Source organism: Carcharodon carcharias, chromosome 6 (genome assembly GCF_017639515.1).
Source record: "Carcharodon carcharias isolate sCarCar2 chromosome 6, sCarCar2.pri, whole genome shotgun sequence".
In the NCBI taxonomy this organism is placed as follows: domain Eukaryota; kingdom Metazoa; phylum Chordata; class Chondrichthyes; order Lamniformes; family Lamnidae; genus Carcharodon; species Carcharodon carcharias.
Genome location: NC_054472.1, coordinates 181097454 through 181169542, shown reverse-complemented (window position 1 = coordinate 181169542; position 72089 = coordinate 181097454).

Genomic DNA, 72089 nt, shown 5'->3' with positions numbered 1-72089 from the left:
TGTTGAAGTCACAGCCTTCACCCACTAGATAGCCAGTAAAAATGCTGGAATAAATTAAAATGGGTTTATTCAGGTGTAAGGGAATTTTAACATCATAATAAGTCTCAATTACCTCTGGCACTGAGACTGTAATTTTACAAGTTTGGAATCTCATTCCTCTGGGATTTAATTGTCGTTGGATATTTAAAATAAAAATAAAATTAGTGCACCAACTGTTGAGTGGTTTAGCAACATCCCTTCCTGCCAGACAGAAACAGCTCGGGTCTCCTCCTCACTTGCAGTTACTTTTAAATTGCAGGTATGGTGATGAAATCAGGCCACAACTTAGGAACTTTAACTGCTAGAAGAGCTGTATGTTAGTAGATTAGTTACTTTATAAGCATTAGCTGTGGAAACACATTGTGGCAGAGACCGGACACCAAACATTGCCCCCACGTTGAAACAATGAAAGGTGGATGATCTGATTCTTGTGCAGGTTTACATTGAAAATTGACCCATTAATTATACAAAATGAAAAAAAAAATGTGCTTTACATTTAAAAAAAAATAGACCAAGTTAAAATAGAATTGAGTATTGCACACAGTTATTGAGAGATGTATGTAAATGCAGAAAATGCTAAGTTTAGATATTTACTTCACTGGTCTAGACCGATCGATGTGTAAATTATTGAGAAAGCAATTTATGTTAAAGCAAGTTTAAGGTTGGAGATGATATGGTGCCACATACTGTTTATCTGCCTGTATGTATGTTTTTTTTTTAATTATTCATTCACAGAATGTGGACATTCCTGGCAAAACCATCATTTATTGCCCATGCTTAATTTCCCTTGAGAACGTGATGGCAAGTCACCTCTTTGAGTGACTGAGAGGCTTCCTGGACCATTTCAGAAGGCAGTTAAGAGTCAACCCCACTTTTGACGATCTTGAAATGAGTTGAGCAACTCATTGTACTTAGTTGCTGTTAGGATTGCCCTTTTTAAAATGCATTCACTGGATCTGGAAAAGTTAACGAAAAGAAAAAAAAAACAACCAAAATATATATATATATATTTTAAGGCCAGAAATTTCGGGTCAGCGTGCAGGATGTGGGCCTCGTTTGCCGATGTGTAAAATGACGCGCGGTGATATCGGGTGTGTATCCCCACATCACCACGCATCATTCAAACCTTCAGCACTGGAGATGGCTGCGTACCCGCCGAACAGTCAAAGTCTTATTAAGGCCATTTAAAAACTAATTTAAGTAATTAACTGAGTTGCCCGTCCAACCTTAAGGTTGGCGGGGGTGGGGGGGGGGGGGGGGGGGGCAGGTGAAGAGCCCAGGTGGCGGGATGAGGTTTCATGAAGTGTTTATAGGTTGAATAAAACTCTTTATTACAGTTCATTGACAGGTCCCAGCTCATGTGACACTGTCACATGAGGGGACAGGTCTTAAAATTTTTAAGTTTTCTTTATTAAAATTTTTGACAATCAAACTAATCTCCCTGAGGCAGCTCCGTGCCTCAAGGAGATTGCTGCGCTCCTTCAAGCACATGCACAGGCCCTGACTCAGTCCCCCCCACCCCCCACCCGCACAGGGAGCGCTTAGCTTCCTAAATGTTGGATATACTGATGTACGATGCCAGTTTATTTCCCAGTCATGATTGAACACAGAGCAGTAAGTTTTGAACAATTTTCTGCTTGGTCAATTATCCTCTCCACAATGCAAACTATTGTATCATTGGTGTTTCAAAGAACTGTTCTTTGAAACCAAGAATAGCTCAAACCATGAAACGCTCAATGGTAAGTAGCTGATGCTTTTGCAATCAGTGAGGCAGTTAGGTGTGTGTGGAGTTAGTGGCATAGTGGTATTGTCATTAGACAGGTAATCTGGAAACCCAGAGATGATGCTCTGGGTTTGAATCCCACTATGTCAGACAGTGGAATTTGGATCCAATAAAAATCTGGAATTAGAAGTCTAATGACGACTGTGAAACCATTGCTGATTGTCATGAAAAGTCCATTTGGTTCACTAATGTTGATTCGGGAAGGAAATCTGCTATCCTTACCTGGTCTGGCCTACATGTGACTCTGAACACACACAACAATGTGGTTGACTCTTAAATGACCTCTGAACAAGGGCAATTGTTCCCATTAGTGAATATTTTTTTTAAAAAATACAATGGTATAATTATGAATTCCCTGTGAAAGCCAAGTCAAACAAGAGAGAGGAGTTAGAAACTTTTCTTCATGCAAAGCATGGTTGAAATGTGGAATTCTCTCCTGCAAAATACAGTAGGTGCTAGTTCAATCATTTGTTTTTTTTTTGGTTAACCAAGAGTATGAAGTGATATAGAGATCAAGTCAGGGAGCTAAATGACAGATCAGCCATGATTTAATTGAATGGCAGTGGAACAGACTCAAAGGCCTGAATGGCCAACTCCTTTTCCTATGACATACAGTAAAGGAGATCGCTTGGTACAGAGTAGAATATTGCTGAAAAGAGAGGGATGTTGCCAAAGCTTTTTGTCTTGCGCTCATCAGGAAAAACTCAAGAATGCCAAATTTCAAATGATCACAACAATTTAGACTACAGGAAAAAGGTGCTGATTGGTTGGTAATTTGACTCTGATTGGCCAAGGAGTTGCCTCTGCTTTCTTGGCCAATCAGAGTCGACTTGCCAACAAATCAGCATCCATTTCTCCTGTAATGAACATTGTGGTGATTGTTTGAAATTCGCCTTTCTTGAATTTGTCCCGATGAATGCAAGGTGAAAAGTTTTGACAACATGTATCTCTTTTCAGTAATAGTAAAGGAAGTTTTTCAGCTCGAAAGGAGCAGTAGATAATGGCTACTAGGAAATGAAGGGATGCGAAGGAAAGTGTTTCTCTCCAACACCATGAGAATCAGTTGTGTTTTTCTAGTTTCTGTAAGTAAGCTGTCAAATCTCCCCCAGGTCTCTGACTAAGCATTGCACTTTGGACCCTGATGATGTCCGGTAAGTTTCTAGGCTGCTCCCTTGTAAAACTAATTGGATTTGATGGTTGTCTGACTGTTGAATTCCTTTGAAAGTGTATTTAATTGTAGTGAGTGCTGGTGACATCATCAGAGCTATCTTGGGGATAAAGTGTGAGAGGAAATTACATACGTGGTTGATGTCATCTCTGAAACACTTGACACACGGCAATTAATTTTGGCCAACATTATTGCAGCTCCGAGCTGCCAGATTCAAAAGCTTCTCCAAGCCTGTTCGCTCCATGGATTTCGTTAGTGTTCAGTAAATAAAAGGTCAAGTAACCATTTCTGCTAACTAATTTGTCGAGACGATTCTAATGGCGAGACTAGTGTCTGTGTGTTCCCTTTGTGAATGTGCCACTGGAGGAGGGGCATGATGCAGGGGAAGCTTCTGCCTGTCATTGGTATGACCCCGCCTCCAAAGCTGCCTGAATTTCCGGCCCTGATATCATTGGAATGCTCCTGTTAGGCTCCAGTCACTTCAGCTCCACAACCCTCCAAGATGTCTGTGCTCCCCCAATTCTGGCCTCTCACATATCCCCACTTATTATTGCCTTACCATGCCTTCAAGCTGCCTAGACCCTAAGCTCTGGAATTCTCTCCCTAAATGAATCTGCCTCTCTACCTCACTTATGTTCTTTAAGACACTCATTAAATCCTGCTCCTTTGACCAAGTTTCTGGGCACCTGCATTACTATTTCCTTATGCAGTTCAGTGTCAGATTGTTGCCTGATAAAACTGCTTTGAAAGGCCCAGGACTGCTTTACATTTTGCTGTTAGTGTTACATAGGGGCAAATTTGTGATACAAGAAACTTTAGGGGGCAAAAGACTGATGCTGTGATAGAAGCAAGGATTGACATCACATCCACAAACATTCACTCCCTCCACCACCGACGCACAGTAGCAGCAGTGTGTACCATCTACAAGATGCACAGCAGGGACTCACCAAGACTCCTCGGACAGCACCTTCCAAACCCACAATCACTACCATCTAGAAGGACAAGGGCAGCACCTAGATGGAAACACCACCACCTGGAGGTTCCCCTCCAAGCCACTCACCATCCTGACTTGGAAATATATCACCTTTCCTTCACTGCCGCGTGTCAGAGTCCTGGAACTCCCTCCCTAACAGCACTATGGGTGTACCTACACCACATGGACTGCAGTGGTTTAAGAAGGCAGCTCACCATCACCTTCTCGAGGACAGTTAGGGATTGGCAATAAATACTGGCCTAGCCAGAGATGTCCACATCTCTGTTCCCAGGAAAAGAAGACGCACAGGTTACTTTTGTCTTTTTGCCTCGTGCTCAGAATTCTTGGACAGGACAGGCAGAGAATACAAAAGAGGTCATCATCCTCTTTCAATGTATGATGGAAGTTGGATGCCCCAGTCTAATGCTCAGCCGTTTATGTGCAGTGTTCCAAGGCTGAAGTAAGCCAGAGGCCAATCTCCATTGTATAAATTTCACTTGCATTCACCTGTCAATAAATGGGCATTAGATTCTGTGATAAATTTGGTGTACTGGACAGTTTTCCTACTTGAAACAGTTTACTTCATTTACAGAGCTCTTGAAGAAGGTACATGCTTGAAGCAGGTTCATGACTAGAAAGCTCCATCCCTAAGATTAACCGCGCTTAGGGCTGTTTCATCAATACAATCACATTACCCCAAAACCATAGGAAAGGTTTTACTTACAATCACTACATCCCTCCCACTTTAATTTTTTTTTACATTTCTGATTTACAAGAATATCTTAATCCATAACATATACATATACACAGGTCCTGCGATCATAGATTAAATCTCAGAGGTGGTTTTCTAACTCAGTTAGAGAGACATAGCTCTACAACTTGAGATTCTTCCACTGGGTTGATCTGATCAGGAACTGCAGCATCAGGGATATCCTTAGACAATGGCAGTTCAGAATTATTTAATTCAATAGAGACATCAGGTATGTATATTCTAGGTCAATCTGTCACCTCAAGGATTTGACATCAATTACAGGGGGAGTAACTGGTCATTGGAATGTCTCTCTACTCCTTAGATGGTCCACATGTTTCCGAACAATCCGGTCTTCCACTTCTACTTGGTATGACAAAGGACCAGTTTCAGGGACCTTTGTACTCGGAACCCAACGAGGTCCATTTCCAAAACTTTGCATGTAAACTGTCTCTCCCACTGTAAATATTTGAGCTTTGCTATGAATATCATGATTCAGCTTTTGACTACTCTGGTTCTTCTCTACCTTCCCCTCTAAGTTTGGAAATACCAGATTTGACCTTGTACAAAGGCAACGTTTCATCAGTAATTCAGACGGTGTTGAACCCATAGTTTCATGAGGAGTCATGCGATAGTTGAGAAGAAAATATGACATTCGTGTTAGTAAAAATCCTTCAGATAACTTCCTCGTTCCTGTTTTGAAGGTTTGCCCTGCTCTTTCTGCTAACCCACTGGATGAGGGATGATATGGTGCTGTCTTAATATGTTTAATTCCATCTAAACAAGTGATTCTCTGGAATTCCATACTAGTGAAGGCAGAACCGTTATCCGAAACAATGGGTTCTGGGAGGCCATGCGCACTAAAACATTGGTGCAGCTTTTCAATAGTTGCACATAATGTCGGTGATGTCACTTCATACACATCCATCCACTTAGCGCGTCAATGATCAATAAAAACATGGTACCTGAAAATGTGAAAATGGGCCTATATCATCTATATGTAGTCTTAACCCAGGGTCGACCAGGCCACTCCCACGGATGCCTTGGAGCTGAAACAGGAAACTTCTGCTGTTACTGGCACTGGAGACAGAGTTTGACCATTTTTTCTATATCTCTGTCTATACGGGGCCACAGGAGATAGCTTTGTGCAAGCGTCTTCATCTCCGCTATGCCTGGATGCACACTGTGAATCTCTGTCATGTGTGGTTCTCTTCTTTGCGAAGGGAGGATGACTCTTGCTAACCACAACAAGATTCCAACTTGACAAATTAACTCAGATTTATGGGCATAGAATGGTCTTATCTCTTCAAAGACTGGAGCATTTAACCATCCTTGTACACCTGGTCTCAAACTTTTGATAACATTGGATGCCTGTTTGTCTAATTCATTATTTGCTTCACACAGACCGGTGAATAGTGCAGGAAATTCAACACAAGTACAGCTTCTCGTGGCATGTGAGATGCTATCTGGCAAAGGGAGATGACTGAGGGCGTCTGCATTTGCAATATGCACACCCGGACGCTGCATAAAGACATACTCATACGCTGATAAAATCAAAGCCATCATTGAATTCTGGCTGAGGCTATCAGAGAAATTGCTCTATCTTCACTAGATAAACCCATTAGTGGCTTGTGATCTGTCACTATGGTGAAATGTCGACCATGCAAGTATTGATGAAATTTCTTTACTCCAAATGTTATGGAGAAACCTTCTTTTTCAAGTTGTGAAGTAACCCTTCTTGGCTGCAGAGAGAGTTCTGGAGACATAGCCGACCTTTTGTGTTTGATTTCTGTCTTTTCTTCTGTTTGCCACAGAGTTTTGTCTTGTCCTTTATTTTGATTTCACAGTCAGTCAAATTTCTCTAAGTGGCATAATTCTGCATCCAGCTTCTCCTTTAGAGCTTAAGGCTTGGCCTTAAATAACTGGGGTGTTGCCTCCGAATCTACATTTTTCTTTGCTTGTAGGCTTTTTATCTTTCCCAATTTGTCAAAAATATGCCGACGTATTTCCTTAACAGCTCAGAGATTCCTTCTGTTCTAACTTGAAAAATCTCTGACCAGTTGAGTGTAATTTTTTGTAACCAGTCTCAGCCCAGAAGACTAGGTCCTTCACCTGTTACAATGGTCACTGAGAGCGGGGCTGTCTGTTGTCTGTAGTACAGGTAGAATGGCAATGCCTTTTACCTGTATTGCCCCCCACCAACACCCCCCCCCCCCCCGCCCCCACCACCCCAGTTGATGTCATCAACAGAGCCATGGTTTGTTCCAGATTCAGTGGCTGGGTACTTTCACTGCGGTATTTAAATGTCTGTTCTCCCACCACTGTGGTTGATGCTCCTGTGTCTACTTCCATGACTAGATGTTTCCCATTCACTTGAAGGGTGACGGTGACTGGTTCAGTTTTTACCGCTTTGACATTGTATAGGGAATAGATATCGGCATCGGCAGCTTCTGGTTCATTTATATTGTGCACTTCAATTGTCTTGGTCTGCTGCCTGATTGGCTGTCTCAATTTCGCCCAGCATTGCTTTATAACATGCCCTTTTTTGTACAGCAGTGGCATTCTGCCTCCTTAAATCTGTAGGTTTCCGGTACATGGTTACACCCACACCGGTAACACTTTATTTCTGAATCGATGAAGGGATGCTTCCAGGACACCTTTTCATTTTTCGAGCAGTAGAGATTGTCTCCCGTTTTGCTGCTGTCCCTCTGGTTTTCGCACCAAACCCGGCAGCACGTTCCCACCCCAACCGAAGAGCAGCACCATCTTGCACACTTTGCACAGCCTGTGAGTCCCTCGCAGCACTCTCCATCGCTCGTGCTGTTTCCATGGTGCGCTACAAATAGATATTAACTTCAGCGAGTGTACGGCGCTGAATGGTGTCATTGTGTTCGCCGCAAGCCAAACGATCTCGCAACATGTCATTGAGTGCATCTCGTAGTGCTCAGTCAACTTTTTTTTAACTTCACAACGTAAGTTGTGATTGAGTCTCTTGGGGGCTTTTACTCTGGCGTTGAACTTAAATCTCTGCATTATTACCGATGGCTTCGGCTAAAAATCTAACTTCCCCTAGTCTACCGGCTGGTTGGAAGATTTAGAATTGGGCGCGTTCGGGGCTGCCACACCACAGATGGAGTTATATGTTTTGCTCTCAAGGACACTTAAAAGGATGGCTTTCTGCTTTTCCTCCACTGTTATATCATTCGCCGCAGAATGAAAACCTATGTACTGGCTGCAGTCTTTCATGGACAAGTCATAAGGGTTGATTCTGCCAAAGAGTGGCATGACTGGTGAGTTTACCTTTCTTTCTTTCCTTAAGAACTAATGTACTCACATTCACGAGGACGAGGTGCAGTATTGGACCTATTTCACCCTCATCGCCAGTTGTAATAAACTTGATGTACCAGACAGGTTTCTTACTTGAAACAGTTACGCTATTTACAGACCTCTTAAAGGAGCTACATGCTTGAACCAGGTCCACAACTAGAAAGCTCCTAAGATTATCCATGTTTAGGGCTGATTCATCAATACAATCATGTGACCCCTAAAACAGTAGGAAAGCTTTTACTTACAATCGCAACACATTCATAGTCAAAGGGCCTGCCCACTAGGCAATGGAAGTGATAGAAGGTGATATATTTGTCTTTATTCTGTCATGGGATGTAGGCATCATTGGCTAGGCCAGCATTTATTGCCCATCCCTAATTACCCTTGAGAAGGTGGTGGTGATCCACCTTCTTGAACCGCTGCAGTCCATGTGGTGTAGGTACACCCACAGTGCTGTTAGGGAGGGAGTTCCAGGATTTTGACACAGTGACAGTGAAGGAATAGCAATATATTTCCAAGTCAGGATGGTGAGTGACTTGGAGGGGAACTTCCAGGTGGTGGTGTTCCCATGTGCCTGCTGCCCTTGTCCTTCAAGGTGATAGAGGCCATGGGTTTGGAAGGTGCTGTCTAAGGAGCCTTGGTGAGTAGCTGCTTTGCATCTTGTAGTTAGCGTCAGTGGTGTAGGAAGTGAATGTTGAAGATGGCAGATGGGGTGCCAATCAAGCGGGCTACTTTGTCTTGGATGGTGTCAAGCTTCTTGAGTTGGAGCTGCACTCAGCCAGGCAAGTGGAGAGTATTCCATCACACTCCTGACTTGTGCCTTGTAGATGGTGGATAGGTTTTGTGGAGTCAGGAGGTGAGTTACTCGCTGCAGGATTCCTAGCCTCTGACCTGATGTTATAGCCACAGTATTTAAAGGAACATAGGACTTAGGATCAGGAGTACGTCTTTCAGCCCATTGCGTTTGCTCCGCCATTCAATAAGATCATGGCTGATCTGGTCTCAAATCCACTTTCCTGTCTGACCACCATAACCTTTGACTCCCTTGACTCTCAATATTATGTCTAACTCTGCCTTGAATAAATTCAATGACCCAGCCTCCACTGCTTTCTGGGGAAGAGAATTCCACAGAATAACGACCCTTTGAAAGAAAAAAATTCTCCTCATATCCATCTTAAACGGTAGACCACTTATTCTTAAACGCTGTCCCCTAGTACTTGTTCTCCCCCAACCCCGCTCAAATGGAAACATCCCCCCAGTATCCACCCTATCAAGTCCCCTCAGGGACTTATATGTTTCAATCGGATCATGTCTCATTCTTTTAAACTCCAATGGGTAAAGGTGCAACCTGTTCAACCTTTCTTCTTAAGATAAGCCCCTGATCCCTGGAATGAGTCGAGTGAACATTTTCTGAACTGCTTCTAACACAATTATATCCTTTTTCAAATAAGGAGACCAAAACTGTACACAGTTCTCCAGATGTGGTCTCACTAAGGCCCTGTACAGCTGCAGTAAAACTTCCCCACTTTTATATTCCATCCCTCTTGCAATAAACACCAACATTCTATTTGCCTTCCTAATCACTTGCTGTACCTTAATACTAACTTTACCTGATTCACGTACCAGAACACCCAGATGCTTCTATACCTCAGAGTTCTGAAGTCTCTCTCTATTTAAATACCATACTGCTTTTCTATTCTTCCTGCCAAAGTGGACAAGTTCACATTTTCCAACATTGTACTCCATCGGCCAAATCTTTGCCCATTCACTTAACCAATCTATATCCCTTTGCAGATTTTCTATGTCCACTTGACAGCTTACTTTCCTACCTATCTTGATGTCATTGGCAAATTTAGCTATCATACATTCGCTCCCTTCATCCAAGTTATTGATATACATTGTAAATAGTAGCGGACCGGGCACTGATCCCTGTGGCACTCTACTTGTTACAACTTGCCAATGCAAAAAATGCATTTTTCCATACTTCTTGCTTTTTGCTAGCCAACTAATCCTTTATCCATGCTAATATGTTGCCCCCTACACCATGTGCTCTTATCCTGTGTTTTTAAATGCCTTTTGGAAATCCAAGTACACCACATTTACAGGTTCCCCTTTATCTACCTTGCTTGTTACTTCCTCAAAAAACTCTAATACATTTGCTAAACACAAATTTCTTCTCACAAACCCATGTTGACTCTGCCTGATTAAATTATGATTTTCTAAACATCCTGCTACAACCTCCTTAATAATCGATTGCAGCAATTTCGCTATGATAGATGTTAGGCTGACTGGCTTGTAGTTTCGTGCTTTCTGTCTCTTTCCTTGAATAAAGGTATTACCTTAGATATTTTCCAATCCACTGGGACCCTTCCAGAATCTAAGGATTTTGGCAGATTATCACCAATACATCTATTTTGTTTGCAGCCATTTCTTTTAAGACCCTTGGTTGCATGTCACCTGATCAAGAAGCTTGACACCGTGTATGACAAAGCAGCCCCCTTAAGTGGCACCCCATCCACAAACATTCACCCCCTCCACCACCAGTGGCAGCAGTGTGTGCCATCTACAAGATGCACTGCAGGAATTCACCAAGGCTCCTTCAACAGCACCTTCTAAACCCAAGACCACAATCATCTAGAAAGACAAGGGCAGCAGATACATGGGAACAGCACCACCTAGAAGTTCCCCTCCAAGCCACTCACCATCCTGATTTGGAAATATATCGCTGTTCCTTCACTGTCGCTGCGTCAAAAACTGGAACTCCCTTCCTAACAGCACTGTGGGCGTACCTGCAGCACATGGACTGCAGCAGTTCAAGAAGGCAGCTCACCACCACCTTCTCAAGGGCAACTAGGGATGGGCAATAAAAATTCTGGCCAGGCCGATGAAGATCACATCCCGTGAATGAATAATAAAAAAATAAATAAACCCTGGGGACTTGTCAGTTTTTAGGTCTAATAGTTTACCCTGCACTTTTTCCCTGGTGATGGTGATTATTTTAAGTTCCTCCCTCCCATTTACCTCTTGATTTTCAAGTATCTTTGGGAGGTTTTCTAAGTCTTCTACAGTGAAGACAGACATAAAATACCTGTTCAACACCTCTGTCATTTCCTTATTTTCCATTATCAATTCACTAGGCGGAATTTTCGTTATCGCTGGCGCCGGGTGTGTTTGGTGGTATGAATGGACAATATAGCCAGAACAAAAACAAAAACAGAATTACCTGGAAAAACTCAGCAGGTCTGGCAGCATCGGCGGAGAAGAAAAGAGTTGACGTTTCGAGTCCTCATGACCCTTCGACAGAATTTGAGTTCGAGTCCAAGAAAGAGTCAGAAAAATAGCCAGAAATTGGTTTCACAACACGGTGAAACCCATTTGCAATCACCCCCTCAGCCCATCAATGGTGGATCCCAACATCGGACATCGGGAGCCTCATTGTAATACATCTGCATATCATTATCAGGCCGGCCCACTGAAATCATCCCCCTGCCCCGCTGGATCGTACACCCACAACAGCATGTATAAGGTGTGCACATGCCAGGCTGCACTTTGAGGGGAACTCGGAGGTGAGCACACAGTGACATTGTGCAGCGCTCGTCCAGGACGCCTGTTTGATCTCAAGGTTGAGGCGTGTTTGAGGCATGGGGGCAAGAGCTGCCCTGTGGCTGAGGTGACTTGGGGGTGGGGGCAAGGGCTGCTCTGCTGTTGATGGTAGTGCACAAGCACGCATGGGTAGGGAGGAGGGAAGCAGCCACACATCAGGGAAACCTTGTATAAAGTAACCATTCCTCTACAGCTTGAGACAGTTCAGACGCAGCCACATTGACATGCGTGGAGTCAGGCCTCCAGCTCATCTGCCCACTCAAGCAATGCAGAGGCATGAAAGTGTCACCAAGTGCTCCAGATCTTTTCATCCCTTGGGTACAGACTGCAAACTAATGAGCGTTTTAGTGGACTGCAGAATAGTTGGATGACTGGACACGTTGTACAATCTCCTCGCTAAAGCTGGCCATGGAGCAGTCACTGGCTGAGGTGCTCACAGCCCCTGCCAATGTCATCATCCCAGTTTGGACTGGGTTCCCCCATGGCTCAATCTAACAGTGCAGCGGATTAGGAGAATGCCTGCGCCTGAGCTGAGAGCACAGCATGCAGTCCAGTGGCCGAAGCTGCTGCCAAGTGGTCAGGTGGACCGGGGCGGAGGTGGGTGGGGTTTCGGGCAGCCGTGCAGTGCACTAAACCCTGGCCATCCAAGTGGTGGCCAGCACTCTCTGGGATGCATTAAAGGGCCTTCACACGTAACCAAGAGAGGTCCTCAGTATCCTCAAGCTCATCCATGTGTCTCCCTCTTTCATCCTGCAGGAGTATATCAGGAACATGGAGCCTGGTGAACTAGCTGTATGCCTCATGGCGTATAGAGAGCAGAGATGAAAGAGAAGAGAGGACGGAAGTGTTTGGCTGCACAGAGGGTGGAGCAGGACCATCAGGGAAAAGGGGCAGCTGCGGCTCCTGTGCATACTGCTGGAGAGCCACAGTGAGCCGTTGTTGTTCAGCAGGGTCTAGAGACGTTGCCTTTCATTCCTGTAGATGACCGAGAACCGGTGTCCATGGAGACTGCGCATATCTAGGGAACTGGTCAGTCACACCTGCCATTTACTGCAGGATTTGGTGCCACGGGGACATGGTGTGCATCCACTGCCACTGGCTGTGAAAGTGACCATGGTGCTTAATTTTTACACTAGTGGCTCCTTTAAGGGCTCCACAGGTGACCTCTGTGGGATATCACAAGTCTCCACCAAAAAAATGCATACATGAAGTCATGGATGCCACCTTCACGAGACCACACAACTTTGTGCATTTTGCATGGAACCAAGTGAGCGATTGGTCTTGCATAGATCTTGGGTTTCCCACTTATGCAGGGTGCGGTCAACTGCATTCATGTGGCGCTCAGATCTCCGTCGCAGTAAGCAGTCAACTATGTTAACTGCAGGGTTTCCATTCACTGAATGTACTGCTAGTGTGCGACCACCACAAATGCATCCTGCAGGTCTGTGCACGGTTTCCAGGGAGTGTTTATGACTCCTACATTCTCAGTCAGTCACAGATCCCTGACGTCTTCCAGGATGCACAGAGGCTGAAGGGTTGGGTCCTAGCGGACAGGGGCAGGGGACATGGTTGACGACATCTGTGCAGCGATCTCAGACTGCAGCAGAGCGAAGGCATAATGAGGCTCGTGCTGCAACTCGCAACTTGGTGGAGGAAACCACTGGGATGCTGAAAATGAGGTTCCCTCAGACGGGGGAGGCCCTGGGTTGTGGATTCTCTTGGCTGTTTCCCAGATGTGCCTGTGAAAGCAAGGAGAGATAATTAGTGCATGGCAGTGGCCTATGATACAGGACAGATCACTTACAGCATTATTGTCTGATGGATGTTGCGCTGCTGGATCCTCACTGGGTACAGCAGCGCCGACCTCACCGTCAGCACAGGATCGGTCCAGATCCTCACAGGACAGCTGGATGGCTCTGTTTTCAAAGTCCGTGAGGACCTTGATTTCAGGCATCCTTCCACCTGTAAGGGACCTCTATCTGTTCTCATGTGCCAGCTCGTCCTGCATGAATAGAGATGGGGAGAATGTAAGTGGGACACCCGCCGGGGCAGATGATAAGTGTGCCTGGTACGTGTGGGTGGTGAGTGGTCCCATGGACAGGATGAGGACAATGAAGGCATGTGTGAGAAAGTGGATGGTGATAACCCTTGAATTGGCAGTGAGTGAGGGCCCTGCGGATGTGTGATGAGTTTGTGGGTATGTGAGTCGAGAGTGATGAGAAGAGTAACTTAGCCTGGCAGAAGGGAAGAGATCATTCATCATCTTGTGGCACTGGGTAACTGTCCTGATTTGCATTGGCACTGATCACCGCTGCCACCAATTCCCAAGCCAGATTGGTAATGCCGCTGCCCCTCCTGTGGCTAGAGGAATGGTACAGGACATCATGAAGGGCCTCCACTGCGTCCAAAAGGCGCTCGAGGGATGCCTCATTGAACTTGGGCCTACAATCTTTTTTGCCTCTCGGGGCCATTCTGCCTTCTGTGCAGCAGTCTGCTCCCAGACTCACTCACTAGCTTTACACACTCTTCTCCTATTTAACTGCTTGTAGAAACCCTTATTATCTGCTCTTACATTACCAGATAGCTTTCTTTCATACTCTGCTTTCATCCTCTTTGTATTTTTTCATCATTCTTGCTGGTTCTTAAAGTGCGACCAATCTTTTGACCTACCACGAATCTTTGCAGATCTGTACAGTGTTCCTTTCAATTTGATACTATCCTTAACTTTACTAGGATACATCCTTCTCAAAAAGTCTTTCTTTCTTACTGGGATAAATCTTTGCTGAGAGTTATTAACTATCTCCTTAAAAGTCTGCCACTACATCTCTTCCGTGTTACATTTTAACCTAATTTCTCAATTCATTTTAGCTATATCTGCTTTCATCCTCTTATAATTACCTTTATTCATGTTTAGAACATTAGTCTTAGACTCATATGTCTCCCTTTCAAACTGATCCATGAAATCCTAGCATGTTATGCTCCCTGTTGCCTAGAGGCTGCTTTATTATGAGGTTATTGAATGATCCTGCCTTATCGCACGTTACCAGGTTGGCTCAAGAATGTACTTCTCTATGAAATTATCCTGAATATATTTTGTGAATTCATATTCTAGGTTACCTTTGCCAATCTGATTCACCCAATCTACATATAGATTGCTATTGCAGTACTTATCTTCCACGCCCATTTATATCTTCCTGTATGTCCTGTCCTACCATGTAAGTACAGTTAGGGAGCCTATAAACTACTCCCACAAGTGTCCTAATACATTTACTATTTCTTATCTCTACCAAAACTGCTTCTATGTCTTGTTCTTTTGAGTTAAGGCCATCTCTCACTACTGTACTAGTGACATCCTTCATTAACAGAGCTACCCAACCAGCTTTTCCTAGCTTCCTACCTTTTCAAAATGTCAAACACCCTTCAATGTTTAGGTCCCAGCCTTGGTTACCTTGCAACCATGTCTCTGTAATGGCTATTAGTTCGTACATATCCTCCTCCTATCTATGTCATTGGTACCAAATTGGCCATGACTGTTGGATCCTCTCCTTCCCACAGCAAGTTCCTCTCCAACCCTGAGCAGATGTCCCAAACCCTGGCACTGGGCAGGCAACACAGCTATCTGGACTCGCTCTCGGCTGTAGAGAACTGTGTCTATTGCCCTGGCTGTAATGTCCCATATTACTACTAGATTCCTATTAACTCACACCACTTGAATGACTTCCTGTACGATGCAGAGCTTAGGTATGATCTATTGGTTGCTTAGCTCTGTCTATCACTTGCTGTTTATGTTGTTTGGCAGGTAAGTAGTCCTGTGTTGTAGCTTCACCAGGTTGACACCTCATTTATTGGTGTGCCTGGTGCTGCTCCTGGCATGCTCTCCTGTACTCTTCATTGAGCCATGGTTGATGCCCTGGCTTGATGGTAATTGTAGAGCGGGGGATATGCTAAGCCATTGTACATACTTTCTCATTCTTTAGTTCTCAAATCGCGTCACCTCACATGTCCCCCTCCCATCTCCATCCTCCCCATTACCTTGAGCAATGTTTTGAGCTATTAGTGCTGAAGCATTCTGAAGGTGCACATTAGAAGTAAATATAGCATAGATACAGAGCCTCTGGCTCAATGGGTCCATCCTTCTATAATAAATGAAAAGCAAAATACTGCCAACGCTGGATATCTGAAATAAAAACAGAAAATGCTGGAAAAACTCAGCAGGTCTGGCAGCATCTGTGGACAGAGAAACAGAGTTAATGTTGCGAGTCTGTATGACTCTTCTTCAGAGGTCCATTCTTCCATTTGTGTCCCGCACCAGCCTTCTCCCACCAATTTTCATCCAACTCATCAGCATATGCTTCTATTGCTTTCTCATTCATATATTTATTTACCTTTCCTTTAAATGTGTCGATGCTATTCGCCTTTAATGACTCCACCTGGTGGCAAGTTTCACATTCTCACCGTGAGGTAAAAAGGTTTCTCCTGAATTCCCTATTGGATTAATTGGTGACTATCTTATATTGATAGCCCCTAGTAGATCCAGGGGCAAGAGAAACCAATGGTTTGTGTACAGGTGAAGCAGGGAGAATCAGTGGTAGGTAGTGAAGTGGTAAAACAATTCACCCAAGGAAGTTCCAAAGGGCAGGTTATAGAAATGTTTAAAGATTTTGTGTGTGAAGAGGAAGTCTTTCCATGTGTACAGGGTGGAGCAAGCAAAGATGTTAAAATTTTTAAAGACACAGGGCTAGTCAGTCCTTAATGATATGGGATAGTGTTATTTGTTGTCCAGAGGAAGTATTGCAGGAAAGACTGTTAATAAGTGGAATTCATGGAGATACTAAACATATTCCATTGTGGAAGGTAAATCAAAAAGTAAGTTGAAAACAGGTGAGGTGATTGTTGGAGTAGTGGAAAACTTGCCAATTGCAATGGTTCAATTTATCTTATGTAATGATATAGCTGGGTCACATATGTTGGTGATGCTTACTGTAGTCAAGCAGCCTGTGGAGATGCATTCAACAGAGATATTGCAGAAAGAGCATCCTGGATTGTTTCTAGATTGTATGGTTATAAGATCACAAACTCACAGATTGAAACAGGAGGAAGAGGAATCTAAATGGCAGGGAAAGAATGCTGACATCCGATTAGCTGGATCTGTCTTTGAAAAGATTGTGCAGGAAGAGAAGGTGGAAGAGAATGAGGTGAAAGTGTTTAACTCAGTGAAATTGGTAGAGTTATAGCAAAAGGATTCATGAATCAAAAAGATAGCAGCGTGTATTCCTGAATATTATTGCCTTAAAGATAATATGTTAATGAGGAAATGGAGACCGTCTCTTATTCCAGCAGATGAGAAGTAGATGCTAGTGCATCAAATAATTATACCGTCTGGATACAGAAATGAGATATTGAGAATAGCTCATGAAATTCCAATAGCTAGACATTTAGGAATTAGGAAAACTCAGGTGAAAATACAAAAACATTTCTACTGGCCTGGACTGCATAAAGATGTAGTCAAATTCTGTAGAAGTTGTCACACATTTCAGGCGACAGGAAAACCTCAAGCAGTAATTAAACGTGCATCTCTATAGAGTCATAGAGGTCTACAGCACAGAAAAAGGCGCTTTGGCCCATTAGGTCTGCACCGTTCAAACAAGTACCTAACTATTCTAATCCCATTTTCCAGCACCAGGCCCATTGCCTTGTAAGCCATGGCATCGCAAGTGCGCATCCAAATACTTCTTAAATGTTATCAGGGTTTCTGCCTCTACCCCTTTCAGGCAGTGAGTTCCAGATTCCCACCACCCTCTGGGTGAAAAATTTCTTTCTCATATCCCCTCTAAACCTCCTGCCCCTTGCCTTAAATCTATACCCCCTGGTTATTGATCCCTCCACCAAGGGGAAAAGTTGCTTCCTGTCTACCCTATCTATGTCCCTCATAATTTTATACACCTCAATCATGTCCCCCCTCAATCTCATCTGCTACAGGGAAAATCACTCTAGTCTATCCAATCCCTTCTGATAATTAAAACTCTCCAGCCCAGGCAACATCCTGGTAAATCTCCTCTGCACTCTCTCTGGTGCATCACATCCTTCCTATAATGTGGATTCCAGATCTGCATGCAATACTGTGGCCTAAGCAGCATTTTATACAGTTCCAGCGTAACCTGCCTGGTCTTATATTCTATGCCTCGGCTAATAAAGGCAAGTATCCCATATGCCTTTTGAACCATCTTATCTACCTGTCCCATTATGTTAAGGGGCCAGTGGACATGTACACCAACGTCCCTCTGATCCTCGATACTTCCCAGGGTCCTACCATTCGTTGTATATTCCTGTGCCTTATAGAACCCTACCTATGTCTTCTGGCTCCACACACAAGTTACCGCAATGGTCTTAATGGGCCCTACTCTTTCCTTAGTTATCCTCTTACTCTTAACGTACTTGTAAAATAACTTTGAATTTTCTTTTATTTTACCTGCCAATGTGTTTTCATGCCCCCTTTTTGCTCTCCTAATTTCCTTTTTATGTTCTCCCCTACACATTCTATACTTCTCTAGAGCTTCCGCTGTTTTGAGCCCTCGGTATCTGCCATAAGCCTCCCTTTTTCTCCTTATCCAATCCTGTATATCCCTCAACATCCCGGGTTCTCTAGATTTGTCGGTCCCACCCTATGTCTTTACTGGAATATGTTTGGCCCTATATTCTCCCTATTTCCTTCTTGAATAGGTCCCACTGCTCTGACGCAGATTTACCTAAAAGTAACTGCTCCTAGTCCACTCTGGCCAAATCATATCTGATCTTATTAAAATCGGCCTTCCCCCAATTTAGAACTCTGATTTCTGGCCCATCCTTGCCTTTTTCCATAGCAACGTTAAATCTAACAGAGTTATGATCACTATCTGCAAAATGCTCCCCCAGTGATAACTCTACCACTTGCCTAGCTTCATTCCCTAAAATTAAGTCCAGGACCGCCCTCTCTCTTGTAGGACCTTCGATGTACTGGCTTCAAAAGCTCTCCTGGATGCATTTTAAGAATTCTGTTCCCTCTAACCCTATCAAATTATGACTAACTCAGTTAATGTTGGGGAAGTTGAAATCCTCCACTATTACTACCCTATTATTTTTACACTTTTCTGATATTTGCCTACATATTCGTTCTTCTATTTCTCCCTGACTGTTTGGGGGCCTATAGTACACTCCCAGCAATGTGTTTGCTCCTTTTTTGTTTCTCAGTTCTACCCATATGGCTTCATTTGAGGCGCCTTCTAAAGATGTCATGTCCCCTTACTGCTGTAATTGATTCCTTAATCAATATTGCGATACCCCCTCCTCTTTTACCTCCTTTCCTATCTCACCCGAAGACCCTATATCCTAGAGTATTGAGCAGCCAGTCCTGCCCCTCTCTCAACCATGTCTCTGTGACAGCAATGACCTCATACTTCCATGTGTTAATTTGTGCCCTCAACTCATCTGCCTTATTCGTCAGACTCCTTGCATTAAAATAAATACCATCCAACCTTGTCAAACTCTGTTGTGCCTTAACTGGCCTATAATTTTTATGCCTTCGTGGCTCACTTGCTCTCTCTTCTAATTTTGGCTGTGCATCTCCCCCTCCTCCTCTCAGGATCCCATCCCCCTGTCAAGTTAGTTTAAACCTTCCCTAACAGCACTAGCAAACCTCCCTGCAAGGATTCTGGTTCAGGTGCAACCCTTGTACAGGTCCCATCACCCCCACCAATGGTCCCAATGTCCCAGAAATCTAAAGCCCTCCCTCCTGCACCATCTCTCCAGCCACGCATTCATCTGGACTAACCTCCTATTTCTATACTCACTAGCGCGGGGCACCAGAAGTAATCCAGAGATTATTACCTTTGAGGTCCTGTTTTTAAACCTGTTTCCTAGCTCCCTAAATTCTGCTTGCAGGACCTCACCCCTCTTTCGACCTACATCATTGGTACCAATATGTACCACGATCTCTGTCTGTTTTCCCTCCCAATTTAGAATGTCTTGCAGCTGTTCAGTGACATCCTTGACTCTGGCATCAGGGAGGCAACATACCATCCTGGAGTCACATCTACGGCCATAGAAACACCTGTCTGTTCCCCTTACTGTCGATTTCTCCTACCAATATTGCTCTTGCACTTTTTTTCCTCCCCCCCCCTCCCTGTGCAGCTGAGCCACTCACCGTGCCATGAGCGTGACTGCACTCCCCAGAGGAACCGTCACTCTCACCGTTTTCCAACACAGAAAAACGGTTCTCAAGCGAGATGCACCCTGGGGATTTCCTGACTACCTGCCTGACACCTTTCTTCTGACTGATGGTCACCCATTCCCTCTATGTCTGCACTTGCTTAATCTGTGGGGTGATCATGTCTAAAAACGTGCTATCCATAAAACTCTCAGCCTCACGGATGCACCTCAGTGTCTCCAGCTGCTGCTCAAGTTCCAAAACTCGGAGCTCAAGTAGCTGCAGCTGGTGGCACTTCCTGCACACATGGTCGGTCAGAGTGCAAGGAGCATCTAGGACTTCCCACATGTTGCAGGTGGTACATAACATGGGACTGAGCTGCCCTGCCGTGCCTCTAGTTGAAAAAACCCCTTACTCTATGTTAAATACAGTAAAAAAAAAGTTAAATTATTTATGTACTTTAAGTAAAAACTAGAACCTTTACATTTCCTTAACTTAATATATTTTAAACTGGAGAAAAACAGGAGAAAAAAACTGGAGAAAAACACTTACTCTCTACTCACCAATCAGCTCATCTTTGTACTGGCGTCACTGTTCGAAGTGACTGCTTCAGCATGACGCTAACTGCAAAGCACTCTTCCCAGACTGCTGCACCGCAACGCTAACTGCAGGACACTCTTCCCGGGCTGCTTCACCACGATGCTGACTGCAGGATGCTCTTCCCAGATTTTCTGTGCCCCCCGGCGTCAGGTGTGTTTGGTAGTGTGAGCGAACAATATGGCACAATTTGTTTCATGATGGTGTGAAACCAGTGCGTGACCGTCTGCTCAGCCTGCCAACGGCGAGCTGCATTTCCCACCATTGAACATTGGGAATCTCATTGTAATACATTAGCATATCATTATAAGGCCAGCCTGCCGGACCCATTCCCCCTGCTTCCCGCGGGATCATCTGCCCATGTTGCCGGGAAAACACATCAACGTGTTTCATAAGTGATGTGCACTTGGTGAGCTGCACTTCACTTGGGACTTCATGATTTGTTTGCCTGCCTTGCTTCAGCCAGCACTCACAGTCATCAGCGCCAGGCTTCACAGACAGCACCACTTCACTTTTAGGGGGTCTCACGGGTAGGTCTCTACCTAATAGACCAGCCATCGGGTGGGGAGGGGGTGGGGGTTGTGTGGGCGGGGGAGGCAATGGCATAGTGGTATTGTCACTGGACTAGTAATTCAGAAACCCAGGGCAATGCTCTGGGGATATGAGTTCGAATCCCACCACAGCAGATGGTGGAATTTGAATTCAATAAAAATCTGGAATTAAAAGTCTAATGATGACCATGAAACCATTGTTGATTGATATTAAAAACACATCTGATTCACTAATGCCCTTTAGGGAAGGAAATCTTCTGTCCTTACCTGCTCTGGCCTACATGTGACTCCAGACCCACAGCAATGTGGCTGACTCTTAAATGCCCCCAGGAACAAGGGCAACTAGGGATGGGCAATAAATGCAGGCCTAGCCAGTGACGTCCACATCCCATGAACAAATATAAAAAAATTGTGGGTGGCTTTTCAATGGCTGCAGGGCAAGGTCTTGCTTGAGGAAGGGGGAGAAGTGGCTTCAGGCAAGGGAAGAGGCTGTAGGACGAGAGCTGTACTGGGGAAGGAGAGTATCCCAGGGTCTGTGGGAGGCATGTGTTGACCTGTGCAAGTGGCCTCAAGATGGTGAGGGCTGAGGAGGCAGTCCCCAGAGGAGATGAGGCCAGATGTGAGGGTATGTGTGTGAGAATGGGTGGTGATGTCCCTTGAGCTGGCAGTGAGTGAGATGCCAGTGAATGTGTGATGGGCTTGAGTGTGTGAGTTTAGAGTGATGAGATGGTTGCCATACCCTGGCTGCATGGATGAGATCGTTCATCTTCTATCTGCATTGGATGGCCATTCTCTTCTGAGCAACGCTGGCACTGATCACTGCTGTCACTGCCTACCATACTGGACTGGTGATGCTGCTGCCTGTTCTGTGACCAGAGCTGGGGAGAGGACATTGCAGCGGGTCTCCATGGTATCCAAATGGCATTCCAGTGACTTGTCATTAAACCTGGGGGCTGCAGTCTTTTTGCCTTTCATGGACATCTCCCCTGCAGTAGTTGTGGGCTGGAAGCACTGAGATGTGTGCGCGTGGCTGGACTTTAAATATGGTGCCCAGCGTGATGAAGTGGTGAGGTGTTGGCTTGGCAGATGAACGAGTGCAAATCTGGGACAATTCCACCCTAGGTCTGGTGTTAGCGTTGCAGCATTTCGAGGTTTATGTTGCAAACAATCCTTTAGAAAATAATTGTTTATACAGACCACAATCCTTTAAAGTTTCTGGACAAATTTCGACACTGAAGTGTAAGACCATTCAGATGGAGTTTACTACTGTAACCATTTAATTTATAGATTATACATGTGGCCGGATGAGAGAATTTAATTGCGGAAATGTTGTCAAGAGCTTAAAGTTCAAAGGAGATTGGACATTTGAAACATGGGCACTGAACTGAAACGACCTCTGTTTATACAAAGAATTTGTATATATTATGTTAATGCAGGTACCTGGTAGTGTAGTAGTTTTGTGCATACATGGATAAGTAAGTATTGTAAGTAATGTAAGATGGGTTGAGAAAATGAAACCGTCTTCTAAAATTATGGTGGTTCATTCTTCCATAAGGATGGGGGTTGTCAAGGAACTATCACATTTTTCCTAATATTACTGTGGGATACTTTAAAGCAGGCTTATGGTTTTGTGTGTGTGTGTGTGTATGTGTGTGTGTGTGTGGGTGTGTGTGTATGTGTGTTTATGTGTGTGTGTGTGGGTGTGTGTGTGTGGGTGTATGTGTGGGTGTGTTTGTGTGGGTGGGTGTTTGTGTGGGGCTAATTTAATTAAACTAGAGATGATTAGATTGCAAGATTTAAATTATCAAAGAAGTTAGATGTACAACAGGCATTTGAAATGGAGATGAGTAAACTAGGGTGATGTCTCAGCAGGGACGGTGTGAAGGAAATTTGCATTTTTAGATAAATGGAGAAACATTTGATTTTCAAAGGGACGTGGAAAATGTTTACAACTGGCGAGGTAATTAAGGCAAGGTTATTACATTGATTTTTCCCAAAAGTGCTGGCCACAATGACAACATGAAAGGTTGTTATATTCTAGGGAAAGTAACTCCTTAGGACAAGTGGAAGCAATGGGACTTACAAATCAAAAGGGATAAATTATATTTAAAGGACGGAAGGCTGTGTGAGGTGTAGCCATGAGAGATCTTGAAGGTGACTGTGTGATACAGACTTGGGGGGAAAACCTGCTAGCCACCCTGAAGAGGTGTGCTGTTCCAATAACTGAAGTTTTGGTAAAAGCCTTTGGTAGTCTATTGTCCAGTGGGTGCTTCTGGTAAAATTGTTGGATGACTTTACATATTTGAAATCTATTTGAACTGTTGCCTTGAAGGGAGTGCATAGTTGGGAGTCTGGTTAAGTCTTGGGAACTGTTATAACTGTGTAACTGTAACCTTGTGTGTTTAAGTTTGTTCTTCTTTTGTTAATGAATGTTTTAATTTAATCTTTAAAATCTCTCAGGGTGGTAGTGAACTCATTACTTCTGACTTCAGTGCACAAGCCTTCTTGTAATAAATACAAATTGCAAAATCATCGTGATAGCGTGGCCAAGTTTCCCGTGTGGATTTTTTTTGTTTTTATTCATTCACAGGATGTGGGCTTCGCTGGCCTGGCCAGAATTTATTGCCCATCCCTAGATGCCCTTGAAAAAGGTGGTGGTGAACTGCCTTCTTGAACCGCTGCAGTACCTGTGGTGTAGGTACACCACAGTGTTGTAAGGGAGGGAGTCCCAGGATTTTGACCCAGTGACAGTGAAGGAATGATGATACATTTCTAAGTCAGAATGCTGAGTGAACTGGGGGGGATGTTCCAGGTGATGGTGTTCCCATCTATCTGCTGCCCTTGTCCTTCTAGATGGTAGTGGACATGGTTTTTGAAGGTGCTATCGAAGGAGCCTTGGTGAGTTTCTGCAGTGCACCTTGTAGATGGTACGCACTGTTGCTACTGTGTGTCAGTGGTGGAGGGAATGATTGTTTGTGGATGTGGTTCCAATCAAGTGGGCTGCTTTGTCCTGGATGGTGTCATGGGGAGCTGCACTCATCCAGTCAAAGGGGGAGTATTCCATCACACTCCTGACTTCTGCCTTACAGTAGGTGGACAGGGTTTGGGCAGTCAGGAGGTGGGTTACTCATCACACAATCCCTAGCCTCTAACCTGCTTGTCAAATGCCATCTGCCATATCATAACACCTCCATGGCTTCATCCCTTCCTATCTCTGAAACTTCTTCCAGCCCTATGACTTTCTGAGATATCTGTGCTCCTCCAATTCTGGTCTCTTTGGCATCCACTACTGGTAGCCATGACCTTGGTCCTAAGCTCTGGAATTCCTTCATTAAACCTCTCCACTTTGCCAACCTACCTCTTTTACCATCTGCCCTAAGATCTCCAAGAAGGAATGAGTGAATGAGTCACGTTTATATAACATCTATCACAACTTCAAGTGATCCCAAAGCACTTTACATGCTAATGAAATATTTTTTGAAGTGTGGTTATTGTTAGAATGCCAATTTGTGCACAGCAATATCTCACAAACAGCAAAGTGATGGTGACCAGATACTTTATTTTAGTGATGTTGGTTGATGGATAAATAATGGCTGGCAAAGTATGTGGAACTTTTCTGAACAAAGATGTGATGATTGAAATATGAACAGATCAATGATTGGCTGGTGTGTACATGAGGATGCGAGGGCAATAAAGCTTAAAACCAAGATGGGAAAAATAGCAAAAAAAAAAGATATAAAAACAAAATATGAACAGATTGCAGTTGATGCCAGCATCCTTGCTAACAACAGGACACGCTAAAGTTCAGTAGGTGGCGGCTAGCTGACACGCTGAATAGGAATATGTGTTGATAACCTTGTGTTGTGGTCTGTGAAGGGTGAACAGTTGAAAATCACATGCAGAGTACCATATGCTGAGAGAATAAAATGTTTTATTCCTGCTATTCTTGGGCAGAGGGTTACGTCGAACAGTAACACCAAAAGTGTAACATGTCCTGCTTAGCAACCTTGCCTCCTCTGTCCAATTATTATGTCACTCAAAAACATACAGGGCTACTTGGACCTAATAACTAAAAGGTAGCTTTGTTCTAACCTGACTGGAAAGAATTACCGCACTGATACTTGTACATTAATAGCCTGTTCCTTTATACTCACCCACATTAACCTGAATTGGATTTAGACTCATGACAAATCGATACAGACTTGAACCAATAAACAGTTTGAATACTTATGGTGGATGAATGAACAACAAGCAGTGCAACCAGGGAAATATACATTTTGCTGCAACCCTTAATAATTAGAAAAAATTGGCCCAGGTCATCCAGTCCCAAAAGCAGTGACTGCAGAGATGTTCACTGCTGATGAATGTCTCGATGGCATCAGAGGTTCTGGGGAACCGATTCACACCTGAACCCTGAACTTTCCAAGGACCAGAAATGCCGGGTGAGAGCCCATACTGATGGTTCTCTTGGGACTTGCAAACATGTAATGCTGGGCTGTTTGCCCCATGGTGAAGCTGTTAATTCACACTGGTTTCATGAAAGCTGTTCCTCCCAGGAATAAAAAATGCTCAGGATTGTAGATCGAAGATAATCAGGTAAAGTGTTGAAGCAGTTCAGCAACGACAGCAATACCGAGACCATTCAACCACCCTCCCCCAACACTGACACGGCTCACCCACCCTCACCGCACCCCCGACACTGCTCACACACCCTCCCCACACACCCGACACTGCTCACCCACCCTCACCGCACCCCCGACACTGCTCACCCACACTCCCCACACCCTCGACACTGCTCACCCACCCTCACCGCACCCCCGACACGGCTCACCCACCCTCCCCACACCCCCGACACTGCTCACCCACCCTCCCCACACCTCCGACACTGCTCACCCACCCTCCCCACACCCCCCGACACTGCTCACCCACCCTCCCCACACCCCCGACACTGCTCACCCACACTCCCCACACCCTCGACACTGCTCACCCACCCACCCCCACACCCCCGACACTGCTCACCCACCCTCACCGCACCCCCGACACGGCTCACCCACCCTCCCAACACCCCCGACACTGCTCACCCACCCTCCCCACACCTCCGAGACTGCTCACCCACCCACCCCCACACCCCCGACACTGCTCACCCACCCTCCCCACAACCCCGACACTGCTCACCCACCCTCCCCACACCCCCCGACACTGCTCACCCACCCTCCCCACACCCCCGACACTGCTCACCCACCCTCCCCTCACCCCCGACACTGCTCACATAGACTCCCCACCCCGACACTTCTCACCCACCCTCCCCACAGCCCCGACAAATCTCACCCACCCTCCCCACACCCCCGACACAGCTCACCCACCCTCCCCACACCCTCGACACTGCTCACCCTCCCACCCCATACCCCCGACACTGCTCACCCACCCTCCCCACACCCCCGACACTGATCACCCACCCTCCCCACACCCCCGACACTGCTCACCCACCCTCCCCTCACCCTCGACACTGCTCACCCACCCTCCCCGCACCCACGGCACTGCTCAACCACCCTCCCCTCACCCCCGACACTGCTCACATAGACTCCCCACCCCGACACTGCTCACCCACCCTCCCCACAGCCCCGACAAATCTCACCCACCCTCCCCACACCCCCGACACAGCTCACCCACCCTCCCCACACCCTCGACACTGCTCACCCTCCCACCCCACAACCCCGACACTGCTCACCCACCCTCCCCACACCCCCGACACTGCTCACCCACCCTCCCCACACCCCCGACACTGCTCACCCACCCTCCCCACACCCCCGAAACAGCTCACCTACCCTCCCCACACCCCCGACACTGCTCACCCACCCTCCCCTCACCCTCGACACTGCTCACCCACTCTCCCCGCACCCACGGCACTGCTCAACCACCCTCCACACACCCGACACTGCTCACCCACCCTCCCCACACTCCCGACACTGCTCACCCACTCTCCCCACAACCCCGACACTGCTCACCCACCCTCCTCAAACCCCCAACACTGCTCACCCACCCTCCCCACACACCCGACACTGCTCACATAGACTCCCCTCCCCGACACTGTTCACCCACCCTCCCCACACACCCGACACTGCTCACATAGACTCCCCTCCCTGACACTGCTCACTCACCCTCCCCACACCCTCGACACTGCTCACCTACCCTCCCCACACCACCGACACTGCTGACCCACCCTCCACACACCCCCCACACTTCTCACCCACCCACCCCCACACCCGTGACAATGCTCACCCAAACTCCCCACCCCCCGACACTTCTCACCCACCCTCCCCACACCCCCGACACTGCTCACCCACCCTCCCCACACCCTCGTCACTGCTCACCCACCCTCCCCACACCCCCGACACTGCTCACCCACCCTCCCCACACCCTCGACACTGCTCACCCACCCTCCCCACACCCTCGTCACTGCTCACCCACCCTCCCCACACTCCCGACACTGCTCACCCACCCTCCCCACACCCCTGACACTGCTCACCCACCCTCCCCACACCCTCGACACTGCTCACCCACCCTCCCCACACCCTCGACACTGCTCACATAGACTCCCCTGCCCGACACTGCTCACCCACCCTCCCCACACCCCCGACACTGCTCACCCACTCACCCCCACACCACTGACACTGCTCACCCACCCTCCCCACACCCCCGACACTTCTCACCCAACCCTCCCCACACACCCGACACTGCTCACCCACCCTCCCCACACCCCCGACACTGCTCACCTACCCTCCCCACACCCCCGACACTGCTCACCCACTCTCCCCACACCCCCGACACTGCTCACCCACCCTCCCCACACCCTCGTCACTGCACACCCACCCTCCCCACACCCCCGAAACTGCTCACCCACCCACCCCAAACCCCCGACACTCCTCACCCACCCTCCCCACACCCCCGACACTCCTCACCCACCCTCCCCACACCCCCCAACACTCCTCACCCACCCTCCTCACACCCTCGACACTGCTCACCCACCCTCCCCACACCCCCGAAACTGCTCACCCACCCTCCCCACACCCTCGACACTGCTCACCCACCCTCCCCTCACACTGACACTGCTCAACCACCCTCCCCACACCCCCGACACTGCTCACCCACCCTCCTCACACCCTCGACACTGCTCACCCACCCTCCCCGCACACCCGACACTGCTCACCTACCCTCCCCACACCCCCGAAACTGCTCACCCACCCTCCCCACACCCTCGACACTGCTCACCCACCCTCCCCACACCCTCGTCACTGCTCACCCACCCTCCCCACACCCCCGACACTGCTCACCCACCCTCCCCACACCCCTGACACTGCTCACCCACCCTCCCCACACCCTCGACACTGCTCACCCACCCTCCCCACACCCTCGACACTGCTCACATAGACTCCCCTGCCCGACACTGCTCACCCACCCTCCCCACACCCCCGACACTGCTCACCCACTCACCCCCACACCACTGACACTGCTCACCCACCCTCCCCACACCCCCGACACTTCTCACCCAACCCTCCCCACACACCCGACACTGCTCACCCACCCTCCCCACACCCCCGACACTGCTCACCTACCCTCCCCACACCCCCAACACTGCTCACCCACTCTCCCCACACCCCCGACACTGATCACCCACCCTCCCCACACCCTCGTCACTGCACACCCACCCTCCCCACACCCCCGAAACTGCTCACCCACCCACCCCAAACCCCCGACACTCCTCACCCACCCTCCCCACACCCCCGACACTCCTCACCCACCCTCCCCACACACCCCAACACTCCTCACCCACCCTCCTCACACCCTCGACACTGCTCACCCACCCTCCCCACACCCCCGAAACTGCTCACCCACCATCCCCACACCCTCGACACTGCTCACCCACCCTCCCCTCACACTGACACTGCTCACCCACCCTCCCCACACCCCCGACACTGCTCACCCACCCTCCTCACACCCTCGACACTGCTCACCCACCCTCCCCGCACACCCGACACTGCTCACCTACCCTCCCCACACCCCCGAAACTGCTCACCCACCCACCCCAAACCCCCGACACTCCTCACCCACCCTCCCCACACCCTCGACACTGCTCACCCACCCTCCCCACACCCCCGACAATGCTCACCCACCCTCCCCACACCCTCGACACTGCTCACCCACCCTCCCCTCACACTGACACTGCTCACCCACACTCCCCACACCCCCGACACTGCTCACCCACGCTCCTCACACCCTCGACACTGCTCACCCACACTCCCCGCACACCCGACACTGCTCACCCACCCTCCCCACACCCCCGACACTGCTCACCCACCCACCCCACACTCCCGACACTGCACACCCACCCTCTCCAAACCCCCGACACTGCTCACCCACCCTCCCCACACCCTCGACACTGCTCACCCACCCTCCCCACACCCCCGACACTGCTCACCCACACTCCCCACACCCTCGACACTGCTCACCCACCCTCCCCACACCCCCGACACTGCTCACCCACCCTCCCCTCACCCTCGACACTGCTCACCCTCCCACCCAACACCCCCGACACAGCTCACCTACCCTCCCCACACCCCCGACACTGCTCACCCACCCTCCCCTCACCCTCGACACTGCTCACCCACCCTCCCCGCACCCACGGCACTGCTCAACCACCCTCCCCTCACCCCCGACACTGCTCACATAGACTCCCCACCCCGACACTGCTCACCCACCCTCCCCACAGCCCCGACAAATCTCACCCACCCTCCCCACACCCCCGACACAGCTCACCCACCCTCCCCACACCCTCGACACTGCTCACCCTCCCACCCCACAACCCCGACACTGCTCACCCACCCTCCCCACACCCCCGACACTGCTCACCCACCCTCCCCACACCCCCGACACTGCTCACCCACCCTCCCCACACCCCCGAAACAGCTCACCTACCCTCCCCACACCCCCGACACTGCTCACCCACCCTCCCCTCACCCTCGACACTGCTCACCCACTCTCCCCGCACCCACGGCACTGCTCAACCACCCTCCACACACCCGACACTGCTCACCCACCCTCCCCACACTCCCGACACTGCTCACCCACTCTCCCCACAACCCCGACACTGCTCACCCACCCTCCTCAAACCCCCAACACTGCTCACCCACCCTCCCCACACACCCGACACTGCTCACATAGACTCCCCTCCCCGACACTGTTCACCCACCCTCCCCACACACCCGACACTGCTCACATAGACTCCCCTCCCTGACACTGCTCACTCACCCTCCCCACACCCTCGACACTGCTCACCTACCCTCCCCACACCACCGACACTGCTGACCCACCCTCCACACACCCCCCACACTTCTCACCCACCCACCCCCACACCCGTGACAATGCTCACCCAAACTCCCCACCCCCCGACACTTCTCACCCACCCTCCCCACACCCCCGACACTGCTCACCCACCCTCCCCACACCCTCGTCACTGCTCACCCACCCTCCCCACACCCCCGACACTGCTCACCCACCCTCCCCACACCCTCGACACTGCTCACCCACCCTCCCCACACCCTCGTCACTGCTCACCCACCCTCCCCACACTCCCGACACTGCTCACCCACCCTCCCCACACCCCTGACACTGCTCACCCACCCTCCCCACACCCTCGACACTGCTCACCCACCCTCCCCACACCCTCGACACTGCTCACATAGACTCCCCTGCCCGACACTGCTCACCCACCCTCCCCACACCCCCGACACTGCTCACCCACTCACCCCCACACCACTGACACTGCTCACCCACCCTCCCCACACCCCCGACACTTCTCACCCAACCCTCCCCACACACCCGACACTGCTCACCCACCCTCCCCACACCCCCGACACTGCTCACCTACCCTCCCCACACCCCCGACACTGCTCACCCACTCTCCCCACACCCCCGACACTGCTCACCCACCCTCCCCACACCCTCGTCACTGCACACCCACCCTCCCCACACCCCCGAAACTGCTCACCCACCCACCCCAAACCCCCGACACTCCTCACCCACCCTCCCCACACCCCCGACACTCCTCACCCACCCTCCCCACACCCCCCAACACTCCTCACCCACCCTCCTCACACCCTCGACACTGCTCACCCACCCTCCCCACACCCCCGAAACTGCTCACCCACCCTCCCCACACCCTCGACACTGCTCACCCACCCTCCCCTCACACTGACACTGCTCAACCACCCTCCCCACACCCCCGACACTGCTCACCCACCCTCCTCACACCCTCGACACTGCTCACCCACCCTCCCCGCACACCCGACACTGCTCACCTACCCTCCCCACACCCCCGAAACTGCTCACCCACCCTCCCCACACCCTCGACACTGCTCACCCACCCTCCCCACACCCTCGTCACTGCTCACCCACCCTCCCCACACCCCCGACACTGCTCACCCACCCTCCCCACACCCCTGACACTGCTCACCCACCCTCCCCACACCCTCGACACTGCTCACCCACCCTCCCCACACCCTCGACACTGCTCACATAGACTCCCCTGCCCGACACTGCTCACCCACCCTCCCCACACCCCCGACACTGCTCACCCACTCACCCCCACACCACTGACACTGCTCACCCACCCTCCCCACACCCCCGACACTTCTCACCCAACCCTCCCCACACACCCGACACTGCTCACCTACCCTCCCCACACCCCCAACACTGCTCACCCACTCTCCCCACACCCCCGACACTGATCACCCACCCTCCCCACACCCTCGTCACTGCACACCCACCCTCCCCACACCCCCGAAACTGCTCACCCACCCACCCCAAACCCCCGACACTCCTCACCCACCCTCCCCACACCCCCGACACTCCTCACCCACCCTCCCCACACACCCCAACACTCCTCACCCACCCTCCTCACACCCTCGACACTGCTCACCCACCCTCCCCACACCCCCGAAACTGCTCACCCACCCTCCCCACACCCTCGACACTGCTCACCCACCCTCCCCTCACACTGACACTGCTCACCCACCCTCCCCACACCCCCGACACTGCTCACCCACCCTCCTCACACCCTCGACACTGCTCACCCACCCTCCCCGCACACCCGACACTGCTCACCTACCCTCCCCACACCCCCGAAACTGCTCACCCACCCACCCCAAACCCCCGACACTCCTCACCCACCCTCCCCACACCCTCGACACTGCTCACCCACCCTCCCCTCACACTGACACTGCTCACCCACCCTCCCCACACCCCCGACACTGCTCACCCACGCTCCTCACACCCTCGACACTGCTCACCCACACTCCCCGCACACCCGACACTGCTCACCCACCCTCCCCACACCCCCGACACTGCTCACCCACCCACCCCACACTCCCGACACTGCACACCCACCCTCTCCAAACCCCCGACACTGCTCACCCACCCTCCCCACACCCTCGACACTGCTCACCCACCCTCCCCACACCCCCGACACTGCTCACCCACACTCCCCACACCCTCGACACTGCTCACCCACCCTCCCCGCACCCCCGACACTGCTCACACACCCTCCCCGCACCCCCGACACTGCTCACCCACCCTCCCAACACCCCCCGACACTGCTCACCCACCCTCCCCACACCCTCGATACTGCTCACCCATCCTCCCCACACCCCCGACACTGCTCACCCACCCTCCCCTCACACTGACACTGCTCACCCACCCTCCCCACACCCCCGACACTGCTCACCCACCCTCCCCGCACCACCGACACTGCTCACCTACCCTGCCCACACCCTCGACACTGCTCACCTACCCTCCCCGCACCCCCGACACTTCTCACCCACCCTCCCCGCATCCACGACACTGCTCACCCACCCTCCCCTCACACTGACACTGCTCACCCACCCTCCCCACACCCCCGACATTGCTCACTCACCCTCCACACACCCGACACTGCTCACCCACCCTCCCCACACCCTCGACACTGCTCACCCACCCACCCCCACACCCCCGACACTGCTCACCCACCCTCACCACACCCCCGACACGGCTCACCCACCCTCCCCACACCCTCGACACTGCTCACCCACCCACCCCCACACCCCCGACACTGCTCACCCACCCACCCCCACACCCCCGACACTGCTCACCCACCCTCACCACACCCCCGACACGGCTCACCCACCCTCCCCACACCCCCGACACTGCTCACCCACCCACCCCCACACCCCCGACACTGCTCACCCACCCTCCCCACACCCCCCGACACTGCTCACCCACCCTCCCCACACCCCCGACACTGCTCACCCACCCTCCCCTCACCCCCGACACTGCTCACATAGACTCCCCACCCCGACACTGCTCACCCACCCTCCCCACAGCCCCGACAAATCTCACCCACCCTCCCCACACCCCCGACACAGCTCACCCACCCTCCCCACACCCTCGACACTGCTCACCCTCCCACCCCATACCCCCGACACTGCTCACCCACCCTCCCCACACCCCCGACACTGCTCACCCACCCTCCCCACACCCCCGACACTGCTCACCCACCCTCCCCACACCCCCGAAACAGCTCACCCACCCTCCCCACACCCCCGACACTGCTCACCCACCCTCCCCTCACCCTCGACACTGCTCACCCTCCCACCCAACACCCCCGACACAGCTCACCTACCCTCCCCACACCCCCGACACTGCTCACCCACCCTCCCCTCATCCTCGACACTGCTCACCCACCCTCCCCGCACCCACGGCACTGCTCAACCACCCTCCCCTCACCCCCGACACTGCTCACATAGACTCCCCACCCCGACACTGCTCACCCACCCTCCCCACAGCCCCGACAAATCTCACCCACCCTCCCCACACCCCCGACACAGCTCACCCACCCTCCCCACACCCTCGACACTGCTCACCCTCCCACCCCACAACCCCGACACTGCTCACCCACCCTCCCCACACCCCCGACACTGCTCACCCACCCTCCCCACACCCCCGACACTGCTCACCCACCCTCCCCACACCCCCGAAACAGCTCACCTACCCTCCCCACACCCCCGACACTGCTCACCCACCCTCCCCTCACCCTCGACACTGCTCACCCACTCTCCCCGCACCCACGGCACTGCTCAACCACCCTCCACACACCCGACACTGCTCACCCACCCTCCCCACACTCCCGACACTGCTCACCCACTCTCCCCACAAACCCGACACTGCTCACCAACCCTCCTCAAACCCCCAACACTGCTCACCCACCCTCCCCACACACCCGACACTGCTCACATAGACTCCCCTCCCCGACACTGTTCACCCACCCTCCCCACACACCCGACACTGCTCACATAGACTCCCCTCCCTGACACTGCTCACTCACCCTCCCCACACCCTCGACACTGCTCACCTACCCTCCCCACACCACCGACACTGCTGACCCACCCTCCACACACCCCCCACACTTCTCACCCACCCACCCCCACACCCGTGACAATGCTCACCCAAACTCCCCACCCCCCGACACTTCTCACCCACCCTCCCCACACCCCCGACACTGCTCACCCACCCTCCCCACACCCTCGTCACTGCTCACCCACCCTCCCCACACCCCCGACACTGCTCACCCACCCTCCCCACACCCTCGACACTGCTCACCCACCCTCCCCACACCCTCGTCACTGCTCACCCACCCTCCCCACAGCCCCGACACTGCTCACCCACCCTCCCCACACCCCTGACACTGCTCACCCACCCTCCCCACACCCTCGACACTGCTCACCCACCCTCCCCACACCCTCGACACTGCTCACATAGACTCCCCTGCCCGACACTGCTCACCCACCCTCCCCACACCCCCGACACTGCTCACCCACTCACCCCCACACCACTGACACTGCTCACCCACCCTCCCCACACCCCCGACACTTCTCACCCAACCCTCCCCACACACCCGACACTGCTCACCCACCCTCCCCACACCCCCGACACTGCTCACCTACCCTCCCCACACCCCCGACACTGCTCACCCACTCTCCCCACACCCCCGACACTGCTCACCAACCCTCCCCACACCCTCGTCACTGCACACCCACCCTCCCCACACCCCCGAAACTGCTCACCCACCCACCCCAAACCCCCGACACTCCTCACCCACCCTCCCCACACCCCCGACACTCCTCACCCACCCTCCCCACACCCCCCAACACTCCTCACCCACCCTCCTCACACCCTCGACACTGCTCACCCACCCTCCCCACACCCCCGAAACTGCTCACCCACCCTCCCCACACCCTCGACACTGCTCACCCACCCTCCCCTCACACTGACACTGCTCAACCACCCTCCCCACACCCCCGACACTGCTCACCCACCCTCCTCACACCCTCGACACTGCTCACCCACCCTCCCCGCACACCCGACACTGCTCACCTACCCTCCCCACACCCCCGAAACTGCTCACCCACCCTCCCCACACCCTCGACACTGCTCACCCACCCTCCCCACACCCTCGTCACTGCTCACCCACCCTCCCCACACCCCCGACACTGCTCACCCACCCTCCCCACACCCCTGACACTGCTCACCCACCCTCCCCACACCCTCGACACTGCTCACCCACCCTCCCCACACCCTCGACACTGCTCACATAGACTCCCCTGCCCGACACTGCTCACCCACCCTCCCCACACCCCCGACACTGCTCACCCACTCACCCCCACACCACTGACACTGCTCACCCACCCTCCCCACACCCCCGACACTTCTCACCCAACCCTCCCCACACACCCGACACTGCTCACCCACCCTCCCCACACCCCCGACACTGCTCACCTACCCTCCCCACACCCCCAACACTGCTCACCCACTCTCCCCACACCCCCGACACTGCTCACCCACCCTCCCCACACCCTCGTCACTGCACACCCACCCTCCCCACACCCCCGAAACTGCTCACCCACCCACCCCAAACCCCCGACACTCCTCACCCACCCTCCCCACACCCCCGACACTCCTCACCCACCCTCCCCACACACCCCAACACTCCTCACCCACCCTCCTCACACCCTCGACACTGCTCACCCACCCTCCCCACACCCCCGAAACTGCTCACCCACCCTCCCCACACCCTCGACACTGCTCACCCACCCTCCCCTCACACTGACACTGCTCACCCACCCTCCCCACACCCCCGACACTGCTCACCCACCCTCCTCACACCCTCGACACTGCTCACCCACCCTCCCCGCACACCCGACACTGCTCACCTACCCTCCCCACACCCCCGAAACTGCTCACCCACCCACCCCAAACCCCCGACACTCCTCACCCACCCTCCCCACACCCTCGACACTGCTCACCCACCCTCCCCACACCCCCGACAATGCTCACCCACCCTCCCCACACCCTCGACACTGCTCACCCACCCTCCCCTCACACTGACACTGCTCACCCACCCTCCCCACACCCCCGACACTGCTCACCCACGCTCCTCACACCCTCGACACTGCTCACCCACACTCCCCGCACACCCGACACTGCTCACCCACCCTCCCCACACCCCCGACACTGCTCACCCACCCACCCCACACTCCCGACACTGCACACCCACCCTCTCCAAACCCCCGACACTGCTCACCCACCCTCCCCACACCCTCGACACTGCTCACCCACCCTCCCCACACCCCCGACACTGCTCACCCACACTCCCCACACCCTCGACACTGCTCACCCACCCTCCCCGCACCCCCGACACTGCTCACACACCCTCCCCGCACCCCCGACACTGCTCACCCACCCTCCCAACACCCCCCCGACACTGCTCACCCACCCTCCCCACACCCTCGATACTGCTCACCCATCCTCCCCACACCCCCGACACTGCTCACCCACCCTCCCCTCACACTGACACTGCTCACCCACCCTCCCCACACCCCCGACACTGCTCACCCACCCTCCCCGCACCACCGACACTGCTCACCTACCCTGCCCACACCCTCGACACTGCTCACCTACCCTCCCCGCACCCCCGACACTTCTCACCCACCCTCCCCGCATCCACGACACTGCTCACCCACCCTCCCCTCACACTGACACTGCTCACCCACCCTCCCCACACCCCCGACATTGCTCACTCACCCTCCACACACCCGACACTGCTCACCCACCCTCCCCACACCCCCGACACTGCTCACCCACCCTCCCCACACCCTCGACACTGCTCACCCACCCTCCCCACACCTCCGACATTGCTCACTCACCCTCCACACACCCGACACTGCTCACCCACCCTCCCAACACCCCCCAACACTGCTCACCCACCCTCCCCGCACCCACGACACTGCTCACCCACCCTCCCCGCACCCACGACACTGCTCACCCACCCTCCCCACACCTCCGACATTGCTCACTCACCCTCCACACACCCGACACTGCTCTCCACCTTCCCCGAACCAACGACACTGCTCACCCACCCTCCCCACGCCCCCGACACTGCTAACCCACCCTCCCCACGCCCCCGACAATGCTCACCCTCCCTCCCGACACCCCCCGACACTGCTCACCCACCCTCCCCGCACCCCCCGACACTGCTCACCCACCCTCCCCTCACACTGACACTGCTCACCCACCCTCCCCGAACCACCGACACTGCTCACCCACCCTCCCCGAACCACCGACACTGCTCACCCACCCTCCCCACGCCCCCGACACTGCTAACCCACCCTCCCCACGCCCCCGACACTGCTCACCCACCCTCCCCGCACCCCCCGACACTGCTCACCCTCCCTCCCCGCACCCCCCGACACTGCTCACCCATCCTCCCCGCACGCCCCACACTACTCACCCAGCCCCCGCATACCCCTGACACTGCTCACCCAGACTCCCCTCCTCTACACTGCTCACCCACCTTCCCTACACCCCGACAATGCTCCCCCACCCTCCCCACTCCCCAACACTTCTTACCCAGACTCTCCACACCCCCGACACTGCTCACCCCCCCTCTCCACACCCCGAAACTGCTCACCCACCCTCCCCACACCCCCGACACTGCTCACCCACTCACCCCCACACCACTGACACTGCTCACCCACCCTCCCCACACCCCCGACACTTCTCACCCAACCCTCCCCACACACCCGACACTGCTCACCCACCCTCCCCACACCCCCGACACTGCTCACCTACCCTCCCCACACCCCCAACACTGCTCACCCACTCTCCCCACGCCCCCGACACTGCTCACCCACCCTCCCCACACCCTCGTCACTGCACACCCACCCTCCCCACACCCCCGAAACTGCTCACCCACCCACCCCAAACCCCCGACACTCCTCACCCACCCTCCCCACACCCCCGACACTCCTCACCCACCCTCCCCACACCCCCCAAAACTCCTCACCCACCCTCCTCACACCCTCGACACTGCTCACCCACCCTCCCCACACCCCCGAAACTGCTCACCCACCCTCCCCACACCCTCGACACTGCTCACCCCACCCTCCCCTCACACTGACACTGCTCACCCACCCTCCCCACACCCCCGACACTGCTCACCCACCCTCCTCACACCCTCGACACTGCTCACCCACCCTCCCCGCACACCCGACACTGCTCACCTACCCTCCCCACACCCCCGAAACTGCTCACCCACCCACCCCAAACCCCCGACACTCCTCACCCACCCTCCCCACACCCCCGACACTCCTCACCCACCCTCCCCACACCCCCCAACACTCCTCACCCACCCTCCCCACACCCTCGACACTGCTCACCCACCCTCCCCACACCCCCGACAATGCTCACCCACGCTCCTCACACCCTCGACACTGCTCACCCACCCTCCCCGCACACCCGACACTGCTCACCCACCCTCCCCACACCCCCGACACTGCTCACCCACCCACCCCACACTCCCGACACTGCACACCCACCCTCTCCAAACCCCCGACACTGCTCACCCACACTCCCCGCACCCCCGACACTGCTCACACACCCTCCCCGCACCCCCGACACTGCTCACCCACCCTCCCAACACCCCCCCGACACTGCTCACCCACCCTCCCCACACCCTCGACACTGCTCACCCATCCTCCCCGCACCCCCGACACTGCTCACACACCCTCCCCGCACCACCGACACTGCTCACCTACCCTCCCCACACCCTCGACACTGCTCACCTACCCTCCCCGCACCCCCGACACTTCTCACCCACCCTCCCCGCATCCACGACACTGCTCACCCACCCTCCCCTCACACTGACACTGCTCACCCACCCTCCCCACACCCCCGACATTGCTCACTCACCCTCCACACACCCGACACTGCTCACCCACCCTCCCCACACCCCCGACACTGCTCACCCACCCTCCCCACACCCTCGACACTGCTCACCCACCCTCCCCACACCTCCGACATTGCTCACTCACCCTCCACACACCCGACACTGCTCACCCACCCTCCCAACACCCCCCAACACTGCTCACCCACCCTCCCCGCACCCACGACACTGCTCACCCACCCTCCCCGCACCCACGACACTGCTCACCCACCCTCCCCACACCTCCGACATTGCTCACTCACCCTCCACACACCCGACACTGCTCTCCACCTTCCCCGAACCAACGACACTGCTCACCCACCCTCCCCACGCCCCCGACACTGCTCACCCACCCTCCCCGCACCCCCCGACACTGCTCACCCTCCCTCCCCGCACCCCCCGACACTGCTCACCCTCCCTCCCCGCACCCCCCCGACACTGCTCACCCATCCTCCCCGCACGCCCCACACTACTCACCCAGCCCCCGCATACCCCTGACACTGCTCACCCAGACTCCCCTCCTCTACACTGCTCACCCACCTTCCCTACACCCCGACAATGCTCCCCCACCCTCCCCACTCCCCAACACTTCTTACCCAGACTCTCCACACCCCCGACACTGCTCACCCCCCCTCTCCACACCCCGAAACTGCTCACCCACCCTCCCCACACCCCCGACACTGCTCACCCACCCTCCCCTCACCCTCGACACTGCTCACCCACCCTCTCCACACACCCGACACTGCTCACCCACCCTCCCCACACCCCCGACACTGCACACCCTCCCTCCCCACACCCTCAACACTGCTCACCCACCCTCCCCACACCCCCGACACTGCTCACCCACCCTCCCCACGCCCCCGACATTGCTCACCCACCCTCCACACACCCGACACTGCTCACCCACCCTCCCAACACCCCCCGACACTGCTCACCCACCCTCCCCGCACCCACGACACTGCTCACCCACCCTCCCCGCACCCACGACACTGCTCACCCACCCTCCCCACACCTCCGACATTGCTCACTCACCCTCCACACACCCGACACTGCTCTCCACCTTCCCCGAACCACCGACACTGCTCACCCACCCTCCCCGAACCACCGACACTGCTCACCCACCCTCCCCACGCCCCCGACACTGCTCACCCTCCCTCCCCGCACCCCCCGACACTGCTCACCCACCCTCCCCGCACCCCCCGACACTGCTCACCCACCCTCCCCTCACACTGACACTGCTCACCCACCCTCCCCGAACCACCGACACTGCTCACCCACCCTCCCCGAACCACCGACACTGCTCACCCACCCTCCCCACGCCCCCGACACTGCTAACCCACCCTCCACACGCCCCCGACACTGCTCACCCACCCTCCCCGCACCCCCCGACACTGCTCACCCTCCCTCCCCGCACCCCCCGACACTGCTCACCCTCCCTCCCCGCACCCCCCGACACTGCTCACCCACCCTACCCAAACCCCCGACACTGCTCACCCATCCTCCCCGCACGCCCCACACTACTCACCCAGCCCCCGCATACCCCTGACACTGCTCACCCAGACTCCCCTCCTCGACACTGCTCACCCACCCTCCCTACACCCCGACAATGCTCCCCCACCCTCCCCACTCCCCAACACTTCTTACCCAGACTCTCCACACACCCGACACTGCTCACCCACCCTCTCCACACCCCGAAACTGCTCACCCACCCTCCCCACACCCCCGACACTGCTCACCCACCCTCCCCTCACCCTCGACACTGCTCACCCACCCTCTCCACACACCCGACACTGCTCACCCACCCTCCCCACACCCCCGACACTGCACACCCTCCCTCCCCACACCCTCAACACTGCTCACCCACCCTCCCCACACCCCCGACACTGCTCACCCACCCTCCCCACACCCCCGACACTGCTCACCTACCCTCCCCACAACCTCGACACTGTTCACCCACCCTCCCCACACCCCCGACACTGCTCACCTACCCTCCCCACACCCTCGACACTGCTCACCCACCCTCCCCACACCCCCGACACTGCTCATCCACTCTCCCCACACCCTGGGCACTAGATAATTTAAACCAATATTTTGCCTCGTTCTTCATTGCTGAGGACACCATAAACATCCCAAAAATATCAGATAAACAAGGAGCTAATCAGAGGTAAAGTCTTGTGATAGTCTCTATCATGAGGGACAAAGTTTTTGACAAACTAATAGGACTAAAGGCTGACATGTCACCAGGACCTGTTGGTCTGCATCCAAGTGTTTTAAAGGAAGTGGCTGCAGAGATAGTGGAGGATTGGTTGAAATATTCCAGAACTCACTGGATTCTGGGAAAGTCCTGGCAGTTTGGAAAACTGCTGATGTGATGCTCGTGTTCAAAAGGGAGGGAGGCCAAAAGCAGGAAACTATGGGCCAGTCAACCAAACATCTGTCATTGGGAAAATGCTAGAGTCCATTATTAAGGAAGAAATAGCAGGACATTTAGAAAAGCTTAACACAATCAAACAAAGCCAACAAGTTTTGTGAAAGGGAAATCATGTTTGACAAATTTGCTAGAGTTCTTTGAGGATAAAACAAGCGGAGTTGATAATGGGGAACTGGTAGATGTAGTGTATTTGGATTTCCAGAAGGCATTTGATAAGGTGCTACATAAAAGGTTATTACACAAGATAGGAGCTCATGGTAACAGGGGTAATGTATTGGCATGGATTGAGGATTGGTTAGAAGACAGAAAGTCAGGATTAATGGGTCTTTTTCAGGTTGGAAAGACATAACTAGTGGAGTGTCACAAGGATCAGTCCTGGGTCTTCAATTATTTACTATCTATATTAATGACTTGAAGGAGGGGGCATAGTGTAATGTATGCAAATTTGCTGATGATACAAAAATAGGTGGGAGTGCATTTTGTGATGAGGACATACGGAATCTGCAAGGGGATATAGACAGGTTGAGCGAGTGGGCAAAAACTTGGCAGATGTGAGGTCATACACTTTGCTAGGAAGAATCAAAAGGCAGGATATTATTTAAATGTAGCGAGACTCCAAAAAAGTGCAGCACAGAGGGATCTGGGTGTTCTTGTGCATGAAACACAAAAAGTTAGCATGCAGGTGCAGCAAGTAATTAAGAAGGCAAATGGGATTTTGGCCTGTGTTGCTAGAGGGTTGGAGTTTTAAAGTAGGGAAGTTTTGTTACAACCGTTGATGAGGCTGCACCTGGGGTACTGTGTACAGTTTGATCCCAGTATTTTAGAAAGGACATATTGGCATCGGGGGCAGTTCAACAGAGATTCACTAGGCTGATTCCTGGGATGAAGGGGTTGACTTATCAAGAATGACTAAACAGGTTAGGAATTTATTCATTAGAGTTTAGAAGAATGAGGGGCGATCTTATTGAAACGTACAAGATTCTGAGGGGGCTTGACAGGGTAGATGTTGAGAAGATGTTTCCACGAGTGGGGGAATCTCGAACTAGGGAACATAGTTACAGAATAAGGGGACACTCACTCAAAACCGAGATTTGAAGGAATTTCTTCTCTCAGAGGGCAGTGAATGTCTGGAATTCTCTACCCCAGAGAGTTGTGGAGGCTAGATCACTGAAAGTATTTAAAGAGGAGGTAAATAGGTTTTTGAAATATCAGAGAGTCAAGGGCTATGGGGAGCTGGCACAAAAGAAGAGTTGAGGCCTAGGGCAGGTCAGCCATGATCTTATTGAATAGCAGGACAGGCTTGAGGGGCCAAATGGCCTACTCTTGCTCCTGTTTCTTATGTTCTTATGCCTCCTGGGGAACAAGCTGAGGGCGGGCCTGGTAGGAGGGAATGGTGAGAATGAGAGAGGGCAGAGTGTGTTGTTAGGGTGGGAGGGTGAGGGTGCAATGGTATCGATAGAATGGGATGGCGAGGGTGACTGGTAGGGACTCGGAGGCAGAAAGGTTGGGAAGGAGGAGGTCGGGGAAGTCAATGTGGATGGGGGTGGGATTTTTGGGAAAGTAGGGAACATACACGTTCACCTGGACATCTCTGAAAGAAAAGAGTTGTGGCTGATAGGGGATATTGGGGAGGTGGAAAGTGGTGTCAGGGGCCTCAACAGTGATGGGGGAAAGGACATGAATGACTGGTGGAGGGGAAAGGACGTGGGAGCTAAAGACAAATGTTACACGTACCATGCTTCCAAAATCGGAAGTGAGCAAAGCCTTGTGTTGGGTGAGATCAGGCGCTGTACGAGAGTGTGATCAGTGGGTGGGTGGAGATGCAGGTTGGCTCAGATGGACAACTGAAAGAGAACCCCATCAGGCAGGACATTGAGCTGAGTGTGATGGATGAAGGGTCCGCGTGTGTGGGAGAGAGTGCTTGCACGAGGCTCCGAATGACCCTGTCACACACACACAATTCTCCCTCCAGAATCACCAATGGGCTGGCTGCATGTAGCTGAACTGCTAGTGGAGGAGGGGGTGGGGTGTAATGGAAGGACTCGCAAAGCCTGTCAATGAGACTGAAAGACACCGTTACACATTATTCAGTGAAAGTGAATATATTTTCAGATTGCAAAGTGACAAAATGTGTTCACCCGTGCATCCAATTTTGATCAGAATTTCTTAAATTTTCTAGGCCTAGCGTTCTAGGTGCTGCCCCGAGAACCACAGCAGGGGTGGAGACAGCCTGTGCAGTTGGTTGGCCCTGTTGCCTCTGATGACTTTGTCATTGGTCCTCTGGTGAGCCAAGGCCTTGGGGGCCCTGGATTACTTTGGCTGTCCTCTAGTGGGCCAGCTGCTCCCCCTGCAGTGACAGAGGATGAGGTTGAAGGGGTCACAGGCAAATTGGGTCTTGGAGGGAGCAGACAGCCTCTGAGATTCTTGAGTGGATGACCCAGAGGCGTCCAACTGCCACTTCTCCCTTCAGGTACCTAAAGGCCCTGGCCTGACTCCCTGAGAGGAAGAGGCACCTGGAGGGATGTTGAGGTACCCCATTTCCCTCTCCTGCTGCCACTCTAGGAACTCACCCATGGCTCCTGTGATGGAGTGCAGATCTGCACACATCTTTACAGTCTGCTGGACCAGGGTCTCCATGACATCTGAATCCTTCCCATGGACACCTCCAAACACACATGTGTGGGCACCACTTCATCAGAGGTGGACACACTCCTCCGACTCGCGTGCTACTCTGTTGAGGGCTTCAAACAACTCTGCACGATGCTCCCCCGACTTCTGCTGACTCTCCGGGATGAGTTGGAAGGCCTAATCCAGAGGTTCGTCATATGACTCGGACCTCACAGATGCCTCTTCCCCAGCAGTCCTCCGAATGCCTGGGAGCTTGGCCGAAACTGCCTCCTCCTGGTCTGGACATGTGTCCATGTGGTGACCACCAGATTGTGAACCCGAGCCTGCTCTAGATCTAGATCCCACCGAGGTGAGTGTCTCTGCGCTGGTGCAGGGTGTGGGTAAGCGCTGTGATGGGTCTTCCAGGCTGCTTATTTCCAGCTCTTCAATGGAGGAGGTGTCCTCTTGGCTGGAGGTGAGGATGTGGATGGAGCTGAGGGACTGGCTGTCTGAGGGTGTCGGTCACTTGGCAGAGCTCCCTGTGAACCAAAGTAGAGATAATGAGTGCATGGCAGCAGAGTCAAAAGCAGGAGAGAGAGAGACACTCACAGTTGCGTTGAGAGAGGGATGAAGTGGTGCAGGATCCTCACGTGGGTGTTACCGCTGACCTCACTGTCACCACAGGCACGGTCCCTGTCCTCACCAGTCAGCACGATGGCTCACTCCTCAAAGTGAGTGAGGGGCCTAATGTGGGTCACTCCACCCCCCGGTCTGGGACCTCTCCCTGCTGATGTGAGCCAGCTTCTCCTGCATGAAAACAGATGGAGAGAGTGTGAGCAGGACACATGGCACTGAGGGGAATGTTTGTGTGGTGAGCGGACACATGGAGGGGATGAGGACATGAGCTCCAGAGGACGTCACTGCCAGCCTCTACCACGTCCAAATGTCGTACCCGGGAGGCATCGCTGAATCGTGGGTGGCGGTGGGGCGGGGGGGTTGGGGGGGGTGTTGGTGTTGCAGTCTTCTTGTCTTTCGGGGCCGAGCCTTCTGTGCCCGGGGGGGCTGGGAGCACTGAGAGGTGTGCGTGCGGCTGGACTTTAAACATTGCGCCCAGTGTGAGGAAGCAGAGAGGTGATGGCGTAGCAGGGGAGTGAGAGCCCGCCCGCCGTCGAAACGATGTATTTCCCGGGAATGCGCGATTGACGAGGGCGGGACCGGGACGATACAGCGTGAAAAACTGGCATTGCTGCCGGCGGGTGGAGCGTTCTTTTCCCCGCCCGCACTTACTGCAAACCTGGGACGATGCCAACCTCGGGATGAGGAGCTGGGGGTGCAGCCAGGATAGGCAGCTGCATGTCCGCGCGTCTAATATTTATGAATGTCACCCCGAAAGGGGTAGCCGCGCATTCAGGTGAGCACCCACGCAGCTTGCTTTTACCCGACCAGCTGGCAGTGCTGTGCCACTACAAGGGCTGCACTGCGTTTGGGGTGAGGTGGCAGGGGAGGGTGTGGGGGGGTTGGTGGCGTGTGGGAGTGGGGGATGCAAGGCAACACGGTCTGATGGTAGCGCACAGGCACTTGTAGAAGGGTAGTGGGCAGGGAAGCGGCCACGCATTAGGGAAACCGTGTATAAAGTGACCATTTCTCCGCAGCTGAGACGGTTCAGACACAGCCACGTTGACATGCGTGGAGTCGGGCCTCTGGCTTATCTGCCCACTCGAGCAAGGCAGAGGCCTGAAAATGCCACTAAGTGCTCTTGGACATTGCACCCCTTGGGCACAGTGGCAAATTAATGAGCATTTTAGGGGGCTGCAGAACGATTGGACGACTGAGAAAGTTGTACAATCTCCTTGCTAAAGCAGGCTGTGGAGCAGTCACTGGTGGAGGTGCTCACAGCCCCTTGCATTGTCATCATCCCAGTTTGGACCACTCTCCCCCATGGTTCAAGCTAACAGCGCAGCCTTGCAGTGCAGGTTAGGAGAACGCCTGTGCCTGAGCTGAGAACACAGCCTGCAGTCCAGTGGTTGAAGCTGTCGCCAATTGGTCAGGGGGAGTGGGGTGGAGGTGCGGTGGGGGGGTGTCGGAGAGGAGAGTGTGAGAGGAGGACCCTGAGCCAGGCAGTCAGCAGCACATAGAGGAGAGCAGACGAACTATAAAAACGGCACAAGAGGTGGCGAGAGTTCGAGAGCAGAGGTGACTGAGGGAGTTTGGTGAGGAGGGAGGAGGTGCTCCTTTCATTTTTTAACTTTCCTCAGAAAGAAGATTGGCAGGTCTTGGTAAGTAGGGCCTGGTGAATAAATGAGAAAATTGAAATGTTTTTAAACAAGGTGCTATAATTGGATTTAACTGAGAAGCACCAGGAATAAGGGAAATGTAGGGCCAATTTAATGAAGCAATATAATGAAGCAAAATAGAATAAAGTTAACGTGAGGGAAGTAGAGTTAAGACATGTCAGGGCAGCTCAGTCAAGTGGAATGCGTGTCCTGTAATATGTGCGAATGTTCTGTAATATGGATGTTACCGGTGTCCTGGCTGACCACATGTGCAGGGAGTGCTGCCAGCTGCAGAGACTTCAGCTCAGGGTTTCAGAGCTCGAGTGGCGGCTGGAGTCATTGTGGCGCATCCACGAGACTGAGAGCTACGTGGGTAGCACGTTCAGAGAGGTGGTCACACCGCAGTTTAAGGGCCAGGAGACAGAGGGGGAATGGGTGACCACCAGGCAGTCAAGAGAAGTAGGCAGGCAGTGCAGGAGCTCCCTGGGGTCCCGCTCACAAACTGGTTTTCAGTTTTGGAAGCTGGTGAGGGCGCTGGTTCCTCAGAGGAGCGCAGTCAGAGCCAAGTTTGTGGCATCATGAGCGGCTCAGCTGTACAAGGAGGGGAGGAAGAAGAAAGGAAGAGCTATAGTGATAGGGGATTCATTAGTTAGGGGAACAGACAGGCGTTTCTGCGGCCTTAGACATGACTCCAGGCTGGTGTGTTGCCTCCCTGATGCCAGGGTCAAGGATGTTACGGAGTGGCTGCAGGACATTGGAGACATTGGAGAGAATGCAGAAGTTTACATGATTGGTTCCAGGGATGAGAAACTTCAGTTATGAGGATAGTTTGGAGAGGTTGGGCCTGTTCTCCTTGGAGAGAAGAAGGCTAAGAGGAGATTAGATAGAGATGATCAAAATCATGTGGGGTCTAGACAGAGTAGATAGGTAGAAGCTGTTCCTGCTTGTAAAAGGATCAAGATCGAGAGGGCACAGATTTAAAGTGACATGCAAAACAAGCAAATCTGACTTGAGAAGAAACTTTTTCACACATCGAGTGGTTCGAGTCTGGAATGCACTATCTGGAAGTGTGGTGGAGGCAGGTTCGACCAAGGTATTCAAGAGGGCATTAGGTGATTATTTGAATAAAAACAATGCGCAGCGTTACAGGGAAAAGGCAGAGCAATGGCACTAGGTCATAATGTTCATTTGGACAGGTGGTGCAGACACGATTGGCTGAATGGCCTCCTTCTGTGCCATTATTAGTTTTGATTCTGTGGGTTATGGGCTGCCATGCAGCGCACTACGCTCTGGCCATACAAGTGGTGACCCAGCACTCACCGGCATGCATTAAAGAGCCTTGAGATGGAGCTGGAGCTGTACATGTAACCAGTATCGGCCCCTAGGAGAACAACGCTAACCCACGTGTCTCTTCTCTTCCATCCTGCAGGAGGAGCACATCAGGAGCATGGAGCCTGGTGGCCTATCAGTATGCCTCATGGCTTACAGGGAGCGGAGATGGAAGGCGAAGAGAGTGACCAAGGCACCTGGCTGGGGAAAGGGGCAAGCAGCACCCTCGAGATGAAGGGGTGGCTGGGGTCCCGCACAGGGCGCTGGAAAGCCACAGCGAGCCATCGCTTGTTGGCGCCAAACAAGTCCTAGCGTCTACAGACAGTGCATGTCATTCATGCAGGTGTTCTCATGTGCCAGCTCGTCCTGCATGAACAGAGATGGGGAGAATGTAAGTGGGACACCTGCCAGGCCAGATGATAAGTATGCCTGGCACGTGTGGGTGGTGAGTGGTCCCATGGACGGGATGAGGACAATGAAGGCGTGTGTGAGAAAGTGGATGGTGATGACCCTTGAGCTGGCAGTGAGTGAGGGCCCTGCGGATGTGTGATGAGTTTGTGGGTATGTGAGTCGAGAGTGATGAGAAGAGTAACTTAGCCTGGCAGAAGGGAAGAGATCATTCATCATCTCGCGGCACCGGGTAACTGTCCTGATTTGCATTGGCACTGATCACTGCTGCCACCAATTCCCAAGCCGGATTGGTAATGCCGCTGCCCCTCCTGTGGCTAGAGGAATGGTACAGGACATCATGAAGGGCCTCCATTGTGTCCAAAAGGCGCTCGAGGGATGCCTCATTGAACTTGGGCCTACAATCTTTTTTGCCTCTCGGGGCCATTCTGCCTTCTGTGCAGCAGTCTGCTCCCAGACTCACTCACTAGCTTTACACACTCTTCTCCTATTTAACTGCTTGTAGAAACCCTTACTATCTGCTCTTACATTACCAGATAGCTTTCTTTCATACTCTGCTTTCATCCTCTTTGTATTTTTTCATCATTCTTGCTGGTTCTTAAAGTGCGACCAATCTTTTGACCTACCACGAATCTTTGCAGATCTGTACAGTGTTCCTTTCAATTTGATACTACCCTTAACTTTACTAGGATACAGCCTTCTCAAAGAGTTTTTCTTTCTCACTGGGTTAAGTCTTTGCTGAGAGTTATTAACTATCTCCTTAAAAGTCTGCCACTACATCTCTTCCATGTTACCTTTTAACCTAATTTCCCAATTCATTTTAGCTATATCTGCTTTCATCCTCTTATAATTACCTTTATTCACGTTTCTCATCCTTGTTTTCTAATCCCTCCATGGCCTTCCTCTATCTCTGTAATCTCTACCAGGGAAGAGGCCCTGGACTGAGACACTGCCTTTATCTCATGCAGGGGCCAAGGTTTCACATCTGAGTGACACAAACACTGCTCATCAGACCAAGGAGCCATGGGCAAGGGGAGTTTATTTACAATTGTGAACATTATGTACCAGTGATTAACACCCATGCCTACGTGGTGAAATTGCATTTCCTTAACCTTCCTAACCCTGCTGCTACGTCTCGATTCTCCCCCAGCATCCACAGCGGAGGTGGAGGCAGCCTGCTGACTACTACACCCTCTCTGTGATGACCTTGACGGGTGTCCTCTGGAAGGCCGAGGCTTGGAGGGCCCAGCCTGCTTTTGGAGTCTTGCTGTGTAGCTGCGGCACCCCCCTCGGCCTGTGGAGCTGGAGATGCTGGGGTCACAGGAAGAGTGGATTTGGATGGGCCAAACACTCCCTGAGTCACCTGGGTGGATGGCCCTGGGGTGTGCACCTGCTGATCCTCTTCCCTATGGCTGCCCGAGGGCCCCTGGCTGACTCTTTGAGGATAAGGGGTAGCTGGAGTGAGATCGAACTGCCCTGCTCCCCTCTTGTGTTGACACTGTTGGAAGCCAACTATGACATCAGCAATAAGGTTCAGCCCAGGTTGCAGTGCAGCACTGATGTCCTGCACCAAGGTCTCCAAGGCGGCTGCCATCCTGCCAATGTTGACCTCGGTGTGTTGCGATGCCGGCGCTATCACCTCAGCCTGAAGACAGACGGACTCCTCCATCATGCTTTGCAATCTGAGGAGTGCAGCGGCCATCCCTTCCTGATGTTCCCAAGCTTGCCTTCGCAGCTCCAGCTGTATGACCGAGTCTAGAGGCTCCTCATCTGAGGCGGACTCAGCAGATTCCGGGCCTCCAGCAGTCCTCTGAGCGCAGGAGACCTGGGAAGTCCTCGCCTCCACCTGCTGTGGATCAGAAAGTGCAATGTGCTCACCAGATTGGGATCCCGAGGCTACTCTAGAACTAGGCCCCACCGAGATGTGTGTCTCCGAGCTGGTGGAGGGTGCAGGTGAGCGCTCTGATGGGTATGTGCAAATCTGGGGCGATTACGCCCAATGTTTTTCACCAACACAAATGCAACGAACAATTAAAGACACTGTGAAAAACAGTTAAAAACATTCCTTACAAAAAATCAGGTCAGTCAGCCATCTTTCAGCCACTTTGGACATAGTTTGAATCCTAGCTTAGCCCAGATTCCCTTTCTCCTTGAGACAGAGACACTTCAAAATCTGAGACAACCATCTTTCTTTCATCATTTTCTCATAATGTGGGTTTGATTATCCATGCTTTGCTGATAAGGTGGAAACAAAATTGGCTCTTTCTTTACCATATTATTGACACATTCCCCTGGTACAGTTTTGTAGTTTGTGGAGGAGGCGATGGGCAATAAATGCCGGCCTAGCCAGCGATGCCCACATCCTGTAAATGAATTTAAGAAAAGTTACTGTCTGTAACCTTATGTATGAGCTGTAATCTAAGATTTATGTGTTGACTGCAGTTATTTCATTATATGTGGATATTGTAACATAAGGAATAGATCAGAACCACAGTATAGAGTACGGCAGTGGAATGTTCCGGGGGCCTCCTTACCTTGCAGGAATCTTGCAAACTGCAGGATTTGAGATATAGGGCGGGATTTTCCGCACCCTCCTGCCGCTGGGATCTTGCGGTCCGGCCGCAAGTCAGTGAGCTTGTGGCTGGGGCACCGCCTCGCCCACCGGCAGGACCGGCCCTCAAAGGGGCCGGAAAATCCCGGTCATAGGCCCGAACTTCAAAGGGGAGGTCAAGTGGCATTTAGAGCAGGACTTTTAACAGGTTCGTTCACCATTTATCGAGCGACCTTGGTTTGCTCCATTTTATTGGTAGTCAAAGGGGTAATGCTAAAGGTATTTATTCCCATTACAAACTGGCAATCAGCAGGTCACATTGGAGATACATGGGCCTATACAGGTGAAAAATGCACTTGGTAATATTGTTACGTTCTTACAGCTGACAACAAAAATCACGCTTCTTGCTCCTTGGAAAGTACCTCATATTTAGACCATAAGACCAAAAGACATAGGAGCAGAAATTAGGCCATTCGGCCCATCGAGTCTGCTCCACCATTCAATCATGGCTGATAAGTTTCTCAACCCCATTCTCCCGCCTTCTCCCTGTAACCTTTGATCCCCTTACCAATCAAGAACCTATCTATCTCAGTCTTAAATACACTCAATGACCTGGCCTTCACAGCCTTCTGTGGCAATGAATTCCATAGATTCACCACTCTCTGGCTAAAGAAGTTTCTCCTCATCTCAGTTTTAAAAGGTCTTCCCTTTACTCTGAGGCTGTGCCCTCAGGTCCTAGTCTCTCCTACTAATGGAAACATCTTCCCCACGTCCACTCTATCCAGGCCTTTCAGTATTCTGTAAGTTTCAATCAGATCCCCACTTCAACCTTCTAAACTTCATCAAGTATAGACCCAGAGTCCTCATGTTAAGCCTTTCATTCCTGGGATCATTCTCGTGAACCTCCTCTGGACCCTCTCCAGGGCCAAAACATCCTTCCTGAGATACGGGGCCCAAAACTGCTCACAATATTCTAAATGTGGTTTGACCAGAGCCTTATAAAGCCTTAGCAGCACATCCCTGCTTTTATATTCTAGTCCTCTCGAAATAAATGCCAACATTGCATTTGCCTTCCTAACTACCGACTCAAGTCCGAGAACCATTATTGAATCATTCTTGTGAGGCACTGACGAGAATAATTTTCCACAACACTGACTTCTTAAAATGATGTAACCTTTCAAAAATTATACGACCAGCACTCATGGCAGCTGAAGTACTTTTCGAGTGGGAGGAATGGAAGGGCAGGAAGCGAGACATGCCAGTCTAGTTTCCTGCACAAATTAGTGACTCATTATGAAGCAACATTGGCAGGATCCTGGGCAAATATTCTTTACTCAGCCATTGAACTGGGAAATGCTATAAAAGGATGAAAAATAAACAAGCGCTGTGGTCAATCATGATGTAGGGTCTGGCATAGATCTGTTGGAAGGTTGTGCCTACAAGTTCCACCCCAGGGATTTTGAGGACTTAATCTAGGGTGACAGACCCAATGTAATTCCTTCTCCTCCAGGTACCATGCCCTAAGAGGTCGTTAGTTACAAAGGACTTCCATTGGATTGGTCCATGATGATGCTTGGTAAAGTAATGCAGTGGTTTGCTGTTGCCTTCTGCAGTATGGCTGATCGGGAAACTGCCCCACTCTTACCACCTGCCATCAGGCACATCGGAAGGACTTACAGGCTGATAATCAACCTGCTTGGCCACATTATGAACACACCTTCCATGGCCATCAAGTCCTGGAGTGGGACTTGAACCCGGAGCGTTTGACCCAGAGGTAGGGGTGTGACCTCCCCTCAAATGTCATTGCTGCCCCAAATTACAATGTGAGATAATTTGAAGTTTATGCAGTGTGCAAGGAGGGAGATTTGGCCAGGAGACCATTGCAATAATCAAGTCCAGAGGTTACAAGGGAAGGGATGAGGGTTTCACCAGCAGGTGAGCTAAGGTGGGGTGGAGTTGAAAGAAGTACAGAAATAGAAGTAAGTGGTCTTCGTGATGGATGTTGCGATTGGGTAGGAGTCTCAGCTGAGGATAAAATAAGATGGGAGATCTTGAACAATCTGGTTCAGCCTCAGACAGTGGCCAGGATTAAGGATGGAGTCCGTAGCAAGGGAGCGAGGTTTGTGGTGGGGCCTGAAGGCATTGGCTTCAGTCTTCCCAATATTTAATTGGAGAAAATTTCTTGCTCATCCAGTACTGAATTGTGGATAAGTAACCTGAAAAATCACAGGCAGTAGAGGCGGTGGTGAGATAGAGCTTGTCTCCAGCATATATGTAGAATTGATGTGCTTTTTTTTGGATGATAACTCCAAGAGGAAGCAAGGAGCTGAGAAATAGGAAGGGCCCAGGGATAGATCCTTGAGGCAGGGGAAGGGGGGGAGGTGGTGGGGTGCACACCAGAGGTAATGGTGCAGAAGCAGGAAGAGAAGCCATTGAAAAGAAAGGGAAGGAAAAATGACTTGCATTTATGTAGCTACTTTCATGACCACTGGATGTCCCAAGACACTTTACAACCAATGAAATACATTTTCACGTGTAGTCACCGTTGTATCATCGGAAACACAACAGCCAATTCGTGCATAGGAAGCTCTCACAAAGAGCAATGTGTTGATGAGCAGATAATCTGCTTTTGTGATATTGATTGAGGGATAAGTATTCACCAAGACATCAGGGATAACTTCCCTGCTCTTCTTCGAATCTTTCACATCCACCTCAGAGGACAGACACGGCCTCCGTTTAATGTCCCACCTCCAACAGTGTAGCACTCCATCACTGCCAGACTGTAGCATCACCCTGAATTTTTGTGCTCTTGAGGTCCAGAAGGAAAAAAAAAACAATTATTTCCCAGTTTTACTGGTGTTCCATTTTAAGGGATACAAGACCAGTTTGGACCAGTTTGCCTATTTTCCAGTTTCACTGTTTCTTCCTTCTGGGGTGGCGGGGGGGATTTGTACCCACAACCACTGACTCATCAAGCCACTCAGTTCAAGGGCAATTAGGGATGGGCAACAAATTCTGGCCTTGTCAGCGACGCCCACATCCCATCAAAAGAATTTTAAAAATGAAGATCAGGTGTTAAAAAAACATGAATGGGTCTTCACAAGGCTGATTCCTTGTTTCATGTGTCCTCTGAATTGTTAATAACTAGTCTGACATTAAAGTAGTATCGATGATTAAATACATCACATGGCAAACTGTATTCATGCCATTGAATACTGCCAATCTCTGAAAGAACGAGCCACTTCATTTGGGATGAGGTTGAATGAAAGGTAATGATACAAGATAAAAGAACCTTGCAAGTGTTCCAAGTTTATTATTGAGGTTGGAAAGTAGACCAACACAGATATGCAGAAATGGGTCAGTGAGCCTTTGTACACTGTTCCGAATGCAAGAATTTCACAGCAAGTCATTACCAACTGAGTGTCTTCAGTTTTTCATCCTGAAATTATGTATTCACAGGGCTTCTAGTTTAAGTTTAAATGTGACAATTGTGAATTCAAAATAATTGAAAAGGGGAATTTATGATTTAATTAAATTGCTTTAATGATTTAAAATAAATGAAGGAAAATTTGTGGATCCAGATCTCTGGTATTACCTAATTGGTGGTTTGAAGTGACAGCGTTTCAAAAGTACTTAATTGGCTGTAAAGCACTTTGGGATGTCCTAAGGTCATGAAATGTGCAATATAAAGTCTTTTTCCTTTGCAATAATTGGTAAGGCAGAAGTGATTAACTTTTCATCCTATCGATTAATAAATCCAGAATACCCAGGTCTAAGTAAAGCGAGTGGGTCTAGATCTTATGTCGTGCTTTTTGAATTCATTCATGGGATGGGGCATCGCTGGCTAGGCTGGCATTACTGCCCTTTCCTAATTGCCCTTGAGAACTGAGTGGCTTGCTAGGCCATTTCAGAGGGCATCGAAGAGTCAACCACGTTGCGGTGGGTCTGGAGTCATGTGTAGGCCAGACCAGGTAAGAACGGCAGATTTCCCTCCCTAAATGACATGAGTGAACCAGATAGTTTTTTTTGTAACAATCAGCAATGGTTTCATGGTCATCATCAGACTTTTAATTCTAGATGTTTTTGGCACTGTGAATGGGAGTGCCTGAAGATTGAACCTGAATATATATAAGTAGTGGTGTGATGGTAGAGGTTCCGATTTTCTTTCCACTGCATGTCTGACCAGAAGTCTCTCCCACTCTTACCGCTAGCTATTGGCATGTCAGGAGGATTTACGGACTCAACCTGTTTGATTGCATTATGAACGCACCTTCCTTGGCCATCAAGCCTTGGGATGGGAGTCGGACTTGGAGCTTCTGACTCAGAGGCAGGGACCACTACCCACTGGACCACAAGACCTCCCAGAGTGAGTAGAATTGTGTCATAAAATTAAACATTCATGTAATAATCACACAAATTATTCCAGATATCAAAGTAGATAGACACTGAAAAATTGCCGATTCAGATCTCTACAGCATTGCATTATAACTATACACAAATATCATCATTCAGGGGACATTGTTGTAATTATGGTTTTATTTAGTGTGTAAAGTACCGTTAAGGGTAATACTTGTTAGGCAAGGTAGTGACCAATAGGAGAGTAGTGTGGGCAACCTTAGCAGTCGGTGTCGAGATAGAATTGGAGTTGAAATCGCTCGTGTAGTTGCTGCTGAGTACATTGTAAATAAACTTAAAGTTTCCACCCAGTAGGTGTCTGCAGATCAACTCTATCATTAAGAGTACAGCTTGACCACCCTACACCAGATACAATGAAAAGTATATTCCCTCTGCCAGTTTAAAGTTCGTGAACATTGCAGCAGTGCATCAATGAAATAATTCTTTCCCCACTTTAACATGTTCTGAACTCTCAATGAAGCAAACATTGACTTAAGGCTTGAACACTGGTTTTAAGTCTTTTTGTCCCTGCTCACTTCCCTGGAGAGAAGCTTATTAACTGTGTTCACTGACCCACATTGGCTCCTGGTGCAGCATTGCTTCAAATTTAAAATTCTCAGCCTGATGTTCAGTCATGCCCACGACTTCGACCCTCCCTACCTCAGGAGCCCCCTGCAACTCAGCCACCCTTTGATATCTCCCTGTTTCTCTATTCTGGCCTTTTGAGCGTTCCTTTCACCATGACCACCTTCATGAAAGCATGAAGGTGTTCATGCTTCAGATGCCAGGGTCCTGAGCTCTAGAAATTTATCCCTGAGCCTCTCCACTTCTATTGGCTCCTTTAAGCTGCTCCTTAAAATCTACGTCTTTAACCAAGCTTTTTGTCACTCTTCCTAATATCTCTTTCCATGTCTCAGTGTCAGGTTTTGTTTGATAACATTCCTGTAAAGCGCCACGTAATGTTTTACCACGTTGAAGGTGCTATATAAATGCAAGCTGTTGTTGCTGATGGGGAAACGCTGGATGGAAGTGTTCAGCCCCAAGAACAGCAGGTTTAATGGCAGGTGGATGGCGGGGGCAGGGGAGGGGCAATGCAGCGGGAGCCGAAAAATCGGTTTCCCACCAGTGTGAAATGACGAGGGGAACGTGTGTTCCTGCCTGTCATGGCGGCTCACCACTCCTACCAGAGGCTGGATTGAAACAGGTTTGCATCCCCGTTGATCAGATGCAGAGCAAACCCAGACTGGAATTGATGCCCCCTGTGTAATGATCCACATCGCTAGTGGAATATCATGCCGATCAGGAACACGTCCTGACCACAGGAGCGTGCACACTCCCGCACATGTCAGTGCTCACCTGGAAGGAGGCCGAGGGCAGAAGGTGGAGATCAGAAGGTGGAAGCCTCCAGTGACATAGACTCTGGAACACCACGTGCAGCAGTGGCTGGATGGAGCATCAACCATGTGAATCCTCTAGCTGCAGATTCTTCTAAGGGGTGGATCCCTCTAGCTGCAGATTCTTCCAAGGGGTGGATCACTCCACCTGCAGATTCTTCCAGGAGGTGGATCCCTCTAGCTGCAGGTTCTTCCAGGAGGTGGATCCTCTAGCTGCAGATTCTTCCAGGAGGTGGATCCTCTAGCTGCAGATTCTTCCAGGAGGCGGATCCTCTAGCTGCAGATTTTTCTAGGAAGTGGATCCCTCTAGCTGCAGATTATGCTAGGAGGTGGATCCCTCTAGCTGCAGAATCTTCCAGGAGGTGGATCCTCTAGCTGCAGATTCTTCTCAGAAGTGGATCCCTCTAGCTGCAGATTCTCCCAGAGGTGGATCCCTCTAGCTGTAGATTCTTCCAGGAGGTGGATCCCTCTAGCTGCAGATTCTTCCAGGAGGCAGATCCCTTTGGCTGCAGATTCTTCTGAGAGGTAGTTCCCTCTAGCTGCAGATTCTTCCAGGAGGTGGATCCCTCTAGCTGCAGATTCTTCCAGGAGGTGGACCCTCTAGCTGCAGATTCTTCCGAAAGGTTGATCCCTCTAGCTGCAGATTCTTCCAGGAGGAGGATCCTATAGCTGCATATTCTTCCAGGAGGTGGATCCCTCTAGCTGCAGATTTTTCCTCTGGTGAATCCTCTAGCTGCAGATTCTTCCAGGAGATGAATCGACCAGCTGCAGATTCTTCCAGGAGGTGGATCCTCAAGCTGCAGATTCTTCCAGGAGGTGGATCCTCTAGCTACAAATTCTTCTTGGTGGCCGGTCCTCTAGCTGCAGATTCTTCCAGGAGGTGGACCCTCTAGCTGCAGATTCTTCCAGGAGGTGGATCCTCTAGCTGCAGATTCTTCTCGGAAGTGGATCCCTCTAGCTGCAGATTCTTCTAGGAGGTGGATCGTCTAGCTGCAGATTCTTCCAGGAGGTGGATCCCTCTAGCTGCAGATTCTTCCAGGAGGAGGATCCCTCTAGCTACAGATTCTTCTAGGAGGAGGATCCCTCTAGCTACAGATCCTTCCAGGAGGTGGATCCTCTAGCTGCAGATTCTTCCAGGAGGAGGATCCCTCTATCTGCAGATTCTCCTAGGAGGTGGAACCTCTTGCTGCAGTTTCTTCCAGGAGGTGAATCCTCTAGCTGCAGAATGTTCCAGGTGGTGGATCCTTCTAGCTGCAGATTCTTTTAGGAGGTAGTTCCTCCAGCTGCAGAAGCTTCCTGGAGGTGGATCCTCTTGCTGCAGATTCTTCTGGGAGGTGGATCCCTCTAGCTGCAGATTCTTTTAGGAGGCAGATCTGCAGATTCTTCCAGGAGGAGGATCCCTCTAGCTGCAGATTCTTCCAGGATGTGGATCCTCAAGCTGCAGATACTTCCAGGAGGTGGATCCCTCTAGCAGCAGATTATTTCAGGAGGCAGATTCTCTTGCTGCAGAAGCTTCCTGGAGGTGGATCCTCTAGCTGCAGATTCTTCTAGTAGGTGGATCGTCTAGCTGCAGAAGGTTCCTGGAGGTGGATCCTCTAGCTGCAGATTCTTCTAGGAGGTGGATCCCTCCAGCTGCAGATTCTTCCAGGAGGTGAATCCTATAGCTGCAGATTCTTCCAGGAGGTGGATCATCTAGCTGCAGATTCTTCTAGGAGGTGGATCATCTAACTGCAGATTCTTCCAGGAGGTGGATCCCTCTAGCTGCAGATTCTTCCAGGAGGAGGATCCCTCTAGCTACAGATTCTTCTAGGAGGAGGATCCCTCTAGCTACAGATTCTTCCAGGAGGTGGATCCTCTAGCTGCAGATTCTTCCAGGAGGAGGATGCCTCTAGCTGCAGATTCTCCTAGGAGGTGGAACCTCTTGCTGCAGATTCTTCTGGGAGGTGGATCCCTCTAGCTGCAAATTCTTTTAGGAGGCAGATCCCTCTAGCTGCAGATTCCTCCAGGTGGTGGATCCCTCTAGCTGCAGATTCTTCTGGGAGGTGGATCCCTCTAGCTGCAAATTCTTTTAGGAGGCAGATTCCTCCAGCTGCAGATTCCTCCAGGATGTGGATCCCTCTAGTACAAATTCTTCTGGGAGGTGGATCCCTCTAGCTGCAGATTCTTCCAGGAGGAGGATCCCTCTAGCTGCAGATTATTCCAGGAGGCAGATTCTCTAAGCTGCAGATTCTTCCTGTAGGTGGATCCTCTAGCTGCAGAAGCTTCCTGGGGGTGGATCATCTAGCTGCAGATTCTTCTAGGAGGTGGATCCTTCCAGCTGCAGATTCTTCTAGGAGGCAGATCCCTCCAGCTGCAGATTTTTCTAGGAGGTGAATCCTATAGCTGCAGATTCTTCCAGGAGGTGGATCCCTCCATCTGCAAATTCTTCCAGGAGGTGGATCCCTCTAGCTGCAGATTCTTCCAGGAGGTGGATCCCTTTAGCTTCAGTTTCTTCCAGGTGGTAGATCCACTAGCTGCAGATTCTTCTAGGAGGTGGATCCTCTAGCTGCAGAAGCTTCCTGGAGGTGGATCCTCTAGCTACAGTTTCTTCCAGGAGGTGGATCCTCTAGCCGCAGAATCTGCCTGGAGGTGGATCCTCTAGCTGCAGAATTTTCTAGGAGGTGGATCCTCTAGCTGCAGAATGTTCCAGGTGGTCGATCCCTCTAGCTGCAGATTCTTTTAGGAGGTGGATCCTCCAATTGCAGAAGCTTCCAGGAGGTGGATCCTCTCGCTGCAGATTCTTCTGGGAGGTGGATCCCTCTAGATGCAGATTCTTCTAGGAGGCAGATCCCTTTAGCTGCAGATTCTTCCAGGAGGTGGATCCTCTAGCTGCAGAAGCTTCCTGGAGGTGGATCATCTAGCTGCAGATTCTTCTAGTAGGTGAATTCTCTAGCTGCAGATTCTTCCAGGAGGCAGATCCCCCTAGCTGCAGATTCTTCCTGGAGGTGAATCCTATAGCTGCAGGTTCTTCCAGGATGTGGATCCCTCTAGCTGCAGGTTCTTCCAGGAGGTGGATCCTCTAGATGCAGATTCTTCCAGGAGGTGGATCCCTCTAGCTGCAGATTCTTCCAGGAGGAGGATTCCTCTAGCTGCAGATTCTTTCAGTAGAGGGATCCCTCTAGCTGCAGGTTCTTCCAGGAGTAGGATCCTCTGGCTGCAGATTCTTCCAGTAGAGGGATCCCTCTAGCTGCAGGTTCTTCCTGGAGGTGGATCCTCTAGCTGCAGATTCTTCCAGTAGAGGGATCCCTCTAGCTACAGTTTTTTCCATGAGGTGGATCCTCTAGCTGCAGATTCTTCCAGGAGAGGGATCTCTCTAGCTGCAGATTCTTCCAGGAGCTGGATCCTCTAGCTGCAGATTATTCCAGTAGAGGGATCCCTCGAGCTGCAGATTCTCCCAGGATGTGGATCCTCTAGCTACAGATTCTTCCAGGAGCTGGATCCTCTAGCTGCAGGTGGACAGCTGTGGGAGATGGTCTATGCTGGCGGGAATGGATTAGATGGGGGGGTGGGGGAATGAATAAAGTGGTGGGGCTAATGTGGAAGTCTGGTGGGGGGTGGCGTGCGTCATAGGGGATGCTGTGGGAGTCATGGGCTGGGTGAGGCGGTATGGAGCACAACGGTGGGGAGGGCCATAATGGAGTGTGTTGTGCAGGTGTGAACGGGAATTCAGGGGGGTGAGGAAGGTGAAAGGGGTTCAGATGGAGGGGTCTATAGTGTCCACTGATGAGTCCTGGGGGCATACTGAGGGAATTGGTGATAGGAAGGGATGGTGAGGCTTAATGGGGGCGTTGTAGATGGTAAGGTTTGAAGGTGAGTGTTCAGCGATGACAGGTGTAGGACTGCTGAGGGTGTTGGGGGGAATACTAAAGTAAAAGTGATTCGGGGGTTTGGGAAAATGACGGGGGCAGGTTCCTGGGGAAGGTAGGCGACATGGGCATTCACCTGCACAGGATGGGGGGTGATGAGGCTGGGTTGATGGTAATCATGGGAAGGTGATATGTTACATCTGGGGACTTATTGTTATTCGGGTTAGGGTGTGAGTCACGGCAGGAGGGGTAAAGGTATTTGACTGGACATTAAATGTTAAAAGAACCATGGTCACTCGCAACAATGAGGAGGCTCGTGGTGGAGGCCTTGAAATGCTCCACGGGAGTTGGGTCATTGGGAGTATGCGGAGATGCAGACCATCTCAACCAGACAACAGGAGGGGAACCCCAGCATGTAGTACTGATAACGCTAGGGTGTTGGGACAGATCAGAGGGTGAAGGGCAAAGGTCCACTGCGCGCGGGAGACATCATGCACACGGCTCACAAATGTTTTTGCCTCTCTGCACATGTCTGATTCTGGGAGACATAGGCCTAGCCTAGGGTGTCTCTCGGAAGGTGGGAATGGGTGGGGGTGATACACACAGGCTTAATGTCTATGAATCACACACAAACCACATCAGACCTCATTAAAGTACAAGTGTGCCCCAAAAGTGTCATAAGATTAACAATCATAGTTCACCCAGGCAACCACATGTGACATCAAAACTTCCTCATGGTGCTCCCCTGGCATTAGCAGCAAGGCTGGAGGCAGCCATCTGACCAGTTGGCCCTGTTGTCTTGGATGACCTTGGTGACCGTCATTTGGAGGCCTGAGGGCTGGAGGGTCCTGACTTACTTTGTCTGTCCTGCTATGGGGCAGCTGCTCCCTCTGTGGTCACAGGGGACGAGACTGAAGGGACACAGGCAAGGGAGATTCTGAAGAGTGGGACACCCTGAGAGAATCCTGAATGGAGGTCCCAGGGGTGTCCAACAGCTGCTCCCCCTCCCTATGGCTGCCCGAGGGCCCTTTGCCTGACTCCTTAAGGGGAAAGCGTGTATGGAGGGATATTGAGGTGCCCCATCCCCCTCTCGTGTAGCCACTGTAAAAGCTCACCCATGGCTTCAGAGACAGAGTGCAGGTCTGTGCACATCTCTGGCTGAAACTAGGCATTCTGCTAAACCAGGTTGTCCCTGGCACCTGCCACAGTGCCCAAGGAGACCTCGATGTGGGCATATGTCGGCACCACTTCATCAGCTAGCAAGCGTCGGAGTCCTCCGTCTCAGCTGCCACTCTGTTGAGGGCCTGAGCACCTCTGCCTGATGTTCCCCCGCCTCTCGCAGCTTCCCCAGCATCTCGTGCACGGCCCATCCCAGAGGCTCGTCATCCGACTTGGACGTCACAGATGCCTCTTCCCCGGCTGTCCTCCGAGTGCTGGTGAGCTTGGCTGACCCTGCCTCCTCCTGCTGTGGACACACGCCTGTGTGGTAACCACCAGAATGTGACCACCTGCCTGAACTACATCGAGTACCCACCGAGGTGTGTGTCACTGGGCTGGGGGAGGGTGCGGGTGATTGCTGTGATGCCTCTACAGGTCCACTTTCTTCCTCCTCCCCAATGTCCTCGGTCCTCGGTGGGCTGGAGGAAGAGCTGGACAGGGTCTCCTCTTCTTCCCTTCCCCTCTCTCTGCTGGATTCTGTAAGTGGGATAGGAGAGAGTGAGCGACTGTATGAGCTGCATCCAACATGGAAGAACGCATGACCCTTAGGTTTCTATGTGACTACCTTTTGTATGGATCCTTACTGGATGAAGGCCACCCACTGACCTCTCCATCTCCGCAGGCTCGGTTTGGTCCCTCCCCGGCCAGCTGGACTGCCCACTCTTTGAAGGCAGAGAGGTTTTTGATGTCAGGCCAGCCCCCTCTCCTGTTGTTCCTCAACTTTTCCTGTGCAAAGAGAGGTGGGATTGAGAGCAGTTGGGTTTCATGTGTCTTTATCATGTTTCCAGCCTTACAAATAACCCATTGGATTGTCCGCCATGTGATTGATGCACTGCAGGTTGTCCACAAGGTTCTGGGCCAGCAGCCTCCAGAGCGGTCAGCCCATACAGATAGAAGGATAAGCCTCACAGGGGCATGTCATTAGTGGTGCTTGTTGGTGCCCATAACACCTAACCCCCTTTCACCCCCTCCCTCCTAGGCAGCAGCTGAGCTCTCTATGAGGAAGGGTCAGGGGCCTGCAGTGGCCTCCCCACCTGCAGACTAGGTGGGCTACAGTGGGGCTATGAGGCATCACCTTATCACGTTGAGTGATTCTTTTATGCATGGGCCGCATGGATGGTGCCCTTACCACTGAGGCCCATGTCCCCTCTAGCATTCAGTGAGGCGATTGTGAGCAGTTTTTTTTTATTCGTTCATGGGATGTTGGAGTTGCTGGCTAGCATTTATTCTCCATCTTAATAATAATAATAAAAACAAAAAAACTGCGGATGCTGGAAATCCAAAACAAAAACAGAATTATCTGGAAAAACTCAGCAGGTCTGGCAGCATCGGCGGAGAAGAAAAGAGTTGATGTTTCGAGTCCTCATGACCCTTCGACAGAACTTGAGTTCGAGTCCAGGACTCGAACTCAAGTTCTGTCGAAGGGTCATGAGGACTCGAAACGTCAACTCTTTTCTTCTCCGCCGATGCTGCCAGACCTGCTGAGTTTTTCCAGGTAATTCTGTTTTTGTTTTTTATTTATTCTCCATCCCCTAATTGCCCTTGAGGAGGTGGTGGTGAGCTGAGGGCTCACTTACCCTGGCAGAGTGGATGACGTCATTCATCTGTTTCTTGCGCTGTGGGGCTGTCCTCCGGTGGACGGCCTGGGCACCGACCACCCTGGCGACTCCCTCCCACGCAGGATTGAGCAGATGTCCCAGCCTCCTCCTTCCGTCCTCCAGGTACAGGACACCCCCCCTGCTGGCCTCCATTGCATTGAGTGGCCCTTTCGAGCGTAGAGTCACTGAACGTGGGGGCTGGAGCTCCCTGTGATCGGTGGGCCATCTCCTCCTTCGGGGGTGGGCACGGAAGAAGTTGATGTCCGGGTGCCTTTTAAATATGGCGCCTGGATGTGATGGCAGGGCACATGACACCCAGCCCGCTCTGCCATGCGATATGCCAGGAAAACCCCGGCTGCATAATTAATTAGGCCAGCATGTGTGGATTCCCTCTGGTCTCCGAGGTTGGGGGGGGTGTTCCCTATCCCGCTGCAGGACTTGGGCTCAGAATGGAAAATTCCGGCCCCCTCCCCCACCCCCACCTTTCTCAACTTCCGACTTCCAATTTGCACAAACTTTCTTAACTCGTGTCTTGTTTTTAAACAGCCCTATGTTTTATTGTTCATTTGCATTTTCTCTCTTGAATACCGCCAGCATCTTTATTATGTCAAAAATCCAGCCTCTCAATCCATTTTGGAGATTTTATTGTTGTATTTCCTGCTGGTTTTTTTTGTGTGTGTGTGTGTGTGTGTCTGTGTGTGTGTTCACCGTCTTTATCTGACAGAAAAGTTGAAGAAAACTGTAATTAGAAAGTTAAGTTTAAAACACCCTGAAAGACAATAAACAGAGGGAGGGAATAATAGATTGAGAGGAAATAATTGAATGTGATTGTGACTAAATCCACAAGGTGAATTGATTTTAAGTAAAAGCAACAAATGAAGTCTATGGTTAGAACATGAGCAGGGTAAAACACACCAAAATTGTGGACTTATTTGCAAAAAGCCATAGAAATTACAGCACAGAAGAAGGCCGCTTGGCTCACTTTGCCAGGGCTAGCTCTTTAATGAGAAATGCTTCTCAAATTCCCTTTCCTCGTTCTCTTCCCTTGTTCTCCTGAGATCTCCGTGACTGAAGTATTTATCCCAATTCCATTTTAGATGATTATCGTAGAGCATTGTTGAAACCAATGTCAAAAGATATCAGGAAAATATAACCCAGGCTCTCCACTTGAATCATCAGTTATTCCCAATTGCACTGAATCTATATCCATCCCAAATACTTAGAAGGTTCTGTAGGAAATCATCAAACTGATCGTTGACTTTGATTTTGCATTCTTAATTGGGGTGCATGGCAAACAATGTGAAAAATTTATAGATTAATAGATTAATATTTCAGTTGACATTTGAGCTGATGCTGCTACTCTCAGACTGACAATTTCCCCAGAAATCATGATAAACTTTCAGATTGGGCCCACATTACTTAGCATGAAAATTTGTAAATGCCCCTAATGAAGATGAAACACCCCAGAGTCAAAATATGCTTGTTTTCAATACATTGAAAGTGAAATCCCACAGATGCTGGAAATGTGAAATGCAAACAATGATGGAAATACTCAGCAGATCATTCAACATCTGTAGAGAGCGAGACAGAGGTATCGGGCAGCATCTTAATTATGTTAGGAAATAGAAATAGCTTAAGTAAGTTAGAGTGGTATTTGTGGGTATTAGGAATGAGATTTAGCTTTAATATTTAAGTTTGATTTGTATTTCCGTATATGTGTGTTAAGAAAAGGTCAAGTTGAGTTCTAGTTTCACTTTAAAGGGTGCCTGCATTTCTAATGAGAGTTTACGACTGTAAGAAAAGTTAAGCAAACACAAGAGTAGAAAAATGGGCTGTTGCCTAGCAACAGGGGTCCAGAGAGGCAGGTCCCTCTCACAGACACATACAGAAGAAACTTGAAATAGCAATTTTTGAGTTCAGTTTTGAAGATAGCTCCTAGGCAGAAGCAGCCTAGAAAGGGCAGATTGCCAGTCCCAAGCTAAAGTTCATTGAAAGTAGCTGCCAGAGAGAGACTGGAGTAAAAGGGGTTAGATAGCAAGTCCCAAGCTAAAGAAGAAAGCCCCAAAAATTCCAGGGGAGTGAAACAGGAGAAGGCCCCAAGAAGACCTCATAGTCAAAGGAAGGACAGGAACCTGGAAAAGGTCCTGTTCTGTGGAAGTGGAAGTACGGAGCAGAGAGAAAAGCTCCTAGCTTCAAACCTAAAGAGATAAAGGCTTGTGAGAAGCCAGAAGGTGCAAAGAGACAGCTGAAGGTCGGTAATCTTTGCTGTGGGCATGTGAAGCAGTGCTGTACTGTTGGTGGCTGAGACAGTGAGAGAGTGAGCGTGGAAGAAAGCTTCAATGCATGTGGTGATCCAGGGGGGAGAAACATTGGAAGGAGCATTCGAAACCCTGGAGGTGAAGGAGTAGGAGAGAAAGCATCGGTTTGGGAGAAGATTCAAAAGCAAGTTCTTGAAAAGTGGAGATTGTAAACCCTCATGTGAAAGACAGAGTTCCATGAGATTGATTGGCTCATGGTGTGACAGGCGTCTGGGGGAAACTGGGGAGAGATCCATAGCATCTGTCACTTGGTTTCAGAGTGTGGTGTGTCTGACCACAGGTCACCAGTTGGTTTACATGGACCATACTTACTGTGAACATTAGGGTATAAGATAGCTTTTGTAACTTGTGTTATCCTTACAAACCTGTATATATCTGTAAAGGTATAGTTGGGGGTGAGGGAGTATTGTAATATAATTAATCTTTTCTTCTTTAATAAATGTTTTATGCTTTTTTTAAAAGCTCATGAGCTGATTCCGGTGACTCTGTTCAATAGTCCTTCTCCATGTATCTAAACAAACAAATACAAGTTAGGATGTATCAAGCTGGGTTCCACTCTGGGATCAGGCTTGTCCAGGGGTAACCTCAGCTGGGGATCATAATAATTGCCAAAGGGAAACAATTTGAGTGTGGAAAGGGAGTTAACTCCTCAAAAATGACATCCAAGCAGAATGATCCTGCCCACTTCCTGGTTTCACTGGGGTGGGATTGGAGGCAGGAAGCTGTTCCCATGCAACTGTTGGGAAATGCAGTTAAATATTACAATACGTACTTAACTGAAGATTCACTCCAATGTTCTGACTTTAATAGCCAGGACATCTGTTTCTTGGGCTCTCCTGGGTCACTGAGGTGATTGCACAGCAAGAAGAGCTTCTCCAGAGAAACTGACAAGCTAGGGAGGCTTTGATCAGTTACACTGAGGAGCTCTAGCCATGGCCAGGTAAGAGGCTGCTGTTCACAGTGCTTCTTCTCTCAGACAGTGCTATCACTGCTTGACATTCTTGACTTCTTAGAAGGCACTTCATCTTGTCTAACGCAGTCCTCACCCTCAGCTGCACGTCCCTGCTGCTAGCCTACATCATGGCATGGGAGCAGCTTATGCTGCTCCACATTCCACCCCTGATGAGGGGTAAGAGGAGATGCAACAAAGACTAGGACCAAAACAAGCTGCGTTCTCCTTAGCCGCAAGCCCCCTCCGCAGTGCAGAGGGGGTGGATAAAGAGATACAGCTGGAAGGAAGCTGAAGGAAGGACAGGAATCTGGAAAAGGTCCTGTTCTGTGGAAGTGGAAGTACGAAGCAGAGAGAAAAGCTCCTAGCTTCAAACTTAAAGAGATAAAGGCTTGTGAGAAGCCAGAAGGTGCAAAGTTGGGTTCCACCCTGGGATCAGGCTTATCCAGGGGTAACCTCAGCTGGGATCATAACAGTATTTTTAATGAGGCTTCACAACTCTTGAATTGAAGAGACAGGTTAGCAAGGGGTTAATAGTTTAAGGAAGTTAAAACAAAAACATCAAGTGGAAAGAACTGTTCTGTTGGCTAGCAACTGGGAATCAGAGAATACAAGGACAGACAAGAAAAGCAGTTATTAGTTTCGGTTGGTATGGGTATACCACAGAGTAAAGACATAAAAGGTCTCACTTTCTCTGGCTGGATATAATGCCAGGCTGTTAAGGAACTCGTGTATTATGCTAAAGTTAATGTAATAGTGAATTTAGAATGAGTCTGTCAGGGTATTGCTAGGATAAAAGTGATAGCATGAGTTTGAATCTTTTTTTTTTGGTGTCTGTGTCGAAATCTTTCCAACGTTTTTGTTGTCTAGTGTAATATAGGCAATGTTTCTTGTTTAGTAAAAGTTTTATATTTTCGTTGAAAAGTTAGCAGCAGATTCCTGTGAATCTATTTCAGTTAGTATCCTCCATAGTTTAAAAAAATTAGAAAAAATTATGGTCTATCAAGCCAGGCTCCATTCTGGATTCTGACTTGTCCAGTAATAACATCAGCCTAGATCATGATCCTACAAAGATATATAGACAGGTTAAGTGAGTGGGCAAAAAGGATGCAGATGTAGTATAACGTGGGGAATTGTGAGGTTATTCACTTTGGTAGTAAGAATAGAAAAGCAGAATATTTTTTAAAAGGTGTGAAACTTCTAAAGGCTGATGTTCAGAAGGAATTGAGTGTACTCTTAAAAGTGACACTGAAAGTTAACATCCAGCTACAGATGGCAATTAATAAAGCAAATGGCATGTTGACCTATTTTGCAAGGGGATTGGAGTACAAGAATAAGGAAGTCTTGCTAAAATTGTATAGGGTCTTTTGAAGACCACACCTGGAATACTGCATGCAATGTTGGTCTCCCATACCTAGGGAATGATATACTTGCATTGGAAGCAAGCATGCATATTGAGACAATCCAGTTCTACTGAAAGAAATTTACACTTGTCCTTATTATGCATGCTTGAATGGAAACCCAGAATCATAAAAGGATTTTCTCAGCAGGGCTTCTGTTTTAACAATGGGGAGAACTGTTGACTTTAATTGATAGATATCTTTAAGTGGCTATGATAAATTGTTCTTTCTTTGATCTCTTTGGTCAATGTCTCAATGTGTATTCGCACAAGGTGTGAAATTTTTGAAACCTCTGCTTTTGATACTTTAATGGACTGTTTGATTGATGCTTTCATACAGTTGTAAGGACAACAGTTTTTTTTTTCAGGAGAAGATTTGTGAATGGGTGTTTTATTTTCTGACCAGCTCCACACATGCCATTGTTACAATAGGGTTCATTGATTTTGTATGTGGTATATTCAGGGTGAATATTAATGCATGTGCCATGAATTTGCATGGAGGTTATGAGTGGCCATTGGATGTGGGTGGGAGCATGATTTGGCATTGAATTGGCATTGAGTTGGCATGGAGGTTCAAAGGGGCCATTGGGGGGTTGGGTTGGGGGCATGAGTTGGCATGGGCAAGATCTTTTGAACTTCCCTTTCAAAAGGGTTCCAAATCTAGACCATGGTTCACAACTCCTCAGAGGGGCTGTGAGCCACGGGACGTTCAAAAGCTGAACTGACTCCACGAAAATTGTGAGAGGCTAGCAGATGGCCAGGTAGGTAGCACAGGTTGTGGGCTCGCTAGTCACATCCTTATTCTGTGCCAGAGAAATTTGGGGGCACTGTATACGGGGTGGGGATCCCAGAATTGGTAGTCACCCACTCAACATTTTAAATAGTTCCAGAATCATTCCAACTCTGTGAAAACCCAGGCCTCTATCTCTGTAATCCCCTGCAGCCCTACAACGCTCTGAGATCTCTGTGCTCTTCCAATTCTGGTCTCGTGCATGTCCCTGATTTTAATTGCTTCACCATTGGCGTCTAGGCCCTAAAGCTCTCTGTTTCTCCACCTCTCTCACTTCCTTTAAGACTTTCCCTAAAACATATGCCTTTGACCTAAGTTTTAGTCCAAATACCTCCTTATTTGGTTAAGAGTCAGATTGTGTTTGACAACACTCTTGTGAAGCACCTTGGGCTGTTTTTCTACATTAAAGGTGCTATAAAAGTGCAAACATTTGTTGCTGCTATTCTGTAAAACATGAATTGACACACTAGCACTCAACACCTGATGAAGAATGTGATGTTATATTACCCTCAGGAATAAGAGATGTCAACAGGAAGAGTTGACAAATGAGAATGGAAGAACATCTTCAATATACATGAACTTCTTTATTTGTTGATTGAACTAGTGTTGCTGAAAACTTTATATGTTGAACTTTTTAACATGAAAACTGAATATTTAGTTTAACACTGTGAAACAGCCAGCCTGTGCACACTAATTTGCCCAATACAATTATAAGATTGGTGCTTCAATTGATTTTGAAACCAATTCCAATAATGGGTAAACTGATTGAAATAAAACAAAACAAAAATGGCTTCTCCTGGGTCCAAATGGTCAAGTAATTTTCCCCATTTAAAACCTTCAGAGCGGAAAGTATTAAAGCCCACCGGAATTTCATGGGTTGAAAAATGCATGAGGAGGGCACTTATAGTGATGAAGGAGCAGAATGGTTAAATTGGGCTATGTCATTTGTTGGATACTTTGTGACCTCCTAACCAAGTGTGCTGACCACCGTATTGGATAAGGACAAACAAGAGCCACCACTAAACCATGCCTGAAGCAGACATTAGCCCACTTTCACATGCAAATAAGGGTCTAAAACCTACTTCAAGTCCTCACTCCAACATTGGCTTGCCAAACGCTGAAAAGCACAATGAAAATCATCTGTAAAAGTTGCGTAAGTAAAGTACTTACCACAATCACTGTCCCAATCACTGCCTTTCCTAGTTCCAAGAATCAGACCCCCGTTGCTCCGATCTTCATGCATCCTGACCCAAAGTCACTACCCTCGCTCCCACCTCACCCCCAACAGCCTGTGATCCCAACTCCAATTCTCTGCTTTTTGTCCCTTAGCCAGTTTTGTATCTTTGCAGCCCATGTCCCTTTAATCCCATGGGCTTTAACTTTGCTAACATGTTTATTACACACACTTTGTAAAATTCCTTTTGAAAGTCCATGTGCACAACATCGACCACATTACCCTCATCAGCCCTCTTTCTTAGTTCATCAAAGTGGCAAACTGGTTGTCATGTAGTGTGGAGAATGTGGCAGTCAATGTGTACACATCAAGGTCCCACAAACATGAAGCTAATAATGACGAGGTAATTGGCTATGGTGATATTCATTGGCTGAACACTGGATAGACCTCCACTACTCTTCTTCAAAATAACATCATAGGATCTTTTACATCCACAAGGGTCTTGCTTTAACGTCTCATTTGGAAAATAGCGCTTTGTCAGTCCGGGGCTAGGGTATCAGCCTGGATTTTGTGCTCAAGTGTGGAATGGATTGTGCCACTGCTCACTTCCTTTGATACTAATGAGGCATCAATGGAACAATAAAGCTGAAATATAGCTGTAATGCAATTAAATATTCAACTGGCATTGTTTGAAAGCATTTTATGATGACGAATAAGACAGCTGTGATATTGAAAACATCTGGTTAGCTTTGGTATAGTCAAGGCAAAGAGTAGAAGCAAAATCTTGTCTTGTTCTGTTAAAATAATATTTTTACACTGGGCTCAAATGAATGAAAATTGTCAAATTAGGATAAAAGATTTCCTCATTTCTCTGTATGTGAAACAGAAATGCGCCAATATTAATTACATGTAAGGTTAATTTTATGTGTTTGTACTTAAAACGCTGGACAGAATTCCCTGTTTTTTAACGTGAGAGAGGCAGCGGGCAGGTACTGTAGTGCGTATTCCGCTGCTCGGAATGACAGGAAATTGCGCCCGATTCCACACGTGGAAGCTCATTAATTATTCACAGGCGAGTAGCTCTCTGAATCACATGGCGTGTCGGGAACTAATCCGTCCGCCCTGCCGTTACCGGGCAGGGTCAAAGGTCCGAGCGCCCAACGTAAACACCACACAAGCGCGTACATCTCTCTCTCTCCGGCTCACCTGTCTCCAGGAGACCCACTGTGAACCAGAAGAAGAAGGCAGCACTCCGCTTCAGCCACGATGCTCCCCTAGGTTTCGATAAGAGGAGCGTGGGCGCATAGGGATGTGCTCTGTCTCAGGGATGGCTCCTGAAAGCATGCCAGCCTCAGCTCTCCGGCCTGGGAGGCCATCGCACATGACGTCAGCGTGGCTGGCCACACTGCACTCAAAAAGCCATCCAGTGCAGGAAGGAGATGAATGATCTCACCCACTCCGCCAGGGTAAGTTATCCTTCAGCTCCCTCCAGTACCAAACTCTCATTATACCATCATGTACTTAAAGGGCTACTCTCTTCAGGGATCTCACACAGCCATTAGCGGGGCACACATATCACCACTGATTGTCTCTCAGAAGCTTTCACATCACCACCATCCCATCTATCATGCTCGGCACACTCCATCCTCTGTCCCTTCTTGGGAGGGCTCACCACACACACACACACGCACACACACACACACACACACACACACATATCTTTCCCAAACTCTGCTCCATCCCTTCTCATCACGTGCCTTTCTTTAGTCTTCATCCAGCGCAAGCTTGTCTACAACAGGTGAGAGAGATCCTAGATCAGGGGGAGGGACAGCCAGCATTGTATCCCTCACTCAGTTCGAGGAAGATGCCACCGGGATCGCTAGGGAGGACAGGGATTGCTCCTGTGGGGAAGGGGAGATTAGATTGTCCCAGCAACCTAGTATGGATCACACCCCCATCAGTTCATCACATTCTGACAATCACAGTGAGTGACATGCAGCCTTCTAATCCATATGCTCATCAACTAAAACTTTATTCTCTCTCATATAGGCACCAGGAGGTCGAGGCCCACAAGGCTGGCCAACATAAGT